Genomic DNA, 72,089 nt, shown 5'->3' with positions numbered 1-72,089 from the left:
GTTGCCTACAATGATCAACTAGTAAACTGAAGATTCACTCATAATTAACTCATGCATGTCAGATTACAGAAATACCTAGTTGAGATTGGAGTTCAGGGACAATGTACTATCAATTGTAAAATCGTCTAAATTAAACTGATGGTGCATGCAGTTAGAAGAAGGTCTAAAATAAATCATTCCTTAATTATAAAACTCATTAATTTTAATCATTCGAATTTCCTTTAAAAAAAGGAATGAAGGGACAAGTTTAATCATTATTTTGGTGAGCACGAGTTGGTGATATCAAGCAATAGGAAGCACACGTTTGTGCATGGAGCTTGTAAGCGCAAGGAAGTAGGAGCTTGGAAGGTTAGGAATTTGGATAAGTATTGGCCAAAGGTAGTCAGTCAGGCAGAGGATAGAAAATGCTTGTGCAGGTTGAGCAGAGCATATTGTATTCATACAGATTATTTGACTAATGCAATATAAAGATAGCATGAGTTTTTAGCTGTGGCTTTCCCTAGAAATCATTGTGTTATGTGTGATTTAATTCTTTCTCTTGTATGCTTCGTGATTTCATCGATCGTTTATTTTTTCCACTGTGAGTAAAGTATATTCAAGCCTATTGTTTTAGCATATTACAATTAGCAGTTTGAATCTACAAGGAATTTCTACATAGTATTAGAAATAGATTTGTATAATTTTCTACATGGTATTAGAGCTAGAATTGTAGAAATTTCTACATAGTATCAGACCTATATTCGTAGAAATCTCTACATGGCATCGGAGCTAAAATCAAAATAGAAGAGAGGAATTTGAAGTTGTCCTTGCATATTGATGGAGCTCTACTTCAGGGTAGATACAGAAGACCTTATGTGCAAACTTCTTAATGGAGCAAGAAGGTTTCTAATAGGTAGATCAATGAGCTAATGTTTAGTGACACAAAAAGGAGTTTTGATCATTGATATTGGAGGATTGAGGAGCAGAGATATTTCCCATTGGGAGATCGAGACTCAAAGGGATTCTAGTTTCAGAGGGAGAAACCCTATGGAAGCTAGTACTTCAAGATCTGGGGAGACCATACTCATTATTGTAGTGGTTGCAGTGGCAATGCGGAAGAAACAACAAAGCAGTAGCATCAAAAGTATGAGTAGATCATATTTATCTCATGCATGTAAAGCCTTTAGGATAAAATGAAAGGTTAGAGACTTGGTGGTTGAGAGGGAGCATGAATTACCTATCAACTTGCAACCTTAGAAACAACCTTAGCAAGTTGTGGAGCAACCACAATTGGAGAAGCAGAGAGGAGACCAAATGGAGACATCCACTCAAGAAAAGATCTCTAGTAGAGGGAAATTTCGAGCCAAGTGGGAAAACGGAGCACGTGCAGTCATACCTCCAGGTGTAAAGCGGGGTGATATGAAACCATAGTCCCAAGGGTGCAGAAATTTGGGCAGGGTCCATTGAGGTGGTTTTTGCCTCATGGATTATTGCCTTGCTATAGGGACCAACAATATTCAGTAGCAGGAGGATCCGTGTCAGTCATATACTGAGGAGTGTAGAGTAGTGTTAACAACAGAGCAAGATGCCTAGTAGCAGAGTCATCATCAACACAATTTTCGTAGTACACAGTTGTAGACACAATTGGTTCAGTTTATTTTGTTTGGATGATTTTTAGTTGCTATGTTGGAATAGAAACAACAATAGTGACAACTGTTGCATGCAGAACATTCCAAAGGTACTGGATTGGGATATATGTGAATCCCTTTCTTGTTGAGAGGGAGTGTTGAAAATAGAAACAATAAATGTTAAAAAATAACATCAAGAAAGATCCTGATTTAATTTGTCCTTGAATTAAATTGGGAATTAAATTGTAATTCCACATCTCATGACAACTTGTAATAGTTAACTAAGTTAATTTGACTTAGTTAGCTCAGTTAATTTGATTTGAGGGTCTAACTAGAGTCGTGTAGAGTGTCTCCTATAATTAGGTGCACTAGTTGAGTTTATTTTGAGTTGTAATTATTTAATTCAGTCTAACTGAGTTAAAGTCAGTTAAACTAGTTCCAACCGATGGAGGAATTAGTGGGAGGTCCAATAGTTGGGTGCTTCCTCCAGTAGTGGGGTGCATCCTCCAGTAGTGGGGTGCTGCTTGTAGTAGTGGGGTGCAACCTGCAGTAGTGGGGTGTTTCCTACAGTAGTGGGGTGCATCCTATAGTAGTGGGGTATTGCCTGAAGTGTAGTGTGGTGTTGCCTACAATGATCAACTAGTAAACTAAAGATTCACTCATAATTAACTCACGCATGTCAAATCATAGAAAGATCCAGTTGAGATTGGAGTTCAAGGACAATGTACTATCAGTTGTAAAATAATCTAAATTAAACCAATGGTGCATGCAGTCATAAGAAGGCCTAAAATAAATCATTCCTTAATTAGAAAACTCACTAATTTTAACAATTCAAATTTCTTTTAAAAGGAGGAATTAAGGCACAAGTTTAATCATTGTTTTGGTGAGCACGAGTTGGTGAGACCAAGCAATAGGAAGCACAAGTTTGTGCGTGGAGCTTGTGAGAGAAAGGAAGTAGGAGCTTGGAAAGATAGGAATTTGGCTAAGTATTGGTCAAAGGTATTCAATCAGGTAGAGGATAGAAAATACTTGTGCAGGTTGAGCTCAAGGTTGAGTAGAGCATATTGTATTCATCCAGATTCTTTGACTAATGAAATACACAGATAGCAGGGTTTTTTAGTTGTGGCTTTCCCCAGAAAATCATTGTGTTATGTGTGATTGAATTATTTCTCTTATATGCTTCATGATTTCATCGATCGTTTATCGTTTCCACTGATGAGTAGAGTAAATTCAAGTCTATTGTTTTAGCATATCACAATTAGCAGTTTGAATCTACAAGGAATTTCTCCACAAATGTCTGCTTGGCTTATAAAAATGTCAAATCCACCTGCCATGTGTCACCTACATGTGTTTCCATGTCATCACTGACACCTAGTATCTGTGTGGAAGTTCCACCAAGATTTACACGTGCGTTGGCCTGTTGCTTGCCACCATCTCTCTGTTGTGCACAATTAAGGTTTGAGGGTTGGATAGACACCTAGGAGCTTACTGCCAAGCTCCTAGTGATCAGGGGCCATGACCAATGACTTTTTCCCTCCACCACTCACTGCTCATTGCTCTTCCTCTTGATATTTTTCCTCCACATCCCAATGGATGATGGGATCTCAACCCATAAGTTCTTACTTATGGCCCTGATGAAAAGAAATCTTGGGGTGTGCCAAAATCTCTTTTCATATAAAAATTCTGATCCTGGACCTATGGGTTATGGCCACCAAGTCCCATTGGAAGTGTTTTAAAACTGTAAACCTTTTAACTTATCGACGTGGACCTTCCCTAAATTCGTGCCATCCATACATGTGTGCTAAGTATTAAGATCTTACGGCCACATGGTAATACATAACTATAGATGGATTTAAAAAAATATATGGGCGCCTCTGTATAAGTTGGCAGATCCATAGACCCACCCAACTCCATTCGATGCAAGTGGAAATCGGATATCGGCAATCTCAATGCGGTATCAATTTCGCCTTCCAGCGTTCCGACTTGATTGCACCTGTTCCTTCAAACAATTACAAAAGAAACAACCGCATCAATCTTTCTTCCTTGTTATACAGATCCATTTCTGCGATCATATAAGAATGTTGAACTTCAAGCATGCCGCCTTAGACTAGATGTTCCGCTGGCCACTTCTTAATGTTGTTAACGACTGCAGACTCGATGGGCCAGTAACAAACTTTATGATGAACACGACTTTTGTCCTTATAATTAAACGCAGCTCCAGGTTATCCTTTGATCAACGTAAGGTCCAATTCCATACAGAATTTGTTCCTATGTGCGTCCAAACATGGCATTAACCCAATCCATCATCACACACAATTTCAAACCATAATTGCATTCAAAGAACAGTAACAGTTAACAACGCATAGATCGCCACTGACAGATCGACAAGTTCATAACACAGGATTTCACTCATAATTTTAAATTGCAAAAACCCATAACACAACATACAGAAAATTGATAATATATGTATTTCTGATTATATACAAACACACTGTATAACTAAGGCATTGCAGCCTTAGTCGCTCAATCCACACCGATTACATTGTATCTTCCTCCTTCCATCTCATGCATACATACTTGCTTATAAAGTATTTACAAGGCGTGAATCAGTTAAGATCCACAAAATCGCTCCTGAAATCACTCAACAACTTACTTAAATCTCTCATTTTAAATCAATTTAAGAGCAGATCTTCCCTTTGTTCAGTTTCGTTGTCCACGTCCTCCTCGCTCAGCTTCGGATTCCTCTTTAATTAAGGAGGGGTTAGATGCTCCTGCATCAGACTCCCAAGGTAAAAAAAAAATCCTTAGCAATTCTATCCACTATATCTCTTCAGTAGAACTGCTTTCATGATCTTTTGTGAGCTGCAACCAAACTCTGCAGTAACAGTCTCCTTCTATTACATGATACCTCACCAAGCCCTCCGCACTCGGTCTTTTGGCATCCTTTTGGTTCTCTTCTCTGGAACCAATTGAGCACACCTTGCTCTAGGTTGCTGCAAATCTTCTCACCTTTCGCTACCGCCATCTGCACGATGGTAAGACCACAAACTCGCCAGCTTTAGCACAACTGTACCTCCTGCTTCTTCTCTCTCTCTGGAATCCTTCTCCTCGCAGGAAACTTTCCCTGCTCTGATACCACTTGATGAAAAGAAATCTTGGGGTGTGCCAAAATCTCTTTTCATATAAAAATTATGATCCTAGACCTGTGGGTTATGGCCACCAAGTCCCGTTGGAAGCGTTTTAAAACTGTAAACCTTTTAACTTATCGACGTGGATCTTCCCTAAATTCGTGCCATCCATACATGTGTGCTAAGTATTAAGATCTTACGGCCACATGGTAATACATAACTATAGATGGATTTAAAAAAATATATGGGCGCCTCTGTATAAGTTGGCAGATCTGTCGACCCACCCAACTCCATCCGATGCAAGTGGAAATCGGATATCGGCAATCTCAATGCGGTATCAATTTTGCCTTCCAGCGTTCTGACGCGATTGCACCTGTTCCTTCAAACAATTACAAAAGAAACAACCGCATCAATCTTTCTTCCTTGTTATACAGATCCATTTCTGCGGTCATATAAGAATGTTGAACTTCAAGCACGCCGCCTTAGACTAGCTGTTCCGTTGGCCACTTCTTAACGCTGTTAACGACTGCAGACTCGATGGGCCAGTAACAAACTTTATGATGAACACGGCTTCCATCCTTATAATTAAACGCAACTCCAGGTTATCCTTTGATCAGCGTAAGGTCCAATTCCATACAAAATTTGTTCCTATGTGCGTCCAAACTTGGCATTAACCCAATCTGTCATCACACACAATTTCAAACCATAATTGCATTCAAAGAACAGTAACAGTTAACAACGCATAGATCGCCACCGACAGATCGACAAGTTCATAACACAGGATTTCACTCATAATTTTAAACTGCAAAAACCCATAACAAAACATACATAAAATTGATAATATATGTATTTCTGATTATATACAAACACACAGTATAACTAAGGCATTGCAGCCTTAGTCGCTCAATCCACACCGATTACATTGTATCTTCCTCCTTCCATCTCACGCATACATACTTGCTTATAAAGTATTTACAAGGCGTGAATCAGTTAAGATCCACAAAATTGCTCCTGAAATCACTCAACAACTTACTTAAATCTCTCATTTTAAATCAATTTAAGAGCAGATCTTCCCTTTGTTCAGTTTCGCTGGCCTGTTGCTTGCCACCATCTCTATGTTGTGCGCAATTAAGGTTTGGGGGTTGGATAGACACCTAGGAGCTTACTGCCAAGCTCCTAGTGATCAGGGGCCATGACCAATGACTTTTTCCCTCCACCACTCACTGCTCATTGCTCTTCCTCTTGATATTTTTCCTCCACATCCCAATGGATGATGGGATCTCAACCCATAAGTTCTTACTTATGGCCCTTTATGACAATTGGACGTGATCATGACCTTATCGGTCCACTGCTTAGTTCTCATGACGCTTATTCCTGATATTTTGTTTTATCATTTGGCACCAACCAAGTGAGGAAGGGTTTGCATTGGAACCATGACCCACTCAAAGCTTGCTTAAACTTAATAACTTTAAACTAAATTTTCTTCTAATTCTGGAGGAGTTAGCAAAAGTGCCACATACCATTGGAAAGCTCTTTGAGAGGGCTATCTAACTAAAAAATATTCATGGCCTTTTGATTAAGTCACTTTTAGGCCAAATACTTGCAAATATAAACTATCCAATTGGTCTACATTTATGACTTCAACTCAACCAACCTGCAACCACATAATAATCAATAATGGCATTACTAACATCATGAAAACACAACAAGTTCCCCTTAAATTTCACATCAATGACAACAACAAATTTCCAACATTGTAAAGGGGGAGGTGGGGAATGGTAATTCTAGATATGGCTATCACTCTTTACATATTAGCCTAGATCCCATTTTTGGCGTATTGTTACTCCTCAAAATCTCTCTTAGAAGGAAAATTCCTAATCCCAACAGGAGAGCCTAGACGTAACTCTCAAGTAAGCCACCCACTATCACCTCACTAGCATTGTCCCACTCTTTAGATTATAAGAAAGGGTCGTAGTCAATAGGGGAGTCCCTAAAAGGTCAAACTAATTCAAATGATTGAGCTATCATGGGGAGTTCTAAGATTTGCCTTGACTAAGGCTTTGGCCACTTGAAACTATGCACTCTTAAGGTAAGGCACTTATTTAAGGGTATGTGAATAAAATTCCAATTTACCAAATATGAACAAGATTAAAATTTGTTTCACTTAGAAAAACAATTTATATTCAAAGTGATGTTTGGAGGGTGAAAAATGAGCCTTACTAAATAAGTCATAGACAAGTATACAGTTGCACCATGAAGCTCAAATCATTATATCAATAACATACACGTGTCCAATGGAAACTTATATCACAAATTATGTTCTAAAGTGAGAATCATATATCACTATTCACTATTGATCCATAAACTGATGTGGAGATTCCACTGGACAATACAACACAACAGATATAATAAAATTATACTTAAAAATCCCAAAATCTACACTATTACAGTTTTATTTCTCTTTAGATTTATGCAATTGTAGATTACTATTAATAGCCTATGCATGCAAATTGAAATTATGCATGAAATAGAGAATAGTGAAATAAAATCTCACACACACATATTTGACACAAGATATGACATGGGAATCTCTTTCATTAGAAAAACCCTGCTAGAAGGTGAGGATGCTCTACTCTCTTTCTTCGAATAGAAAAATGTTTGCGAGTACAAAGAAGTATGGCCTGTCGCCTATGGGCTACTACAATATACAAATCCTCTTTGTGTTCTCTATCTCCTATCCCTCTTAGTTTTTTTTTCTTAGCTATGGAACAAAATGCACTCAAAAGAATGGAACCCCTTTTCCTCCTAGTGGCATGGTTATAACACAACCTAATAGCCTACTAGTGGTTTAGTTTGACAACCTCAAATCTTAACCAAAGTTACAATATAAACTCTTCTAGAGTCTTCTTCATCATATTCACGTGATTAGCCCCTTTTTCATGAATAATGGGGGTTTATGTGGTATACTCTCGAATTATGGCGATGAAAACATGAAGGTCAACTTCTGAGTGGCATAATTTCGCATCTAGACTCTGATTGATGCAATTCTCGCGCCATTGAAAAGGTATCTATGTGCAGAATAGGCAAAAAGGGTGTGGTGCTCGGGTGGAAAATTTCAAACCCCAAAAATGTCATTTGATGCCTCAAAATGCTCTCAGAAGGTTTAACACACCAATTTGCAAACTGGGTCCCGCCAATAGAAAGGGTACCGTGAACTAATTCCTCTAGTTTTTCCACTCTAAAAGCATTAAGATGGATGAAAATCAATATAATTATCCAATTCAAATCAACCATTACCATTAAAACAAAATCATAAGGGATTATATACCAAAGTTACCATTCTATTTCAAGATAGAAAAAGTTATAGCAAGATAATACCAAGAGAAACATTGATGCACATGTATTCTAAAGAATTCCACAGTCCATGCATCCTAAGCAATGAATAGTTCCAACATCAAACCACATATATAAATGTAATTAAGTGCATATTATGACTATAGAGCAATGATGCATAAAAGTGAACGATAATCACTCTTTCAGAAATAGTACCACAAATTTATTATCATTATAGACCAAGTATTAGGCACCAAAATATTGATGAAATGATCATGCAATCTTGCTCAACCCAAGTGTGTGTAAAACCAAAGGATCTTAGCTCAAGTGGTTTCTGGAACAATTCATTTCCCTAGGTGCACGAGTTCAATTCTTTGGAGACATGTTGTAACTGACTTGTTTGTGACATTTATGAAATATTTGTATTTGGTGTAATAGTGCTAACTGACCTTTTGAAGTTACCGATTCTCCATAAATTTTCATTCTGATTTAAAAAAAAAACTCAAGTGTTTGTAATGTTCAAGATTATATCATCATGATTAAATTATTGAATAGCATTTTTTTTTAACCATGAGAATGAGTAGTTAAAGCATGAGAATTAGCTGTCAACAATGTTTAGTGATGCCCATAATATTAGTACATAAGGTTCTCTTACTAATCAACTTGTTATCACAACTTTCTTAAATGATCACAAATAGTGATAAATTTGTTTGTAAGAATTACTTAGGAATTTGTGGTAAGGATATGCCAAAAACATGATTTTTTTAGAGCATTCATAATCAATGTGAAAAATGATTCCTTTGATCACATTCAAGCATGATGCTACAAAATCTATAGCATATTTTGAACCATATTTTGATTACACCACCATTGTATTCAGAGCAACAGGTAACAACCAGAGGTGAAAATAATATTATTCATTGGTTATGCTACTTGTAGAATCCACCATAGAGCATCAAGACCAAGTTTTTTCTCCAAGCAATATAAGTGGATAATGACCAACAATATTGGCATTCAAAGCACATTCATTAAGTGCATAAAGTAGTGTCTAATGGTAAACATCATGGTTCTTAAACAATGTCAATTTTGAAGAATCTTATGTTCTTTACCATAAGATAGCAAGAGCATAAGAAAATTACCCAAATAATGGTGCAATTACTTCAGTGTTTAACTATTTTGAGCATTAATATATATGTGATCTTAAGTCATAAATATGTTATAAACTCTACAATGTAACTATTGCTAAGAACCCTCATAATAGTGCTGAAAATAGTGCGATGTTAGCATAAATAAGTAGGTAATTTCATCCTAAGAGAGTTTGTACATCATGATAGAGCCTAAACATTGCAAATATATGAGTTAATAGATCTATTTTTATTTTTATTTTTATGCAGGCCTAGTAAAACCCTTGACAAAAGACTTGAATGATAAAATAAACATAGTGATTGTGAGTGTTAATGTGAGATATTATATTGAGTAGTATATAAACACCCACAAACAAATCCAAATCTAAAGCAATAACCTCAAAACCTTGGATATTAGGCTTAAATGTGAATTTCAGTTTCCAAGAGTGCAAACCATTTCTCTCAAATGTTAATTTGTTCCTCTTACTTTATCGTTGGTTCATCTTTATCAAGTGTATAAACCATAAAGACACCTTAATGTTGGAATAAATCCTTGTAAAATGATATTAAGACTAACAATCTACCATATGTTTCCAAGCATCAACCTTAAGTAACCCAATAGATGTAAAAATCCTTGCACAAATTCAAACTTCTCTTTATGTTAGGTTTATATCTAAAGATGGACAAATGAAACAAGATCACACCTAGATTTATGCTAATATCAATTGATAAATCTTGAGAAGTAAATTAGCATCATAACATTTAAGCTAAATAATATGTAGCAATGAAGACACTAAAAAGTATAGCTTAGTAGATCAAACAAATAAAGCGCTAGAATGCAAAAAATAACTCACAAAAAGGGAAAGGGAATTGGTTTTTCTTGGTTGAATAAATTAATAAACCAAATCCTAGAAAGGGAAATGGTATCCTTAGACAAATTCTAGGTGGAGTATTAGTTTAATATGAGCTATTATTAAGGAAACCAAGGAGGATTTCCCTTCAACCATTGAATAGGTTAGGTACGATTCTTCGATCATGGATGGGATGATGATCCTTTAGCAATCCTATCCAATTACTATGAAGGTGAGCTTAAGGTTTGGTCTAGACAAGAGGTAAGATCCCTAGGATGTCCTACCTCAATGCAAAGGAAACAAATAGAATTGATCATAAGGAATAAGGCAAGAAAACTAAACCTTGATTTCCCTCTCAAGTGGGGAAAGGTTCCCTAATTTAACCTCGTAGTAACTATACCTTAATTGTACTTTGAAGTGGATCAAGGTGTTGTTTTTTGACCTTGTAGTAACTCTTTCCTTCGACAAACTTGAAAAATTTCTAATAATCCCTTGTTATGAACCTTGCACCTTAAAAATGATAAGAAACCAATAATTATAGTCCACTTCAAGGGGAAACCTCCTTTTACAATGAATATAATGTATAAGACAAGATTTTATGATGCTAATATTAGGTCTCCTTAGTGTGTGTGTGTGTTTGCGCGTGCGTAAGAGTCAAAGTGTACAATTATACGAAAATGGGACCATGAAAGGTTCTAGCTCACATAACAATATAACCATAGAAATGCAATCACTTAATATCTATGGATTAAAAATGGGTTTTAGGGTTAAAATTGGGCTTAAATAGGGATTAACATTATCCTTCCTCTCAAAAAAGTGTTTTCCACAACACTTCACTATTTGTGATTTTTTTTTCATGAACCACTCACCTTCCCATGTCACCTCTTCCACTGGTAGGTTCTTCCATTTGATGAAGTATTCAATAATTGATTGATTTCTTAGCTGCATAAACCTTCATACTAAGATTATTTCTAGTTCAAGTATGATTTTTCCTTCATCATTGATCTCAAGTAAAATACTTTGGATTGTGATCTTATCACTGATTAAGCAAGAAACATGTAATACTAGGTGTACACGAGAAGATGTAGGCAACTCCAATTTGTGAGCCATACTTAAAATCTTATGCAACACCTTATAGGGTCCATAATACCTCGATGCTAATTTATTGTCCTTATTTTGTTGATTTAGGGACATACATTTATATATTTGTAGTCTCACAAATACCCAATCCTCCACTTCAAATTCCCTTTCGTTATGATGCTAATTTGCTTGTTTTTTCATCCTATTTTGTGCTATAACCAAGTTTTCCTTCAAAAGTTTGAGAACCTCTTGTTGGTTCCATAAGTGGTTCTATACTGCTTGAGCCTTTATAGTCCTTTTCAAGGTTGATGTGATGGATGGATGATGATATCCATAAAGTTACATAAATTGTGACATTTTTTATGAAGTATGGAAGGATGTGTTGTATCACTATTTTTCCAAGTGAAACCACTTGATTGATTGTGTGTGCTTATCAGATACAAAAAAAAACATAGATATCCTTCTAATAATTTATTCATAATCTAAAATTTCCCATCATATTGAGGATGGTAAGATGAGTTGTGAGCAAATTGAGTATCCAAACAAGAAAATAATTCACTCCAAAAATTTCTAATGAAAATCGGATCTCTGTCACTTACAATAATCTTGGGTATTCCATGTATCTTTTGGACTATTTCCATTAATTCTTCTACCACTATACATGCTTTAAAATGATGATAAAGAGAGAAAAAATTGGCCTACTTTTTTGTTCAATCTACCACTACCATTATGAAACAATTTCCTTCAAATTTGGGTAAACTTGTAATAAAATTCGTTGAAGCTTATTCCTGCAGTTAGTTTGGCGTGGATAATGGTTGTAGAAGCCCTACAGTCTTAATCATATATCCCTTATTTTGTTTTCATACCACACATTTAGCCACAAAATTTTTCACATATGCTTTAAGATCTTCCCAAAAAAATATTTCTTGATCCTATGGTATGCCTTCAAGAACCCTGAATGTCCTCCTACATGCAAAGTTTATAATTCCAAAAGGACCTTATGTTTGAGTTGAGAATTCCAACATAAGTATAATTGATCTTGATACCACAAAAAATCATTATTCCGCATAATTTTTTCTATCACATCAAGGTCCTCTTGTATATGTTGAATGACCTTGCATACCTTCTCATCTTGCTTCCATTGTATCATTGCTTCTTCCACCCAATCAGATTGTGGAATTGAAATAGTGCATAGGAAACCCTTTCTGTCTTCATCTCTCCTCGAGAGTGCATTTGCCACAATATTTTGTTTTCCATTTTTACAGATAATTTCAAAGTCCTAACCCAACATCTCTGTAACCCATTTGTTTTGATGTTTTGAAGATAGTCGTTGTTCCAAGAACTACTTCAAACTATCATGATTTATTACTACTTTGAAGTATCTTCCAATTAGGTATGAATGAAATTTCTTAACTACATGTAATATGACCAACATTTATTTTTCATAGATGGGTATAATTAATTTCTTCCTCAAAGTTCACTACTTGCAAAGGCAAGGGGACTTACTTGCATAAAAACTGAACTAATGCCATGGCTTGAGCCTCACACTCCACAATGAAGGATTTGTGAAGTCAAGCATCAAAAGGATGAGAGTTTTACACGTAACCTCTTTAAGTTTTTTAGAAGCTTCGGTTGCTTCTTTAGTCTAACAAAATGTTTCAATATTCAATAATGTTTTTAGAGGTGTTGTCATTTGACCATAATTTTTGACAATTTTATGGTAATATCTTGTAAATCCTAAGAATCCTATGAGTTTATTTAAGTTCTTAGGGATTGGTTATTCCATCACTGCTTTTTTTTTGTTAGGATTCACTTTGAAACCTTCATGAGTTATAATATGAACGAAATATTTCACTTCTTGAACTCCAAAGGCACACTTGAAAGGATTTTCATATAGGTCTTTCTCTTCTAATAGTGCTAATACCTTTTCAACATGTCGTACATGCTCTTCCCAAGACTTGTTGTTGATTAGTATGTCATCAAAAAAATTTAAACATGTATTTTCTAATAAAGGGTTTGAAAATAGAATTCATCAAGCTTTGAAATGTTGAAGATGCATTTGCAAGTCCAAATGGCGTAACCAAAAACTCATAATGAACTTCATGTGTTCTAAAGGTTGTTTTGGGAATGTCTTCTTACCTCATTCTTATTTGATGATATCCAGAAAGGAGATCCAACCTAGTAAATAATATTGCTTCATGCAATTTGACTATTAATTCATTAATGAAAGGAATATGAAATATATCCTTGATTTTGATTTTGTTGAGCTATCTGTAATCTGGACACATACACCAAGAGCCATCCTCTTTTATAATCACCAACATTACTGAAGATAAAGCACTTTGGCTAGGTTGAATTATGCACACCTCTAACATTTCTTGAACTATATGCTCAATCTCACTCTTCTATGGATATAGACTCCTGTAAGGCCTAATGTTAAGTGGTACGCTTCCAGCTTGTAAATGAATTTCATGGTCTTGATCTCGAGTAGGTGGAAGACCCTTATGCATCTCTCCAAATACCTTGGAATGATTGTTGATAACTTTTTGGAAATCCCTTGGAGCAAACGATGTAGATGTTTGAGCATTTAATGAACACAATTGTGCAATTACACTGTGATGTCCCTTTTTTAGAAAATTTGCCATGTTATTAGAGTTTATCACTTTATAGGGTTTCCCTTGGATACCTCTAAGCTCAATTTCCTTTCCTTCCGAGGAGAATCTTATGAAAATATCTTGAATATGAAGTGCCATTGTTTGCAATGATTGTAACCATTGGAAACCTAATACAACATCAATACCACCCATTTGGATTGAAATCATGTGACTATAACACAAATACTTCCCAATATTCAACTCAATACTATGACACTTCCCTAAACAATTTATGGTACCTCCATCAACAATCATTACTTGAAATTCGAGTGTTGGATATACAAAGAAATTAAGAAGTTTTTCCAATTTGTAATTGATGAAGCTATAGGTACTACCTAAATCAATCAATAATGTTACCTTTTTCTTTTTGATATATCCTACTATCTTGAGGGTTTGTGTAGTATTGGTGATGTCCAATACACAACAAGATATCATTGGAGTAGTCTCTTCTAGTTCTAGATATTGTGATGATTCCACTTCTTGATATTCTTCATCTTCCAATCTATGTAGAATAATTTCTTCTCATTGCATTTATTCCCCTTATTTGATTTTTTGTCTCATTTGAAACATAGTCCCTTTGCTTTTCTTTCATCCATTTTTTGAAGTGTCAACCTTGTTAGTTTAAGGGAGGGAGCATGGTTTTACCTATAGTTGTTAGTGACCACTTTTCTGGTAGCCATACTTTTACTTTCAACTTTCCTTGCTAGACTAAAAATATGATCTAGATATTTGGGCCTTAAGAGACACACCTCATGTTGGATTCTTTCCTTTAAAGTTCCCATAAATGGATCTAACAAATTATATTGTGAAATGTTCTTTACCTTGATATTCAACTTTTGGAATTGTTGAATGTGCTTTATAACTAGACCTTTTGTGTCAAATATTTACCAATTCACTAGATAATGTATTACTTTTAATATCCATATAATGTGTTATCATTTCACAAATCCATTGATACCATACATGTTTATCTTGTTCTAAAAACATGGTTGCAATATTTACCTTTTGTAAGGGTGCCACTTATTGTAGATAAAATTATTGCGCCATCTAGAATATCCATGTTATAAGATCAATACCATCAAACTGCCTCGTATTAATATTTAGAATGTAGTAGTTCCTTAGTGTTGAATCAAAGCCCTGATGATGTGGAGCTTGGAGTGAAAAATCATGATTATGGTTTTGTGATTCAATATTTGTGCTTTCTAATTGTGATAAAATACTCCCCATAGGTGACTTAGTTCCAACATAATTCTTCTCCTTGTTTTCATGATTTCCTTGGATCTCAATATCCCATGTAGGAACCCTCTCCAAGAGAAGATTTTCCATGGTATTCATGGAATTTTGTATTTCTTTATTATTTTCATTCATCTTCTTTTGCACTTCATCCATAATTTTTCTTTTATGGTTTCCTTGAGAACTTGATAAATCCACCTTTTTCAACAAACTACCATCCATTTCATTAACTTTCTTCTCTAATTAGGAGAACCTAAATTCTACATATTCACTTTCTTCATGAGCCTTGGATGAGCCTATAAGAGATTTAGTTAGTGTAATAGATTTGTTTTTGGAGTCATAGTAATAGTACTTCTATTTATCACAACTTTTAGTCACCAAAAAAACTAAATCTTCTAATCAAAGTTATGCCACTTGTAAGTTACATACCTTAAAACCTTAATTTGGAGAAAACATGAATGGATGACATTTTTATTAATATATCTCTGAGATTTTGTCCCTTCTAAACTTGAAATTTCAACATGTAATACTCTAATATGTTTTCTTTCTGTTGAAAATAATACTGAGAGGGGGGGGGTGAATCAGTATTATCAAGTTCTTTTAACAAATCTTCCTTATTTAAACTTTGAATTATTTTTGCATATCAGTACCATAAAATAATGAGCATGAACAAGAAAAACAGATAGTCACACCAAAGAACACCAGATATAAGGTGGAAACCCAATGTGGGTGAAAACCACCTGCTGCAATATGTCTCTATCTTCTTTCAAATTAGAAACTCCTGTTACAATGATTTTGTACTGGTGCAGTCCTTTACCAGTACGCAGGCTGCAACCTGCAGAGAGCTACAACTCTCTCTCGTTTTCCAGTCTCTCCTGGAAGGGAGCTACAACCCCCTACTTCTTTTCTTTCAAGGACCACCTTTCATAAATTTTCAAACTGGATCCAACAACAACATTGAAGCTCATAATCAAACAACCTTCTGAATCACTCAATCACCAGATCCATACATATACAATGATATTATGAGAGTTATCAACCAGATCTAGTACATAAAGATAAGTCATTAATCATGCTGTTATCTGAACTCAATACCAGTAACCAAACATCAGTTATGCACCCAAAACCCTGCAGAATAGTCAAAGGCAGTTAAAACAAATTTTAAGCAAGGATCGCAACTTCACTGGTATAGATCTGCGGATATCTGTACTACCTCCGCACCTGCGCCTTCTGTGGCGCCGCGACCACCGCACCTGCGCCTTCTGTGGCGCCTCCGCACTGCGCCTTCTGTGGCGCCTCCGCACTGCGCCTTCTGTGGCGCCTCCGCACTGCGCCTTCTGTGGTGTCTCCGCACTGCGCCTTCTATGGTGCCTCCCCACTGCGCCTTCTGTGGCGCCTCCGCACTGCGCCTTCTGTGGCGTCTCCGCACTGCGCCTTCTGTGGCGCCTCCGCACTGCGCCTTCTGTGGCGCCTCTGTGGCGTCTCCGCACTGCGCCTTCTGTGGCGCCTCCGCACTACGCCTTCTGTGGCGCCTCCGCACTGCGCCTTCTGTGGCGCCTCCGCACTACGCCTTCTGTGGTGCCTCCGCACTGCACCTTCTGTGGCGTCTCCGCACTGTGCCTTCTGTGGTGCCTTCGCATTGCGCCTTCTGTGGCGCCTCTGTGGCGTCTCCGCACTGCGCCTTCTGTGGCGCCTCTGTGGCGTCTCCGCACTGTGCCTTCTGTGGCGCCTCCGCACTGCGCCTTCTATGGCGCCTCCGCACTTCCGCAGCTGCAGCGCTCGAGAGATCACCCTTCACAGATTCGCTTTCAACTTCCCTTTCATAGATCAAACTTTTAAAACAATAACCCAATATTTCAGATCTTAAGATATTCGATTTGCAAGAATGAATTAGCCAAGTGATCTCCTTTGCTTTATATAGGCAAGCTTCTTCCTAAAATCATGGATCAATACCATAGATAACCAATACAAGGGGCCCAAAAACATGGGGCTCAATAATACCAAGGACTAACCACCATGGACCAAAGGTAAGTTCTCCAACATATACACACTTTTGACGAGGTACCATGGTCCAAAATCATAGGTTCAAATACCAAGGACTAACTACCATGGACCAAAGGTAAGTTCTCCAACATGAAAGTGCGTGAACTTTTTCTCTACATGAAATAAACTTTTCTCTACATGAAATAAACTTTTCTCTGCATAAAAGTGCGTGAACTTTTCTCTACATGAAATAAACTTTTCTCTGCATATAAGTGCGTGAACTTTTCTCTACATAGAATAAGCTTTTCTCTGCATATAAGTGCGTGAAATTTTCTGCACTATAATTTATCATCTGAGATGAGTGGGTTGCCATCAAGTACAACATATGTATCATAAAGCCATACCAGAATCATAATGCCAACAATCTCCCCCTTTGGACTTGATGGCAACCTCAAAATCTTCAGCTCATTCTCCCCCTTTGACATCAAGGGCAAAGGGTTATGCTCCCCCTAAGAGCATGCTCCCCCTGAATATGAACCAGATCTGTAAAGAAGAAACATAATCCACCAAACACCATAAATGACCATGAAAGTGATAGAGACATATTGCAGTAATATTCAGATCAGCATCCATGATTGCCTTCTGTACATCCTCCATAATGCCAACAATGCATTATAAGCTCCCCCTGAACCAGTGCTATTTGATCTTCAACCAATCCGCAACCCAGCACATGTACGCATATTCCCGTACAACCAACAATCAGAAGAGATTCAACAACAAGATGATGCATCAACAACCCCCAGCTTTTGCCTGAGGTATTCAAAAGTCTCCTTGGGCAATGGTTTGGTGAGTATATCAGCAACTTGTTCCTTAGAAGGAACATACTCCAACTTGACCTTCTGTTCAAGCACTTGTTCCCGAAGAAAATGATACTTGATTGGTATGTGCTTGGTTTTTGAATGCATGACTGGGTTCTTTGAGATGATGATTGCACTTGTGTTATCACATAAGATGGAGATAGGTGGTGTACAAGTGATTTGAAAATCCTGCAAGGTCTGCATCATCCAAAGGAGTTGAGTGCAGCAAGATGCAGCAGCAACATATTCTGCTTCAGCTGTAGATAAGGCAATAGAACTCTGTTTCTTGCTGAACCAAGATACTAGTCTGGAACCCATAAAGAATGCGCCACACTTGTGCTCTTCCTGTCATCCACGCTTCCGGCCCAATCGGCATCTGTATAAGCATGAAGTGTGAGATTTGTATCTCTAGGATACCATAAACCATAATTTTGAGTCCCTTGAAGATATTTGAAAATTCTCTTCACTGCCTGAAGATGAGTCTCCTTCGGATTTGCCTGAAATCTTCCAACTATTCCAACTGCATGCATGATGTCTGGTCGGGTACCTGTCAGATAAAGTAGACTTCCAATCATAGATCTGTAGGTTGGTTGATGTACTGCTGCAGATTCATCATTTGCACTCAGGCTACATCCTGTGACCATGGGTGTACATACTGGTTTTGCATCTTCCATGCCATATTTCTTCAAAATCTGTTTGAGATACTTGGTTTGAGACTAAAAGATTCCTCCTTCCTTTTGTTGGATTTGCAAACCAAGGAAATATGTCAGTTCTCCCAGCAAGGACATTTCAAATTCTTTCTGCATGACCAAGGCAAATCTTTGACTCATAGCTTCTTCATTGCTGCCAAAGATAATGTCATCTACATACACAACAAGTATTAGCAATTTGTCATTTTCAACTTTTATACAAAGATTGCTATCTGCTGATCCTTTTGAAAAACCTTGTTGATGAAGATATTTGTCCAAACGATAGTACCAAGCCCTTGGAGCTTTTTTGAGACCATAGAGAGCCTTTTTCAATTTGCATACAAGATTTGGATCATTTCCAAGAATGAAACCATCTGGCTGCTCAATATATACTTCTTCTTCTAAGTCTCCATTCAGAAAGGCTGATTTCACGTCCATTTGAAATACTTTGAAGTTTTGAAAGCTTGAGAGAGCAAGGAACATTCGGATGGCCTCAAGTCTTGCAACAGGAGCAAAGGTTTCTTCAAAATCTATTCCTTCTTGCTACGCATACCCTTTACAAACAAGTCTGGCCTTGTTTCTAATTACTTCTCCATTTTCATTCAATTTATTTTTGAAGACCCATTTTGTTCCTATAACATTCTTATCTTTTGGTCTAGGAACCAACTCCCAAGTGTTTTTCTTTTCGATCTGCTCAAGTTCTTCATCCATTGCTTTGACCCAACATTCATCTTTGCATGCCTCTTTCACATTTTGTGGTTCAGTGGAAGAGAGTAATGCCAAATAGCTTGAATCTTCTGCAATTGTTCTTCTTGTTTGTACACCTGCTTCTTTCTGCCCCACAATCTGAGATTCTGGATGATTCTTCTGAACATATCTGGATGGAGTCTTCTCTTCTATTCTTGTCTGCTCCTCTGGTTCTTCTTCTTCATCATTCTGTCTTTGAGGGTAGCCTTCATCTTCTTCGATGTCTTCATGATGTACTTGCCTAGGAATGTATCCCTTCTCATCAACCACTACATCAATGCTGTCAACAATTCTGCCAAGTCTTTTATTGTAGCACTTGTATGCTTTGCTATGTGGAGAATAACCAAGAAGAATGCCTTCATCTGCTCTAGGTTCAAGTTTGCCAAGTTGCTCATCAGTATTCTTAATATAACATTTGCTCCCAAAGATTTTGAAGTGCTTCACCGAAGGAGTCTCACCACACCAGAGCTCATGAGGGGTTTGAGTGCTGTTAACACGGACAATTGTTTTGTTGAGAATAACAACCGCAGCATGTGCAGCTTCACCCCAGAAAGTTGCAGGAGTACCCGACTCATCAAGCATAGCACGAGCCATTTGTTGGACTGTTCTGTTCATTCTTTCCACAACTCCATTTTGCTGAGGATTTCTAGCTGTAGAGAATTCTCTTCTTATCCCATGTTCTTCACAGAAATCGAAAAATTCATTCGAGGTAAACTCCCCACCTCTGTCAGATCTGAGGCACTTAATTTTGTATCCTGATTCATTTGCAACCAAGGCTTTGAAGGATTTGAATTTTTTGAATGCTTCATCTTTGTGCTTCATTAGTCCTAACCAGACAAACCTGGAGAAATCGTCAATGAATAATATCAAGTATTCTTCTCCTCGAGGTGTTCTTTTTCTGAATGGACCACATGTATCTGTATGTACTAGCTCAAGAGGCATGCTAGCTGATCCTTCCTTCTCTGGAAAATTAGTTTTGGTTTGCTTTCCAAACTGACATGATTTGCATATGGTGTTGTCTGGAATTTTGATATCTGGAAGATCACGAACTGCCTGATATTTGCATGCTTTCCTTATTTGTGAAAAGCTTAGATGCCCCAACCTCCGATGCCATAGCCAGTGTTCATCATCCTTGCTTATATAGCATTGTTGTTGTCCTTCTTCAAATACGTATAGATTATTTGGAGTTCTTTTACCTTTGATCACCGTTTTACCTGTATCAAGATCATGAACAAGACATCCATTTGTTCTAAATATCACCTCGGTTCCTTGATCACACATCTGGCTGACACTTAGAAGATTATGTTTCAATCCATCAACATACAAAACATTTCCAGCCTTGACCTTTTCTTTTAACTGAGCAGTGCCTTTTCCTTTTATAGTTGCAGGAGTATCATTTCCAAAAGAAACTTTCTTTCCCTTTTCTAGAGCAGAATATGACTCAAGTTTTTCTTTATCACCTATCATATGCTTCGAACATCCACTGTCAATGTACCATAGATTTTCCTGTCCCTCTGCATAGAATGCTATCCCACATCTTTCTGTTTGTGGTTCCTTTATTCTCCATGTTTTGGTGTTTGAGGCTTGTTCCTTTGTCTGCTGAAACCTGCTCCTGCATTCAGAATCTTCATGACCAAAGTTATTGCAAATAGAACATTCAACTTCATTTTCAAGAGCCGAAAAGTTGTTATAGGTCCTTTTTGTAATCCCGATCATACTTCTTTGTTTTTGAGCTTCTCTAGTCATGATTGTTTTATATGCAACACATTGAGCTGCTTTGTGACCAAAGTTATGGCAAGAGAAACATTGTCCATTGAAGAAATTTCTTCGGTTATCAAATCTACCGGCCAAATGATTGTAATTTGTATTGTCATCCATTCTTGAACTAAATTGAGAAGATTTTACCTGTGGCTGGTTGTAGCTTTTGTTCACCCTTAAAACGGATTGCCCTTGATAGTCTCTGTTTGCAATTCGTCCCTGCCTTGCCTGATGGTCTTCATTGTGCTTTTGCTCATTCCTTCTTGCTGCATCAAGATAACTTTTTGAAGTGGTTGCTTGAGAAGTTTCTCCATTATAGCCCAGACCTGTCTTGTTTAGTGGAGAACGCTGTACATTGATAATCTCATCCAAAGTTTCAGATCCTTTGACAAACTTAAGATTAATAGCTTTTTTTTTCTCAATCTCTTTTCTAAGACCAACAATTTCACCTTCTAATTTTTCAAGATGTTTTTCCTTTTCATCAATTTGAAATTGTAGAGTATCAATGATCATATTCTTTTCTTCTATACATCTCTTGAGTCTAGTAATTTCTTCAAATAGGCTATCCACATCTATAGCATCCATATAATCATCATCTTCAAATGCCATTAACAGTTTATAGTCATTACCTTGTTCATCTTCATCACTAATCGATAGACCATCACTATCTTCATGAGTGTAGTAACTTTTCTTGTTTGCACTCTGTTTCTTGTTCCATCTAGCAGGTTCCTTTCCTTTATCCTTATAAGGACATTTTGCAGCATAATGACCTACTCTTCCACAAGCAAAACATTTAAAAGGTAACTTACCTCTGAACCTTCCAGAACCCCTTTGAAGATTTCTGACAAAATTTTATTCTTCTTCTTCTTCTTCTGGCACGTGACTTGCTTCATAGTAATCTCCTTTGCCTGAAGCCTTGAAAGCCTCTTCTCTTCTGTCTGATGGACCTCCCTTTCTCATTTCATAAGCAGTTAGAATTCCATGTAGTTGAGACATGGTGAGAGTTTGTAGATTTGCTTTTTCCTCTATAGCGGACACTTTAGATTCAAACTTGGGGGACAAGGATCTTAGGACTTTTTCAACCACAATAGCCTCTTTTATTTCTTCACCCAAGTTTTTCATGCAGTTAACAATTTCATCTACCCTAAGGAAATAGTTAGCCACACTTTCATCATTATACATTTTGAGATTCTCATACTGAATCCTGAAAGTTTGAAGTTTAGCACGCTTTACCTGTTCGTCTCCTTCATAGCTCGTGACAATTTTGTCCCATATTTCTTTTGCGGATAAGCATCCCAATAGAGTATTGATTGCTTTCGCATTTGTTTCATATTTCTTGTTCTCGGCCGAATCTGTAGGAGTAGTTGAAGGAAAAGTGTAGCCTGTCTCTATGATATCCCAAACTTCTGTACCAAGAGATTGAAGATAGGCAGTAACTCTTATCTTCCAATAATTGAAGTTCGTCCCATCAAAAATTGGTGGCCTGATTGATGCTTCTCTCTCGTAGTTGCTCATGATGAATGATCTACCTTCAAGCGATCAAACTTCTCTGAAGGACCTGCTCTGGTACCAATTGTTGAAAATAATACTGAGAGGGGGGGGTGAATCAGTATTATCAAGTTCTTTTAACAAATCTTCCTTATTTACACTTTGAATTATTTTTGCATATCAGTACCATAAAATAATGAGCATGAACAAGAAAAACAGATAGTCACACAAAAGAACACCAGATATAAGGTGGAAACCCAATGTGGGTGAAAAGCACCTGCTGCAATATGTCTCTATCTTCTTTCAAATTAGAAACTCCTGTTACAATGATTTTGTACCGGTGCAGTCCTTTACCAGTACGCAGGCTGCAACCTGCAGAGAGCTACAACTCTCTCTCGTTTTCTAGTCTCTCCTGGAAGTGAGCTACAACCCCCTATTTCTTTTCTTTCAAGGACCACTTTTCATAAATTTTCAAACTGGATCCAACAACAACATTGAAGCTCATAATCAAACAACCTTCTGAATCACCCAATCACCAGATCCATACATATACAATGATATTATGAGAGTTATCAACCAGATCTAGTACATAAAGATAAGTCATTAATCATGCTGTTATCTGAACTCAATACCAGTAACCAAACATCAGTTATGCACCCAAAACCCTGCAGAATAGTCAAAGGCAGTTAAAACAAATTTTAAGCAGGGATCGCAACTTCACTGGTATAGATCTGTGGATATTTGTACTACCTCCGCACCTGCGCCTTTTGTGGCGCCGCGACCACCGCACCTGCGCCTTCTGTGGCACCTCTGCACTGCGCCTTCTGTGGCACCTCCGCACTGCGCCTTCTGTGGCGCCTCTGCACTGCGCCTTCTGTGGCGCCTCCGCACTGCGCCTTCTGTGGCGCCTCTGCACTGCGCCTTCTGTGGCGCCTCCGCACTGCGCCTTCTATGGCGTCTCTGCACTGCGCCTTCTGTGGCGCCTCCGCACTGCGCCTTCTGTGGCGTCTCCGCACTGCGCCTTCTGTGGCGCCTCCGCACTGCGCCTTCTGTGGCGCCTCCGCACTACGCCTTCTGTGGCGCCTCCGCACTGCGCCTTTTGTGGCGCCTCTGTGGCGTCTCCGCACTGCGCCTTCTGTGGCACCTCCGCACTGCGCCTTCTGTGGCGTCTCCGCACTGCGCCTTCTGTGGCGCCTCTGTGGCGTCTCCGCACTGCGCCTTCTGTGGCACCTCTGCACTGCGCCTTCTGTGGCGCCTCCGCGCTTCCGCAGCTGCAGCGCTCGAGAGATCACCCTTCACAGATTCGCTTTCAACTTCCCTTTCATAGATCAAACTTTTAAAACAATAACCCAATATTTCAGATCTTAAGATATTCGATTTGCAAGAATGAATTAGCCAAGTGATCTCCTTTGCTTTATATAGGCAAGCTTCTTCCTAAAATCATGGATCAATACCATAGATAACCAATACAAGGGGCCCAAAAACATGGGGCTCAATAATACCAAGGACTAACCACCATGGACCAAAGGTAAGTTCTCCAACATATACACACTTTTGACGAGGTACCATGGTCCAAAATCATAGGTTCAAATACCAAGGACTAACTACCATGGACCAAAGGTAAGTTCTCCAACATGAAAGTGCGTGAACTTTTTCTCTACATGAAATAAACTTTTCTCTACATGAAATAAACTTTTCTCTGCATAAAAGTGCGTGAACTTTTCTCTACATGAAATAAACTTTTCTCTGCATATAAGTGCGTGAACTTTTCTCTACATAGAATAAGCTTTTCTCTGCATATAAGTGCGTGAACTTTTCTGCACTATAATTTATCATCTGAGATGAGTGGGTTGCCATCAAGTACAACATATGTATCATAAAGCCATACCAGAATCATAATACCAACACTTTTTGATTCCACAGGTTTGACCAGATTTTCTCAATGATATAGATTAACTCCATGCACCAATTTTGTTTGTTATAAATCCAATATGAGCTTCATGTTTTTTAAATAGGTGGTCCTGTGTGGAAAACAAGGAGTCTTACCTTAATAAATATTAAGGATAGCCTCCCTCTAGCTTGAGAAACAACTCAAAGGCATAGAGTGGCACTAGAAGGTGCATACTACATACTATGCCCTATCATTTGGTCCCTCCATGATAGATAGGGGACAATTTCGGGGCTAACAGGGTAATTGTTGGGTTGATCTTGAATTCTTCAAGGGTGGGTTTACCGTATGTAGTTTACGGTGGGACATGGTTATGGTATATCTAAGTGGATTATTGTCTCCATTGTAAGCTTAAATGCTTAGTCTTTTGCTAGATTTGCTAAGACTAGTAGATATATCTATTGAGACTAGTTTTTTGGTTTCTATAGTAAATTTTTTTTTTTTTGGGAAATAAAAATTTTTCTATTAAACTAATACCAAATTACATAATATCAATTTTTTTTGATGTGGTATACTAGATTTTAAACTAAACCAATGGAAAAAGTTAATGTCTTTTATCCTAAATGTCCATATACTAACTAGATAGATACAAAAAGATCTAATGACTAGGACTTCATTATGCAATACATTATGCCACAATACTTGTAAATTCCAAGCAAAGTAGAAAATCCATAAGTTAAATGAAACCATCAAGATGTGGAAGCATCAATATAGTTCTTAGAATAGTTGTATTGACTAGGGGTGCAAGATTTGGTTTGTTGCGGAGTTGCTCCTCAATGTTATCCAGTTCTTCATGTTCTTACACCTCGAATGGGGTTTCTCAATGTATGTTTATCATGTTGATAAGTCTCTATCTCTAGTCCTCCCATAAGTGATTGTTTTAGCTTAGAAAAAGATGAAGGTTATGTCATTTCATCCCAATTTGGCCAGAAGGTTTGTTACCTTATTTCTTATTCTCCTGACATGGGAAGGAATAATGAATAGAATCATATGGATCAAATGGTTAATATGTGTGATATATTTTTCCAACCTCTAGCTATGGATATTTTTTTCTAGTGAAGCTCCACTAATAAATGTATTTACTTTTGAGATGACCAATTGAGAATCATCCTCCACAATCAACATGGAGAAGACTTGTAATGATGTGATAATAAGGCCAGTTTCTAGAGTTACAAATTTTGTTGTTTTATTACTTGAATGTCCCATGCTATCCATGAATATAAAATAGTGGTTTCCCATAGTTGTCATGGAATATTCCTCCAAGACTAGTAGAACTTGGATTGCATTTAGATGGCCCATCAAAATTAATTTTAAGGAATCCAGGGGGAGGAGGGTTCCAAGAGGTTGAAGGACTAGATGATCGGCTTCTTGGAGGCAAAGGATCGATAAAAGGACACATAAACAACTAGATATTACACAAAATTGAGGCATCCAAACCTTCAACTTCCTAGTCTAATGATGACTGAGGGTGTAGTAGCATTGTTTCATGGACACTCTGCAATGTTTTTTCCCAAATTACCTCCCCTTCTAGTGATCGATTATTAAAAATGCGAGTGTTGTGATCCTTCCATATGTTCCATAGCAAAAAACCTATAATGAGTGGTAAAGCTCGATTAACAATAGGATTCTTCATAATAGAGGATATATAACCATCAATTGTTTCTATGATGTCATTCATATTCATGTCTGCTTGTCCAAATAATCTTAAGAGTTGAGACATAGAGTTTTATAAAAAGCACATGTATTAAGTAAGTGCTCCATGTTCTCTGCATATTATTTACATAGAAAATAGAGGGAAGGGTTTTCAAATCCTCTACGAATTTTTTTTCCCGTGAAAGGGATCTTTTATGTGCTAATAACCAAAGAAAATGGGCAAATTTGCACTATAAGTTATGAGCCCAAATCTTTTTCTAGATCAAATGATGAGGAATATTGGTGTAACATGTAGCTAGTTGATATGCCTCTTTGATCGTGAACATACTTTTTTGGTTATAGGACCATCAAAGTTTGTCATTTCCTTCATAGAGTGGCATATTTCATTTGTGAAGTTATTCCATTAATGTGTCTAGATTGACTTAATCAAGAGTTTGAAGCCATCTTTCCTTATTTTTTCCAATATCTCCACAAGGTGTGCTCCACTGTGTGGTCCCAATAATTTGGTACTATCAAGAGACCTCTAGATTTCATAAGCCCTTCTATAGCAAGAAATTATTCCTTACCATCAAGCTTTGGATACTGTTGCCATGATTCCATCCAAGAAAAGGCATCCTTTCCCTCTCATACTTCACAGAAACAATGTTATTGTACAATGAATTTATTGGCCTTGGCCAAGTTCCATATCAAGATGCTTGAACATGCTTTTTATCTCTCAATTGTTGTTACCATGATTGAGAGTGGATGTATTTCTTTCTCTAAAGTTGTCTCTATAACTCTTGGCCACCTTGGATCCACCTCCACCATAATCTCCCCCCCCCCCCCCCACAACTACCAAAATGTTATTTATAATTTTTGGATCATTAAGACTAAGACCTCCCACCATTTTGGGAAGACATAATTTATCCCAAGCTACAAGAGGACATTTTATTTCCTATATAGCCCCTCCCAAAAGAAATAATATAGAGATAATATTAATGGATCTGAGGATTCCTTTGGGAACCTCCAAAACAGAAAGAATATACACCGGAAGGGCTTACAAGATTGATTTGAACAAGGCTAATATGCCAACAAAATTTAGAGATTTGAAGGTACTACATTCTAATTTTTGGGCTATTTTTTGGATTAATTCCTTATAGTGAATATTTCTAAGGGATTCGTCTACTAAACGTGCCCCATATATTTAGTAGGGAAGAACAACGTTGAAAACCTAACAATTGGGATAGGTGCCCTTGCACTACTAAGTTAGAATTAAAGAAATAAATTTGAGGCTTACTCACATTAATAGATGTACTTGAGGTATCCATGAAACCCTTCAAGATAAGTTTTATATCTCTAGCTTCTCTTACTGTAAGAACTCCCATTAGCATCGTATCATCAAAAAACTGATAATGGGAGATGAGAAGATCATCACCATAGAGTATTAATGTTAGGTCCCTATAGTACTAGTGTATTCACTTATTATTATTGTCATTGTAGCCCCTTATTGTTATTGTTGTGCCTATGTTGTCCCCATATTATTATTATTGTTCCCCATAGAATCCCACTATTGTTATTGTTGTGTCCTTACATTATTATTGTTATGTCGGCTATGATTATATTGTGACCCCTTAGACTCCTATATATAGAAAGGAGGCCTTGTCATTTGTATCATCCAAGAATTGTTCATTTATGTAATGTAAAGGAGGTTGCCCCATCAAAGAGGCCACTTTTTAAGTCTTTGATCAATCTATTTCTTCTATTTTGTGAGCTAGATGCATAACAATTGGTTTCAGAGCTTTGGATTCTAGGGTTTCGCCGCTTCAAATAAGCCATCATGGAATTTTCGCTATAACATTTTTTCTATGAAGCTTCAGAATCTAAAATTATAGCCCATTTGAGCCAAAATCGTGATGAACCTTCTCGCCTAATTTCAGATCTTTTCTTTCTATATTTTCGGAGATATGAACTGAGGAAGTTAGGGTTTTTTGCAGGCTCTCGTATTCGATCACAAACAAATCACCTTAGGAAAATCGTCATAACTTTCTCTCTGAGCATCAGATTTAAATTTCGTAAAAAGGGATAGAAATAGGACGGACTGTAGTTTGTTGGGTATCGTTTTCAGGGCCGAAGGTAAAAAAAGTGACACATGGAACGTCGTACGAGTTTTCTCTCCAAAACTAGTCTATAATCAGGGCATCGCGGGAGATTGGGCATAACTATTTCTTGGAGAATCCAATCATGATAAAACTTGTGGGGTTGGAAAGAAGACTCAAAGGGGTACCACATGCTGAAATTTTAGAACTTGGAGATCCGAAATTATAGAGTTACAGTCGTTTCAAGATCGAGATCATACAAAGGGAAAACAAAGTGTGTAGTTTTTTCAAAATTTGCATAAGTTTTGTTTGATAAAGTAGTTTGAAGTGATTCATAGGGAATTTTGAAGCATAATTATCATTCATTGATGAACCAAAGAAAGAAAATGGAAACACCTAGTAAGAAACCCAAAATATCTACTATGACACATGAAAAAAAGGAAGAAATGTAACATGATATATCAGAATTACGAGACCAAGTGCAACAAATTTTGCTCTCACAAAAAGTAACTGAAACTAAGATGGATGGTTTAAAGAATGAAATGGAAGCTAATATGGATGGCATGGAAGCTAAGATGGATGGCATGGAAGCTAAGATGGATGGTATACAATCAAAACTTAAAGGCAACATGGATGATTTGAAGATAGATTTGACAAAGTTGCTACAAGAAATGCTTACTAATGGCGAAAGGGTAGTAAAGGAAACTCATGGTGAGAACAAAAGAAATGTTAACCATAATTTCATAGACTCTAACGTTGGATTGAAGACCCACCATGTTCCAAAGATTGATATGAGGAAATGTGATGGAAAGGATCCCATAACATGGATGCTATAGATGGAGCAATATTTCAATCTCCATAATGTACAAAACACACAAAAGGTACGCATTGCAACTTTATATTTGGAACCCAATAATTTTGTATGGTATCAATGGATTTGATATCGTAAAAAAATTGTCACTTGAGCAATTTTTATGGAAGAAATGATAGCACATTACGAGGATACAAAAAGAAACACCTTTTTTAGCTAATTGATAAATCTCAAACAAAAGGGTTCAATGGTGGAGCACATTGAGAAGTTTTAAAAATTGAATATAAGGGTAAAAGATATTCCAGAGGAGCATAGGATTGATGTGTTCATAGGGACTTTAAAGGATAACATCCAACATGAGGTTCACTTTTGGGAACCTGATTCATTGGAGAAGGTATTCAGGTTGGTAAGAAAAATTGAAAGCAAAATTATGGAAACAAGGAAGCCTACCACTCACAACTATAAAGATGGAAGTGTTGTTGCCTCTAGCCTTCCACAAAGTACAAGGTTTACACCACAACAATGGGAAGAAAAAATATCAAAATGGCTTTGTCACAGTTGTGATAGCAAATACACTAAAGGTCATAAGTGTGCTGAGAAGAAATTATTTTACATAAATTGTGAAGAGGAGGAAGAAAGAGAACAAGAAATTTCAAAAGAAGAGGATATACACCAGGAACAAACCCTAGAGAAAGAAGAAATGAATCCGACCATATCTTGTAATGCATTGGCCAGAATAACTACTCCTCAAACTATCAAGATATAAGGGCATATCAACATGAAAAAGGTAATAGTGTTGATTGATTCGGGTATACCCATAGTTTTATTCATTGTAAGATAGCCAAGGAATTGAATTTCTTCCTATATCTAGCACCAGAGTGTCAAGTGATTGTTGCAAATGGAGGAACCATAAATTTCTCTAGAAAGTGCCATAATATCAAGCTATCCATGGGAGAATATGTATTGAATAGTCCAATGCTTTCCATTCCAATGGGTGGTGCTGATGTTGTACTAGGAGTCCAATGGCTACAATCTTTGGGTACAGTAGCTTTTAATTTTCAAGATTTTATTATTATTATTATTATTATTATTATTATTATTATTTTATATTTATTTATTTATTTTTATTTTATTTTATTTTTATTTATTTATTTTATTTATTTATTATTATTATTATTTTTATTTTTTTTTGAATTTTTATTTTTTTTCGGAAGGAAATGAAGTTGAATTAAGGGGTATCATAGGGAAATCGGGAAAGATAATCAACTCTAATGGCATGACAAAGCTTCTAAAGAAAGAACAATGAGGCGTAATTGCACAATTATGTTCGCTAGAGGTTCCCACATCGAAATCATCTATTTCTCCAAATCTCCAAAACGTCTTGGACAATCATTCCAAGGTATTTGAGACTCCCAAAGTCCTCCGACCTATTCATGATCATGATCATGCTATTCATTTGATTCTAGGAAGTGTTCCTCCAAACATTAGGCCTTAAAAATATCCCTATGCCCAAAAGAGTGAAATTGAATGTATGGTTGTAGAAATGCTAGAGGCTAGTATAATTCAACCTTGTCAAAATTCTTTCTATGCTCCAGTAGTATTGGTGCACAAGAAGGATGGATCATGGTGCATGTGTCCAGATTGTAGGGAGATAAAAAAGCTCACTATTAAAGATAAATTTCCCATTCTTGTCATTGATGAATTATTGGATGAATTGCATGGATCAATTTACTTCACCAAGTTGGATTTTCATTCAGGATATCATCAAATCAGAATGAAGACTGAAGACATTCTGAAAACAACATTTAGAACTCATGAAGGTCATTATGAATTTTTGGTCATGCCTTTTGGCCTTACCAATGCACCTTCTACATTTCAAGGTTTGATGAATTCCATTTTCAAACCCTTCCTTAGAAAATTTGTGTTAGTATTTTTTTAGGATATACTAATCTACAACAAGTCTTGGAAGGATCATGTTCAACATGTTGACATGGTTCTCAAACTATTGGAGGAGAAACAATTATATGCAAAAACGTAAAAATGTTTCTTTGGAGTACAAGAGGTGGAATATCTAGGCCATATTGTATCTCATGAAGGTGTTAAGGTAGACCCTAGAAAATTTAAAGCCATTAAGGAATGGAAAATCCCCACATCCATAAAGCATCTGTGAGGATTTCTCAGGTTGACAAGGTATTATCGCATGTTTGTTAAGAATGATGGAAGAATAGCAACACCTCTAACAACATTACTGAAGAAAGATGTATTTTCTTGGACTGCAGAAGCGACAAAGTCATTTGAACATGTTAAAGAGGCAATGTGCCAAGCACCAGTCTTAGCTATGCCAAACTTCACAAAAACCTTTATTGTGGAATGTGATGCCTCAGGAAATGAAATTGGTGTTGTTTTAATGCAAGAAGAAAGACCCATTGCTTTTGAAAGTCGTCCAATCAAAGGAAAGTATTTACACAAAGCTATTTATGAGAAGGAAATATTGGCAATACTACATGCACTTAAGAAATGGAGACCTTACCTAATGGGAAGACACTTCAAGGTAAAAATGGATCTTGATAGCCTTAAATACTTTTTAGAACAAAGATTATCTTCAGAAGAGAAGAAAAAATGGGTCACAAAAATGTTGGGTTATGACTTTGAAATCATCTACAAAAAATGGAAGCAAAATGTTGTTGCAGGTGCACTCTCATGAAAGGATGAGGATGTGGAAGCATTGCTTTGTGTCATTTCTATTATCCAACCAGATTGGATAAATGAAGCAAGGGATGAATGGAAGATTGAAAAAGAAGTGTGGGAACTCATTCAAAAGTTACAACAAGATCCTAGTACATCTGATAGATTTAGCTGGAAAAATGATCTGTTATGGTACAAAGATCGCTTATACCTCTGTAAGAATTCCCAACTCAAACAAAAGATTCTTATGGAATTTCACACCTCTCCGTTAAGAGGGCACTCAGGATTTTTAAAAACTTACCATAGGGTTAAGAAGGATTTTTTTTGGGATGGCCTTAAATCTGATATTCAAAAGTTTGTGTCGGAATGTTTAGTTTGCCAACAAAATAAAGTTGAGACATTTAAGACCCTAGGTCTATTACAACTTTATCCATTCCAATTCAACGTTGGGAGGAGGCTTCAATGGATTTTATCACAGGTTTACCCAAGTACGAAGGAAAGAGTGTCATCATGGTGGTAGTTGATAGACTTACCAAGTATGCACACTTTTTTGCATTATCTCATCCATTTAAAGCCAGTACAGTTCCTACTGCATTTATGGAAACAATTCAAAAGCTACATGGAAAGCCAAAGATTATTGTAAGTGATAGAGATCCCATTTTCACTGGATTTTTTTAGACATAATTATTTTCTTGTATGGGTACTCAGTTAACTCATAGCTCATCTTATCATCCTCAATCTGATGGGAAAACCGAGATAGTGAACAACTGTTTGGAATGATATCTTTGTTGCTTTATATATGATAAACAAACACAATGGGTCAAATGGTTGCCTCTGCCTGAATGGTGGTATAACACTTCCTTCCATACTACAACAAAAATGACCCCATTTATGGCACTTTATGAATATCATCCACCATCCCTCATATTACACTTAAGAGAAAATTCTAAGGTTCAAGTAATGGAAGATCACATCGCGCATCAAAAACAAGCTCTCCAAATCTTAAAGGATAACCTCACTTTGGCACAGAATAGAAAGAAACAACAGGCATATCAACATCGTAGCGAAAGAAGTTTTGATGTAGGTAACTGGGTATTTCTACAGCTACAACCATCCAAACAAATGTCCCTCAAGCAAGCTAAGAAGGATAATAAATTATCACCAAAGTATTATGGTCTGTACAAGGTATTGCAAAAGATTGGTACTATCGCATACGAATTGGAGCTTCCTGCATCTTCCTGAGTGCGCCCAATTTTCCATGTTTCATGCTTAAAGAAGGTTATAGGTGACAAGCTCCTAGTTCAAACAATATTGCTATAACTTGATGAGGAAGGAAAAATCATATTGGAACTTGAAGCAGTCACAGAAACAAGAACTCGGCAGTTAAGAAATCGATCAATTTCAGAGTATCTCATCAAGTGGAAGAACTTACCCGCTGAATATTCCACATGGGAGGATGAGAATTTTATATAGAAGCATCCAAAACTACTCAAGCATTGAGGGCAACTCTTTTTTGAAGGAGAGAGGCATGTTAGGTCCCTATAATACTAGTGTATTCCCTTATTATTATTGCCATTGTAGACCCTTATTGTTATTTTTGTGCCCATGTTGTCCCCATATTGTTATTATTGTGCCCCATAGAAGCCCACTATTGTTATTGTTGTGCCCTTACATTATTATTGTTATGGTGGCTCTGATTATATTGTGACCCCTTAGACTCCTATATATAGAAAGGAGATCTTGTCATTTGAATTATCCAAGAATTGTTCATTTATGTAATGTAAATGAGGTTTCCCCCTTGAAGAGGATACTTTTGAAGTCATTGATCTATCTCTTTCTTCTATTTTGTGAGTTGGATGCATAACAATTAATATTTTTATCTTTTCTTGTGCTACTGCTGCCTTTATGGTGCATCCCAACCCTTTTGTAGTGGGAATAAATATGAATGTTGAGAGAAGGTTGCCTTTCCAAATTCAACATGAAGACTTGAATGTTGAGAAAAGAGACCCATTAAGAATCACCAAGAAGAAAGGGGTTGCAACCAAAGTTCATACCTAGTTAATCCAACTACTTGAAAAGCCAAAGGCTATGAGGATATTAAAGAGAAGCCAAACAAAGTCTATCAAAGACCTTAAACAGGTCAAGATTAATTAGCATTCCTTCATTTTTAGATTCTTTCAATGAACGGAGGACCTCATGGGCTATTAATATTCTATCCAAGATCTATCTACCCTCCACATAACCTATTTGCTCCATTGAAATTAGATTTGGTAGGAGCAACTTTAGAAGATTTCCAATGACTTTCAAAATGAAATTATATATCACATTGCATAAGGATATTTGGTTGAAGCTAATAGGATCCTAGGCCTTATCAGACTCATGCACTAGCATTAATAGCATGGAATTCAATACTAGAAATAAATAGCACATTGTGCAAGATTCCTCCACCATACAATGGATTTCTTCACCAAGGAAGTACCAACAAGTCTGGAAAAAAATATGTGGTGAACCCGTTCATAATTTTTTGGCATGGACATTACCGCCTCTTCAACTTAGACATCGACTACCTCTCACATTAAGGTAGCATTACGATTTGGTTGAACCAACATTAGATGTTTTCAATGATCTTCAGAATTAATATCCATTGACTTTGATTTGGTTCCAATAAAAGTGATCCATAATATCTAACAAATTCTTGCTCCATCTCTTTGTGACTCGTGAGTTTTCACTCTGCGTCATCTTTGAGTGAAAATATTATGTTAAGATGTTAGCATTTGATCATCAATTTATGAAAAATATTTGTGTTCTTCTCCCCTTGTCAAAGCCAGAGGATTATTGAAATTTTCCTCCATAATATTTCCTCTTGTTGCCTTCTATCCTCTTTTTGTGAGAATTTATCCTTGTTTTGTTCTTGGATCCTCAATTCTTCCATCCATAATTATTTGTTGTTGAACCTCTTACATCTTTACCTACGACTCTTATTTTGGTTGGAAAATATTTCCAAACTCCTATTTGTTCCATTTTTATTTATTTATTTTTGACTTAAGAATCTTGAGCTTTTGTTGAAATTTGGCCATATTGGAAAGACCCTAGACTTGAATCTCTTCCCACCATGCCTTTTCTTTCTCAAGGAAGGATGGATCCTTAATCCATAAACTCTTAAATCTAAAAGGCCTATTTTTAGGGTTATCTTTGATATCTATTTTTAAATAGATTGGCCAATGATCCAAACCTAGACAAGCAAGAATAAATTCTTCCAGGAAGAAAATCGCTTCTAAGAGAGATTCTAAGACTAAAAATCTATCCAAGCTTAAGGCTATTTGGTTCTTGTTGTTGTGATGATTGTTCTAGATGAATACTCCATTGAATGTTTCCACATTAGCTAGCTTCCTTTGCTACATCATTTGTTTGAACTATTGGGAATCTGTGTCAAAGCAGTGAATAACTCCCATTTTTTCCTCCAAAGACGTCACCATGTTGAAGCCTTGGCCTCGAATCCATATCTTATCTTGGTGAAGCTCTCTGATGCTAGCCAAATTTCTAAGAAATGATGCCTTTTCGTTCATTGTAGTTGGCCCACAAACTGTTGTTATGCATCTTGTTTCTTTTAATCCTAGGAAGTGGAATCTACTAGAGATTATCCTTGGGGAAGCCATCCAATCCATAAATTCCATTTAGTTTGGATTCCATAAGATAGGATGTCCCCCTGATTTCCCTACAACATCTAATGTTATTGCTTGATATCCTCTCCAACAATGAGAAGCTATTGAGACGCCTTTATCACTATCACGTTTAGTCTCCCATAACATTACTATTGTAAGGAGTTCCTAATGGATTCTCTCTTTGATAAGATTTTGTTTTTCTAAGCAGTTAAGGTCTCTTATATTCCACAAAATTATCTTCATTAGGAAGGATGTTGGGCGAAGGAAAAAACCTTTGTTAAGAGAGCCACTGGTCCAAAATTAAAAGGTGCATCCTACACCTCTTGTATTAACTCTTTTTGCTTTTCCTTCCTATATTATTATCTTTCTTCACATGCTTGGGAGCATGCTTGGATATTTGTGTTTGAATTCCAGGACTTGATAGGGATGAGATTGCTCCTTCAAAGTCACATTCCTTTTATTTTTTAGCTACATTTATTCCTGTCTAAATAACATTTTTTGTTGATCTAGTATCTTTCCTAGGTCCTTACTTGTTCATTCTTCAATGAGGTATGACAGTGCAATTTCATCCATATCCATGTCCTTTGGCCCATCTGGATTCCATGTTCCCTGTACCTCTGACATATCAATTTCATCTATAGGTGCATTCTTTGTGGATTCCTATAGCACTTCTCTTTTATGATCTTTTTCCTCTAGTTTTCCATTTCCCTTCTCTTGATTCATTTATTGAGGATGTACCTAATTTGGCATTTCCTGCTTTTCTTTAGTCAATGTCTCATAGTAGTTTTTAACTGAAGGTGCTCCTATGGTGTTGCCACATTTTGTGCTTGAGGGTTTTTCTATTGATGTTGGACTTTCTAAAAACCCTCATGATCCAATTTTTGTTGATTTTCTTTGTTGCCTCTATGAGATTCACTAGACAATCCTTAAAGATATGGTTGTATTCATGCAACCTGGATCATGTGAATGGTACATTCTCATAATCTAGAGGTTGTTTCTAAACTTCATCAATGTAAGAGATTTAGATTGATTTTGGCAGTGGTTGGGAGATATTCATATATACACATATCCTTGCATGTGAGGTGTAGCATCCTCGCTTGCTCACTTTGGATATTTTCACCAAATCTTTGATCAAGTTTCCAATACCTTTTAAAAATTTCTCCCTCCAAAATTCTTTTGGTATAGAAAATAGGTGAACCCAAATTGGGTTTTCTTGAAAATTTTCCTTTTCTAGATTGTACTTTTCTTGCTATAATTTTATGAATAACCCCGCATTATTGAAAAATATGGGTTGTTATAAAATACCCTATTTTCGTCTTCCAACTTTCGAAAAATCATCACAAAGAAACCCTTTTCTCCAAGCTTGAGAAAAATGTGTCCCTTCAATTTCCATTTTTGTTGGATCCATCTAACGAATCCTCTCTCTATTTTCTATATGACAATGAACTTGCATAGTAAGGTGTGATCTTTCATATGCTAGATGTCACTCTCATTTTTTTTCGATTTACTTCATATTTTGAATCCTTGACTGCCTTAGGGAGGCATCTCCCTTGCATATAATCTTTCCAATTCATCCTTAGTGGAGGGTCATCTTCGTTTCTATCCACATGACTTGGTCACAAAGCCAATTAATGGGGTGCTTGCATCTAACTGCTTGAACCAAAACCTCCACCCCCTATGACCACATTCTTAAAAGAATAGTTTGCACTGCAACCCCCCCCGCCCCCCTCCCCCCTACACAGACACACAAGGCACTTGCCATGGCTTCTCTCACATTGGACGAGATGCGTTAAGTGCTAGACCAATGCAACAACAATGCAAAGGAAATTACTTCTATGCAACAACATATTTGGGCCTTGCGAAAAACCCTAGGTTGTTTATTGAAAAAACACTAGCAGAGCATGAGTGACTAAAATGTTGATTCTTAACTGCTTCTTCGCTCTTTGTTATGTAAATGCTTTTTTATTTTTTGTAAGGTTAGGAAATTTGTATTTTCCAAAAAAAAGATACATGACCCTTTTACTTTACTATTGGTCTGACACTTGGGAAACCAGACCAATAGTAGAGGTCCAAAGTTTTCACATTACTTATCACTAAGGCAATCAATTTTCACGTAAATCAAAAATATAGCTAATCATAATACATTTTTAGTGATTAAAGTCAAAATAGTGCCATTAAATAAAATATAAACTAGTAAACTAGCACACTTTATCATTTCATATCGTGGGAGATTCCACCTAGATTGGTGGATGAGAGTCACTCCCTTCTTCAGAGGGTGTAAATATGATGTTTTCTTGCTTTTTGGCCAATATAGAGACTCTCTTGTTTAGCTTTTTAATTTTTTCCATCATTTTTTCTATGCAAACCGGGGGTCTTAAGTGTCAAATTGTTCAATGAAAACTCTTCTAATAAGAATTTTAATGTGCCAATCTAAATTGACCATTTGCATGTGTTGAAAATAGCAACAAGAAATGTTAAAATTAGAATCCAGAATATTCCAATTTTAATTTATCGTTGAATTAAAATTTGAATTTAGTCTCACCAGTTGCTTGAAAAATAATTAATTAATTTTTCTTGGATTAATTAGTTGGAGAAATTCAAGCTAGAAGTCTTTGTGAAGTCATGCAACAGTTATCCCTTAAATTAAGGAGATTATCCCTTAATTAAGGAGATAAGGATGAGTTGTATTTGAGTTGTAATTAGTTAGCTCAATTAACTGAGTTATGTCCAGTTAAATTAGTTCCAAACAGTTTGAGGAACTAATTGTGAGTTCAGTCAGTTAATGCATGCATGCATCAAACTAGTGTACTCCAGATAACTGAAGATTCTCTCATAAATAACTCATGCATGTCTATTCAGAGAAAGACCCAGTTGAGATTAAAGACAGGGACATTGTACTATCATTTTCATGAGTTTTCCTATAAAGGAAACGCATGCATGCAGAAGGAATAAGGTTCCTTGAGGATTGCATAGTTTTACAGGGAGTGAGATCAGTGTTACACTTGGTAATAGTAGCATCACCCAGGAGAAACTTCGCAAGGAAATAGGAAGCTTGGAGGGTAGAGGAGAAGGTTTGTGAGAAACCTTGTTTGCCTGTGAGCATTCGAGAGGATTGTACTGAGAGTTGGCTAGCTGTGAGAGCTAAAGCTTTGTGTAATATTGATGTATTTCCACCTTGTATGATAATACAGATAGCGGGGTTTTTAGCTGAGGCTTTCCCTAGAGTATTCTTCTGTGTTTCATGTGCATTGATTCTGCTTCTGGTTATATGTGTTCTGCTTGATCTTGGTCAAATCTATTAAGCTTCCGCAAGTTTGATTGTAGAAGTAGATTAAAGTATTTTGATTTAGTTATATTGCATTATCAGGTTAATCTACAGTGAGAATTTCTACATGGTATCGGAGTTGAGTTCATCGGAGCAGTGAACAATATACATAGAAGAGAATTCGAAGTTTGAAGTTCGGGGTTGCAAGTGCAAATCGAAGTCATCACATACTTCAAGGTTGGTCAATGGCATTCTATGGCTTGATACTCGAGTATGCCTTGGATGGCAGCTTGAATTACATAACATGGGAAGTTCGCATGGAGGCTGTATTAGAAGACAACGGCTTGAAGGATTTCATTGCTCAAGAAATCCCAAAGCCATGTTCAACTAATGCATAAGAGTTGGCTGAATGGAAGAAGTGTGTGGCGAGGGTGAGATGGATCATCCTTGAGGGAGTTCGAGACCATATTTTCTTGAGTCTCCATGGGAAGGATACTCCATATTCAATGTGGAAGACATTGAAGGACCTCTACTAGAACAATAGCGACCAGGCGAAATTGGTGCTCAAGGACAAGCTTCGAAGAATCAAGATGGAGAACGGTGATACTGTTTCCACATATCTGAACAAGCTCACCACTTGTAGAGATGAGCTTGGAAGTGTGGGAATAACTACTGCCGATGATGATATGGTGAGCCTTGCTCTCCTCGGTCTTCCAAAGAGCTGGCATAGCTACCAGGACTCTGTGAATGGAAGGGAGAAACTTTTGGATTGGGAATGATTATGGTTAGATCTCATGCAGGAGGAGATCAGGGAGAGCACACGAGATGGTTCTTCATCCAAGGAGGATGAAGAAAATTTGGCCTTAGCGAGTAAGGCAAGGAAAGGGAAGGAGAAGGATTCTCATCCCAAATCGAATTCTTCTCATAGAGGGAAGAAGGGTGACAAATCTAAAGTGAGATGCTTTAATTGTCACGAGATGGGTCATTATGAGACTAATTGCCCATCGAAGAAATCCAAGAAGGGATCCTAGGAAGGATCTGAAGGTGAGTCATTAACCTCTCAGTTCGAGATGGACTTCACCCTCATCGCATGCATGGTGTCATCGATGATGGGTTGTGGTTGGTTTCTTGACAGTGGAGCCTCATTCCACATGACCGGTGATAAAAGTTTATTCAGTGCCTTGGAGGAGAAACACCTCAATATGCGCATAAAGATGGGTGACGATGAAAGGTATAGTGTTTCAGGAGTGGCCACGGTTGCTTTTTAGAGGGAACATGGAGCTCTTATCACCTTGACAGATGTGAAGTATGTGCCTGGACTGAAGAAGAATTTGGTATCAATCGCGATGTTGGAGGAAAAAGGTTACGGTGTTGTCTTCAGTAAGGGAAAGGTTTTCCTTAGACACATCACCACGGGACATGTGAAACAGATCGGTTCACGAGTTAAGAACTTGTATGCTCTTGAGGTTCAAGATGCATGCAAAGCCTTGAGGAGCAAGGCAAATGTTAGAGACTTGGTGGTTGAGAGGGAGAGTAAATTACCTCTGAACATCCAACCCCAGAAGAAGTCTCAGACAATGGTGGAGGACCCACAATTGGAGATGTTGAGAGGAGACCGAGTGGAGGCTTCCACTCATGCAGAGACCTCCAGTAGGGGGAAATTTCGAGCCAAGTGGGCAGAGGGATCACATGCAGCCATACCTCCAGGTGTGAGGTGGGGAGATGTTAAGTGATAGTCTCAAGAAGGCTGAAATTGGGCAGGGTCCATTGAGAGGTTTTATCTCATGGATCGTACCTTGCTACGGGAGCCCAAAGTACATAGTAGCAGGAGGAATCAATGGGATTGATGTAGTTAGAGACATTGATGATAGATGCATCATTCTGATTCAGGTTGGATGTTTTTTTGTTTCTGGAGATTTCTGGAACAACAACACTAGAGAGAAGTGTTGCATGCGGAACATTCCAAAGGTTTAGGATCGGGATCGAGTTGAATTCCTTTCTTGTTGAGAGGGAGTGTTGAAAATAGCAACAAGAAATGTTAAAAATAGTATCCAGAATATTCCAATTCTAATTTATCCTTGAATTAAAATTCGAATTTAGTCTCACCATCTACTTGAAAAATAATTAATTAATTCATCTTGGATTAATTAGTTGGAGAAATTCAAGCTAGAAGTCTTTGTGAAGTCATGCAACAGTTATCCCTTAAATTAAGGAGATTATCCCTTAATTAAGGAGATAAGGATGAGTTGTATTTGAGTTGTAATTAGTTAGCTCAGTGAACTGAGTTATGTCCAGTTAAATTAGTTCCAAACAGTTTTGAGGAACTAATTGTGAGTTCATTCAGTTAATGTATGCATGCATCAAACTAGTGTACTCCAGATAGCTGAAGATTCTCTCATAAATAACTCATGCATGTCTATTCAGAGAAAGACCCAGTTGAGATTAAAGACAGGGACATTGTACTATGAGTTGCATGATTTTTCTTATAAAGGAAACTCATCCATGCAGAAGGAACAAGGTTCCTTGAGGATTGCGCAGTTTTACAGGGTGTGAGATTAGTGTGAGTGATCAATGTTACACTTGGTAATAGTAGGATCACCTAGGAGAAACATCGCAAGGAAATAGGAGGCTTGGAGGGCAGAGGAGAAGGTTTGTGAGAAACCTTGTTTGCTTGTGAGCATCTAGGAGGATTGTACTGAGAGCTGGCTAGCTGTCGGAGCTAAAGCTTTGTGTAATCTTGATGTATTTCCACCTTGTATGATAATACAGATAGCGGGGTTTTTAGCTGAGGCTTTCCCTAGAGTATTCTTTTGTGTTTCATGTGCATTGATTCTGCTTCTAGTTATATGTGTTCTTCTTGATCTTGCTCAAATCTATTAAGCTTCCGCAAGTTTGATTGTAGAAGTAGATTAAAGTATTTTGCTTTAGTTATATTGCATTATCAGGTTAATCTACAGTGAGAATTTCTACAACATGACGTAAGAAGTTTTTGAGACTTGGGTGATGTACCTATTTTAAGGATACATTGTCTTGTCTCTCTTTCAATATTTTGGTCAGGAATAAGCCTACATTCATATTAGGCCTCTTCTTCCACTGCTTCTATGGGGTGCATAACCACTTTAGGAATAACATCTGCATAAGGAGCCATGACTCAGCTTGTTGTTGCTTGAGCTTGAGTTTGCAAGAAGGAAGGTGTAATGGTGCCTTGACTTGCAGAACGGCCAAGTGCGCCCCTTCTACCACTTCTGTTCCTTGAAGATAATCTACGTCTAGTCATCAAGGGTAGGAAGAAGTGAGTTGGGGTAGAGTTAGAGATAATATAGTGAAATCCTAGTAAAAAGGAGAGTGATGTATATTTGACCCAAGTGAGCAATCAAGTGGCCAAAGGATAGAACTTATTGACCAAGGGGTGGAAGAGCTAAAATTTAGGGATGGAGAAGCCAACGGAGATTGCCATAAAAGGGAAATAAAATGTACACGAGATACTATAGAGGATTAGAAAGGGGGGAATGGAAATGATACAACTAAGAGAATAAGACTTGAAGACACTGATAAACCCATAGGTTGGCACAAAAGCTAGAGGACTCTGAAGTAAAACTTGAAATTTGTGATTGAAATTGAGAAATTCATTATGAAACTAACAAAAACCAAAGGTACCTTCAGACTAGAGTGTCGATTTTCTCCACAACTTCTTATTCCATTTCTTTCCATAATTCTAACTTTTTCATGTTAATTTCAAGATAATCATGCTCAGAGAAGGCTTAAATTCCATCTCCTTATATGGTTATACTTCCAAAGCATCTAACCCACATCAAATAATCATGAGATGGACTTCACACAACCTAACCTCTTGTTCCACCACCGAACACACTGCCAACTACATGCACTACTACATCTAAGTGGCATACAATGCCCCTCATTAATTTCCTTAGCTCTCATTTCTACGTTGGGGTTTAGATCCCACAACTAGGAACCCTCCTTGGGTAATGCAATTGCTTGTTATTATGTTACTTAGTATTTCTAGTTATGTAATGAATATTATTTAAGTTACATTATTTATAAATTCGTGGAAGAAGAGAAATAAAATGGAGAAAATCCATCCTCATTATTGGTCTTTTGTGTCTGAACTGTTGAGATTTACAACCACATTAATGGAATTGCACTAAAAAGAGAAACAAAATGTAGAAAATCCATCCTCATAGTTGGTCTTTTGTGTATGAATTGTTGAGCTTTCCAACCACATTAATACAATTGCACTATTTAGTTACATGCTTCCAACAAGTTTAATGCACAAAGAATCCAAGGAACCAACTACTCATCTCATTTGCAATGTCATAATAATAAGGTGTTTATACTATTCTCATCAAGGTGATATAAAATATTTTATACCTCATCTATTAATATATTTTTTAATTACATGAGAGGAAGAGGAGATAGAAAAGAGAGATGCTTTATTATGATTAGTGGTCTAGCTTTTCAATCACATAAAAACTTTATACCATTTGTGACAAGTTTAATTTGCCATGGTCTTGTAACAAATATTAGTGTTATTATTAGTATTGAATTATTTGCTTGTATCACTAAGTTGTAATGTCAACACTACATGACAAGTAAAAAATATTAGAAGCTAAATTTTGGAAAAGGGCTAATTTTCCACGCTTCTTCCAAAAAATGATTCACTAATTCCTTTTTTTGTAAATATGATTCGCCAAATTTTATAGGATAACATTATTTTATTTTATAAATTCCCAAAATTTCATAAAAACTATATAATCATTAGAAATTTGAATATTTTTGCACCGATAGGTGCTCTCCAACCTGTTATGGAATAAATGTTGTAATGTCCTATTATGTTATGTAATGTTATCGGCTTGATAATTAAAATTGTAAAAATAAAATTAATAATCATAATTCATAATTATTAATGTCAGCTCGATAATTAAAATTAAAAATAAAAAATAAAATTGTAGAGGTTGCATAAAGGGGTTTTCACTCTCGATGCTTGATAGATCCGAGGTTATGATAGATCTAGGTTGGTTATAAAATATTGTCAAACATTTTACAGTTTGCATATTATGGACCAGTAAAATTTTCCCTTTTTTTTACAATTTACAATAAATTTTCATCGTTAAAACTTTCCCTCGTGACAAGGAACATCACCACATTGATATTTCATCATTTGCTGCTATGATATGCTCTAAAATATGACCATTACAATTTGTATTATGTGTTCATACTTGTGTACAAATTTACATCTCTAATACAACAACCATATTTATGTGCTAGTGAGTTTTTTTTTTGAAATTTTTGTATAGAGGGACAGGGAAGACTAAGCAATAAGCATATTCACAAGCAAACCAATCAGATATTATGTTAGTAGGAGGCACCACTCCCCTTGGGGTTGCCCCTATTGGCATAATAATTACGGTATATTGGAGCTTATAAGTTGTTGTGAGTCATAACTTTCAATTAAGTCTTTTTATAAAGAGATAATTGTGTTGTTGAAATTATTCCAAGATGTAGAGATTTTATGCATATTTGACTTAATAATTAACATTTTTTAGGTAGACACATGAAATGGGTACTATGAAGTACTACTAGTAATTATTCTTCTTGTCATAAAGGAAAGAAGAAAGGCTAAACAACACGCATATTCACACCACAACCAATTGACCATTGAACACATACCCTATAATATGAGACTCATGTAAATTTGTCCAATAAACAATGTAAAACATATTGCTTCTAGTTATTGCCAACATAAATAAAAACCCGAACTTTACATGAAATGAAATCAAGATAACATGCCTTTATCCAAATGTTAAAGGCTTTGAAATGGAGAAGATAAAAGAAAACTCTATGTCTAATAGTTTAAAAGATTGAATCACAAACCTAATTAGATGATGATGAACCTTCACTAGTCCACAAACACAATTTTTCTAACGTAGGACAATAATTCTAATAAGGTGAGGGGTAATAGATTTATTTATCGGGAGGTAGGTCTTGGACTCTCTCCACCCATGTTCAAATCTCGAGCAAGACTTGGCTTGTGGTAATGAGACTAAATGGGTAGATGCCACCATGATAAAGACCTTTTGGATGACCTACCACATGTGACTTAATGAATTACCCATTCCCATAATTTTAAAAAATTAATTAATTAATTATTTGGTTTTTCTTAAGAAGAGAAAACCAATAATATAATATAAAACGATTTTTTATATAAAAAAATGGAGTTGCTTTAGTGCGACTTTTTGGACTTTTTGGTGCTAGAATTCGATGGAAAAATTTGAGGTGAAATCTTGATTTGTGTTATTTAAACTAGTTTTTTAATTGTATATATGGATTCAACACCTTGAAAAACTCCTAGGGCACTTGGATTGTGCAGGGGTTACCCATCAAACTTGTGATTTCAATAAATTCCTGTTGGATTTTAGAGAAATTAGACTAGAAAAACCCATCGGAAAAACTTCCAAAAAGTTGCACTAAAAATAACTCAATAAAAAATTGTTAATTTTATTTTTATTTATTTATTTATATTAAAGAAAAATAATCTATAACTAAAACATACAATCATCACTACAACAAAAAATAGGTAATTAAAATATACAATCTTTATTATACAGATTCAGTGGACCTAATGGTTAAGAGCATGTGTTTTCTCTTAAGAGGTCACAAGTTCAAAACCAAAGGGGGTAGAGTATGTATGCCTTTGTAGATTTAACAGTGAAATCACTATGATCCCTTGTCCCACAAACAAGGGGGTCTCATACACCAATTTGGTGGAAAGTTTTCTAAGTTTTTATTATATAGATCACAGAAGCCTAAATTCAATTATAAACTTGTCCCACAAACAAGGTCTCATACACCAATTTGGTATCTGGCTTAGAAAATTTTCTTAATTTTCATAATATAGATCAAAGAAGCATAAATTCAATTATAAAGGAACAATATTGTCACTATGGATCCCAACTATTTATAAAGACTTTAAATATTATATATAAACTATTTATAAAGCCTTTAAATATTATATATAATTAATATCTGTGCCAATATTTCTTACCGTCAAACTTCTAGATGTTAAGCAGGGAGACATTGGGTCGGTCAATAAACTCAAGCGGCACACGAAGGTCCACCGATGACCAAACAATTATTCAACGCTGATGGTGACAAATCAGAAGCGACGTGTCATGCAGTAAAGACAGTTATACCGTTCGGCCTTGTGGCCAACACCGGGCTCCCAGGGAGTTTCGGTTTTACAAACTGGTATTGCCCAGCTCGTTAAAAAAAAACCAAAAAAAACTGGTATTGCCCAGCTCGTTTAAAAAAAAACCAAAATAACTGGTATTGCCCAGCTCGTTTAAAAAAAACCAAGAAAAGACTGGTATTGCCCAGCTGTTCAAAGCACGCTGTCCACAGCGTGCCTCGTGGCTATCGCGAAATTCCAGAAGCCGGAGTTGACATAATCAATGGAGACGAAAAGGTTTATGGAAAGTAATCTTTCCCCGCACGCAAGTTCTCCACACCGCGGTTTACTTGAAATGCCACGGAACCTAGACAAATATCAACGAATTTGGGGGTGTGGCGGGTAAAGATGACTGAATTGAGCAGATATAAATTAAGCGAGAGGGTCTATCGCCAGAGCAAACAAGGAATTACTAATCAAGGAAATACTAATCAATAACTATGGCTAATTATAATTCAGAAAATGGCCTGCGTGTTGGCTACAGCGTGCAGGATGGAATTGGCGAAGTGGAGATCGATCCAAGGTTGCCTCTGCTGCAGGATGCCGATCTCAGAGACAAGGTCGTTCTTCTCAGAGTCGATCACAACGTCGTGAAGAAAGGTAAATTTTTTGTTCTTTCATTATTTCAAAACCCTAAATGTTTATCAATTACCCTTGCTTCATCTGGAATTTATATTAATAATCCGACCGATCATGTCCCCGTCCGTGGTTTTACCTGAAAAAACACATGGCTGGGGTTTGCCGATAAAAATCGGCCATAGAATGCTGCCTATGTAAAAGCAATCTCATTAAGTTGGTTGATCACGTTTCAATTCCCATTGAAAGACATTTTTCGTGCGCATAGGCTTTAAAACGTTAGTAAATCATGGTTGAGTAACATATGAAGTGATCTAAATGAGAATTATCTCCAGACCGCGAGTTGAATTTTTTGGCAGCATCCACTATAACCAGATTTTGCAACCGAAATAACAAGGTTTCTTCTTTTCTTATTTGGTATTATAATCTCTGGGCCATCTTGTCAAAATTCCATTCCGATTTTAATAGTGTTTTAATTCTCTGTATAATATTTTATAATTTTCATTTCATCATCTATACATTGAGGTGAAGTAGACAGGATTTGGAGTAAGTGCCAATTTGCTGCTGAACTTGGTGATTTGAAAAGCTTTGAAGCCTATGATAATCTGTATCACGCCATGAAATTTTTATGCCAATGTTGAAGCATCTCTTTCTTATAACTGATTGTTAACAATTAAATTATCACCAGTATTCTTATGAAGTTGTCTTAGCATAGTCTTTTCGCAACGGGTGCATCACCATGGGCATTAGCATCTAATATTACTAGTTGTAGACTTTTGTTGAAACCCATATGGAAAAACAAAAAAACAGAAACATCTGTTTTTGAACCAAAACAGGGCTGTGCCAAACTTATGAAGTTGCTTTTGCCATAGTCTCATTATCGACATTAGCATCCAAATTTACAACTTGAGATCTCTGTGCAAATTCATAACATTTTTTTGAACATTTAGTCAATTTTTATTATGTGCTAATATATGTTTTTTCATATACTAGTTTTTCATTAAAATTTGTAAAACAACATTTTTGTAAAATTGCGTTTGGAAGCATTGACAAATGGTTTTTGGCATCAATTCTTTGGCTTCCAGCTTCCATTTGTACTGTAAACAGTTATTTCAGGTTTCATAGTAGCATTATTTTTAGGTTTTGAATCACTTCTAGCCTCAGGTCTTGAATATTTAAATTAATGGCCATTTGTAGTAGTCTGCCTGACAGTTTTGTGATTCCAGTTCTTTTGTTGTTCTTTAACCTTCAAGAATGTGGGTTCTTTGTATCGATATACTATGTTGAGTATGTTCTATGGTTTTATCATTGGATTCTGTTTTATTAGGTGTCTCACAGGCTTTTAATGGTGGTGGGTGCAGGCAAGATACTAGATCAATACAGAATCGATGTGACTTTACCAACTATGTACAACATAGTGGAGCGAGGTGGAAGGTGGGTTTAACTGTTTGCCTTCTAGGCCTATTCTGAAGTTCTTAATCCTGTGTTTAGTTCAGCTTATTGTGCCTAGGTTGTAGCGATGAGCTCATTTGACGTGAAACTGGGCTTTGCAGGCCCATTATCATGACTCACATTGGACGTCCATATGATAAGAAGACAAAAACTATCTCTACACGCCAGGATGAATCTGTGGATGCTGTTGTTGCATATTTGCAACGGAAGCTCCACATCAAATTTGCAGTTCCCCGCTTCAGTACAACAGAAAAAAATGGAATTCTGGATATTGACACCTCCATCAACTGGCTGATCCATGACCTTAAGAGTCGGAAGATAGGTGGAATCTACCTGCCAAATACTCGGTGGTTTGCAGTGAGTTCTTTAGCAGGATTCCTGTTTTTTTGGTTCTCCCAGCTCAATTTTCTTTTCCCCAATATGAAGTAAATTACTAAATTCATGGTCATCGTATTCTGGACTAGTCATTTATTGGAAATGTTTTTATATGTCACTAGTATAGACCTAACTAAACCGATGTCTGATACGTAACTTGATGTTACAAAGCTCAAGTTTGCATGTTTTGGTTTCCAACGTTTGAAGCCCATTGTGTCAAGGTGCATATCAGCACCTGATTTAGTTGGGTCTGTGCTAGTGTCCTTTTTCAATTCGGCCATTGTATGTCTAGATTCAATGTACTGTTATGCGTGCTTGAAGACACACAAAGAGTTCACAGAAAGTACCTGGTTTATATGGGGGCATTGAACTCTGGTGACCTGAACTTGATTGTCTGGTCACAGGAAGACATTCTTTAGAAGCATGGGAGTTGTGATCTGTGACCCTTGTTTAAAAAAATATCATGGGGCTGGTAGCAGTGACCAGATATCTAGATTCCAGTCTCAATAATTGAATATAGTGATCTATTTATAATTTTTAAGTTGAATACATATTCCTGAAAATAAATCAAGAATGGCCAATTCTTTTTTCTGAGCCCTTACATGAAACATGGTGATGAAGACAGGAGAAAGTTCTAAATAATTGTCACTCAAGTTCATGCTCTAGCTAATGTGTGTGCATGCATATACTTGAGCTTCCAAATGTCTTGGTGCATGAGATCTAGTCTTAGTTGGATTTGTTCCAGTGTCGATTGTCACTGTTCCCAATGCACTATTTTTATTCAATGCATTGTTTACTCATATGGGTGGCATTTTGGGTTTTACTACTAGCTTGTCTCGTGATGTAGGACCCAATGCCTGGAGGAACAGGAACCTGGGGGTCTTGAAACTTATATTGAGCGGACCTCTATGTTTCATCTAGCTCTATTATTAAGTAAACCAATGTGTCTGGTATGACTGATCAGCTGAATATGATTGAATATGGCCTTTTCCTTTATAACTTCTGAAGCCAAACATCTCATGCTGGTAATAATTTTAGTTCTTCCATGAAAACAGGAGAGGAAGGCAAAGGATCAGCTGAATATGATTGAATATAGTCATTTCTTTTAACTTCTGAAGCCAATTATCTCTTCCTACTAATAATTTTGGCTCTTCCATGAAACAGGGGGAGGAAGACAAAGGAGATAAGCTTAACAGATTTGTCATTCAGCTCTCTGCCCTAGCTGATGTATACGTTAATGATGCATTTGGCTCCTGGCAACCTCATGGTTCCACTTACCATATTGCGAAATACCTTCCCTCATATGCAGGACTATGCATGCAGGTGTGTGTTCTTTCCTTAATATTTATTTGGAATTCTGTTACTTCTCTTGAGACTTATTATTTCAATGAATTTGAATTTCCTGACATTGTATCCTTTCTCAGGGCGAACTTTATCATGTGCAATCTGTCTTGAATCCCAGCATACCATTTGTTGCAATTGTTGCTGGTGCAAAGTATGATACTAAGATTGGTCCATTAAAACAGATGTACAAGAAAGTTGATAAGTTGGTTCTGGGTGGTCTCATTTACAATACATATCTATGTGCTAAATATGGAGTTAAAATTGCTGGTGTTGAGGTATGTATTCTTTTTCCCTCCAGTCTGAAATGTTTCTGTGGAGGTGTATTGTTTTACTTATTTTATGTTTTCCCTTATTTGTGTAGGAATCAGATATTGAACTAGCAAAAGAGCTGGTAGAACAGGATAAGGTACACAAAAAAATTCTCGAGTTGCAGGTTCTGGTTGAAACTGATACTCTAGATGGTAGATTTGAAGGGAAATTTAGAACGATTGATGTCAAGGTATGTACTAAGATTTCTTTTTATGGCAGTTGTAGAACTGTTGGAGTTGAAATATCAATCAGCTATGATGTGATCTGATGTGAACATCTTTCCTTTGTGTGCAGGACTTTGCTCCTGGCCAGACTTACAAGTATGTTGTTGATGTTGATCCTGTTTCATTTGAGAGAGATGAGGTTAAACAAGCAATGAACTCAGCTAAGACTATATTTGTTAATGCTGTGATGGGACTCATGCCACATTTTTGGCATGGTACAAGCAAAATGGATGAGGTCATTGATAAAAATCGTTCTGCTCAAAAATTCTTTGGAGGTGGTGATACCCTTCAGACTTTTAAAAGGTAAATTTCCAACTCTATAGTATTTATGTCATGGAAGCATTTCATATGAATAGAGCATTAACAATGTTTTCACTCTGTGACAGCCTTCATCCAGCCCTGTATGAAGCTGCATTGAACAATATCAAATACTATTTATTTACAGGCGGTGGCACTGTTTTGAAAGTTATTGAAGAGGGAGATCCAATGGGTTTAGAGACTGTGAAGGCTCTGATTGACAACAAAGCTAACTATATCAAGAGCAGTCAAAATAATTGAAGCTAGTTTATGGCAAGATGCTTTTGGCTCGCAGAATAAGGGATTGATTACCTCGTGCTGTTTGTTAGAACGAAAACCAGCACGTAGAGATTTACGAAAGGAATATTTGGTAGAATGTTTTATTTATTGGAATATTTGGTGGAATTTTTGATAATTTATTACTTACATATTTGTGGTGGGTTCCAAAGATGATGGCAGAAGAATTATGTTTTTGTTACCAACAGGCATTGTTGTCTGAGTCAATAAGATTTAAGGCATTTCTTGGTCACGTGAAGCTTTGTTTTTTTTTTTGACATATTAGCAGAAAACTGAAAATAATATCTTACTACCAAGATATCATTTTCTTAGTTCCTTCTTGTTAGACACAATGAAATTTTAAATGCTTTTCCTGAAACTTACTCAGCTTTATTGATAGTTTGGATAAGATGCTGCATTTATGCTCATAAGAAAAATATTATGATGACTATGTCACTACTAAATGGATAGTATTACTAACAACTATTTTTGGGGGTGATTGAACCAGAATGAAATTACCTGGAGACCGTGCAGGGAATACAACAATCATTTGTCGTGAATATACATTTTTATTTTCTTAATGTATTCATTTTTTTACATATTTGGAAGTGCACAAAAATTCAAATAATCCGAGTATGCCCTCATGAAGTTATTGTAACTAAATTGTCAATGATAAAACCAGTGCAACAAATTATTGATGGCCACTAAGGAAACTCCGTTCTACAATAAGCCATTCAAATGCAAGAGATCCATAATATTCGTTGATATATTTTAAAGCAAGAAAACTAGTTTCTTCAAACCATTTAATGGCAAGAGATCTAAAACTCTGACTGGTGCACTTTTAGAAGTATACCTCCCAATCAATTGATTACACCTCGTTGTGCAACATTATTATCCATGTTGGTCTTGACGCATCCCCCTAAAAGTATAACTTATGAGATGGGTCAGCACATTTATGGCATTTTCTAATTTAAATTTATCATTATAAATTATAAATTTCGCTTGACATGAAATTTACAATTTATTGGTGCTATAGTTTTGACATTGTATTTAGGGCCATACCGTGGAAATTGGCTCTACTACCATCACTAACAGCATTGACTTTGGTAAAAACTAGTGCTCCAATTTTTTCATTTTTAGTGCTATTTTTGTGGTTAATGACCATGCTATAAGTAACAGCCTACTTTATTGGACAAGTTATGGCCAATCTACGAGGAAGAGTTAACACCAAGTGAATGTGTGGTTTCCAACCTTCCCTGAATGGGTGACTTTGAAAAGAGGACAATGGTCTCTCTATAGGCCAAAAACTAGTGGTTTCCAAGAATTGCTGCAATGTGGGGCCAAACGAAAGTGCAAGGAGATTTGTAGGGAAAAGACAACAAAGAATTAATAAGAGGGGGTGATGGTCACAATGTTAAGAGAGGGGGTGATGGTCACAATGTTACTTTGAGACTAGTCGTGCCTAAACTTGTAACAATTGCATTCATGCATAAGGAAAGAAGAATCAAAAAATTTGTGGTTTTCAACTCTTCCTTGGAGAAGAGGATGACAAGAGGGGGTGATGGTCACAATGTTACTTTGAGATTAGTCATGCCCAAACTTGCAATTGCATTCATGCATAAGGAAGAAGAGTCAACAAATTTGGTGTTTTCAACTCTTCCTTGGAGAAGAGGATGACCATCATTCATTTTGATGCCAAAACTTTCCACTTTCCAAGCAATGTTGCAAGGTGAAGAGGAATGACAATGAAACGACAACATCCAACTTATGGGAGGTGACCACAATATAAGTGAGCATATGAGAAAAAAGACAATGAAATGAATGGATAAGGAGGTATAACTGCAACATTTCTTTTTTGGCATTAGTAATACCCATACTTGCAAGTGTTTCCATGTGCAAGTAAGATGAGTGCATGACTTGTTGCTTTGGGATGCCAAATAGAATGGCAAGAGGAAATTGATGAGATAAACTAAGCAAAGGCAATGAGATCGCAATGAATCATATGTGAAAAATTCAACAAAATGAATAGATATAGAGAGTATTGGTTGCAACCTTAATTATTTTTGACAAGCCATGCCCAAACTTGCAAGTGCACCCATAAACAAAGACGAAGAGTAGACACATAATGAAATTGTGGTTTTTAAGGTGATTGACTTGGAGATGAGAATGACCACCTCTCCACACTCAAAACTCATGGTTTCCATGTAATGTTCCTTATGGTTTTCCATGTTTGATTCATAGTTCCATGTTGAAGTTTGGCTCTAAAGTCATTTCTAATAGCATTGACTTTGACAACAACTATTGTGCCATTTAGTGTGATTTTTATGGGTGGTGCTATGGTGGACTATGCTAATAGTATGATAACACTAGTTAGTTTGAATCTTTCCATGTTAAAAGAGCTTTGGATCCTAGTAAAAATTAGTTATTGATATAAAATATAGAGAAAAATATGACTCAACAAGTATGTTTGGTATGAAATTTTCCTTCTTGACAACATATCATTCATATGAGGTACTTTTTGCCATTGTCAATTGGTCTTAAGAACATATATAATTAGGATTCTCTACATGCCATTCCCTTCTTGTATTTCTCATTTACTTTCCCTTCCACTCTTCAATTGATGTAAAGAGTATTATGATTGGGTCTCTAGACATGCCATGAGGGTTGAGGGTAACAATATCAATAAGTTTCAACATGGGGGATGAGCGTTGAAGGTGGATTATTCAAAATAATGTTTTATTACTCCCTTCCTCTCGAAGGACAAACTTTACCCACTAATCAATATTTTTGAGAGTGTTCATTTTTTTTTAGTTGATGAAGAATTGAAGTTGATGTCTTAAAGGAGGTGAGGATGTCAATATTGTAAAGTTCCTTACTCCACTTTGTATTTGTGCTTCTTCCAAATCTCCCTTGCCATAATAAATTTATACATTATTATCTCGATTAATAATTGCGTAACCTAAAAAATTATTACACTAATCACATTATACCATAGCATGATTTATTATGCTAATCTTACAATGTCCCATAGCACGCTCTTTGACCATGTGTAATATAGAATTTATTTTATTGCAAATAAATACAATTATGCATAATTAAATAATTAATAGTGTTAACTTGTATTGAAACAATATTTTCTAAGAATTCCAAATATACCCTTTTTCACATCTTGATGTGTGCATCTATATTTTTCCTTAGCTATTTGATTTTCATATTAACTAACATGTTGTGTGCAATTTTTGTCCCATTTCTGTCCTTTTTATATCATACAAATTAGTCCATGTGGTGTAGGAAAAACTTGTTGAGCACAACACTTTCAATCTTAATTTGAAGAAAAACCAATTTATAAAATAACAAATTGTAATTTCTGTCCTTTTTATATCATACAAATTAGTCCATGTGGGGTAGAAAAAACTTGTTGAGCACAACACTTTCAATCTTAATTTGAAAAAAAAAAACAATTTATAAAATAACAAATTGTAAAATAACCATATTTATCATGAATGAATATATTGATTTCTACTAAAAACACCATTAACATGAAGCTTTTCTTTATGTATCTAATGAACATTCTTTATCCCACAATCATGGACCATCTTTGAAATATTTAAGGAATTCACGTAGGAAGAACAACGCTTCATTCAATACTTATATCTTTTTAGTGTTTTTATCTTTTAGTGTTTTAATTTATATTAACATGTGAATTTATAAAATGCAAAGGATTTGTAAACATTTAATAAAAAATTAAAAGTAAAAAGTAATATAGAGCCTTGTAAGAAGGAGATGTAGTATCCAAAAGCACGAAGGAGATGTAGTATCCAAAAGTAATAAAAAAAATAAATTTTAATTTGTTATCTATATGTTGAATTTATAAAATTTAAAGGATCTGTAAATGTTAATAAAAAATTAAAAGTAAAAGTAATATAGTGCCTAGTGTTCGATGAGACTTCAATTGAGCTACCCTTGTAATTTTGTTTATGAATAACTTTTTAAATAAAATAAAATAATATACATATCACATTATAATATATAAGTAGTAGGTATAAGTTAAGATACATTTTACCTTATAAATTGAAATAATGATTATTTAACCACATTTAAATTTAATTAATAAGCACATAAATACTTTAATATTTACAATAAACTTACCATATAACAATATTTTTAACCATGGATATTCACACCAATTTTTTAACCATGGATATTCACACCAATTTTACTTTAGATATTATTAGTTGTAAATAGCCTTTGTTACACTACAATAGGCCAATACCATGACTCATTAATACGACATGGCAAAAACCATCTCTTATTTCACAATCAAAATATTTCATTAATATTTTTTTTAATATAATTTATATTTATTTATTCAGGCTTCTGTGATCCATAATGAATTAAGCAAAGTTTTTCGGTAGAAATCACATAAGAGAAATTTTTGTCCAACACGTTTCGAACCAACAAGTGTGGTTCATCATCAAGACCAGATGAAGAGGCAGACCATGGCAAAAACTTAAATAGAGAGCAAAACTTAAATAGAGAGCAATGTAGAGACATTTCAGGTAACAACTATATTTGAACAATAATATTTAAATTATGATATTAATTTATTAATATATTAAAAAAAGTATTATTAAGTAACGGCTATATTAAATGGCTAGTTTTTGAAAAATAATATTTAAATCATGATATTAGTTTATTAATTTATTAAAAAATATTAATAGGTAAGGCTATATTAAACGGTTAGTTTTTAAAAAATAATATTTAAATTATGCTACTAGTTTATTAATTTATTAAAAACAAATATTAATAAGGAATTGCTATATTAAATAGTTAGTTTTTGAAAAATAATATTTAAAAAAAAATCAAAGTCAAACTCTAAACAAGGAGGGAAGTAAAAAATTATAAAAATGAGTCAAGACCCTAATCAAGACAAGATCATTTAATAAATAAAATAATTAATGGAAAAATAAATAAAATAAAACAAAAATATACACAAGTCAAAAAATTATAAAAATGAGTCAAGACCCTAATCCAGACAAGATCATTTAATAAATAAAATAATTAATGAAAAAATAAATAAAATAAAACAAAAATATACACAAGTCAAGATATATATATATATATATACACTCAAAGAAAAGTAATCAATAAATAAAACAAGGTCAACAATAAAATATGGGGTTGAGGTCCATTAAATAAATAACAAAAATACTAAAAGGACTTAAGAACGAATAGGATGATAAAATACATAAAAAACATGAAGGATCAAGAAAATAAACTCTAATGAAGAATAAATCAACAACAAATACTATAAAAAGGATGCCAATACCTACATAGATAAACAAACAAACCAAATAAATCCAAAAAATAAGCCTAAAAAACTAGGAGGACAGGACAGGGACCCAACTTCTACTAATATTCCAACCAACATCTCTATTCAAATTATTGGATCTTTTTTCAATTTCTAGGGCCTCCTTCAATTTACGATGATGGAAATGACTAACCCTAGTAATGAGTTGGGCCTCCTCAATGCATATGTGGTGATTAGATTTATCTGCATGCTCTGCCAAAGCAGAGGAGCGGGACCTGCCATGCTTGATCTCAGTGGCATGCTCACAAATCCTTTGATTAATTGAGTGACTAATCTCAGCAATGTAGGGAGTCCCACAAGAGCATGGGATAATCTAAACACCCTTCATATTCTTGGGTTCCACTGGGTCTTACAGATCTAAGGTAGCTCCGAATGGTATTTAAAGGCCTAAAGGTTGAAGCCACCTTATGCTTTCTTAGGATCCTCACAATCTTGTCAATGGTCCCTTGGATAAAAGGAATATGAACACCAGAAAATCGATCCTTGGTATCTTTCTTAGCACTAGGACCTTTTTCAGCTCTGAGGAAAGCCTTAGTAAATTGGTGTCTACTATATTCATTATTAAACAAAAGACTTAGGAGATGTGCTTTCTCTTCATTGAGATGGTTGTCATCAGAAACTCTTAAAGCTCTAGTTGCTAAGGTGTTGAGAACACCAAGCTTTTGAGCTGGGAAATGATGAGAATTAGCATGAAGATATTGATCCGTATGAGTTTTCTTACAAAATACTTGATGAGAAAAAGAGCCGTCATCATTCCTTGAGAGGAGGACATCAAGGAAGGGCAAACCACCATTACATTCAAATTCCATGGTGAACTTTATAGAACTAGATTGATTGTTAAGATGGAAGAAAAACAGTGCCAACTCTTCTTTACCATGGGACTAGATGACACAAGTGTCATCCACAAATCTCTCCCACATCTTAGGTAGAAGACGAGAAGAAGCTAAGGCCTTTGATTCAAAATCCTCCATGAATAGATTAGCAACCACAGGGAAGAGGGGGGAACCCATGGCGACACCGCAAGTTTGATTATAGAATTCCCCATTGAATGAAAAGAAAGTAGAAGTAAGACAAATACCAACTAAATAAGCCATATCAAGATCTGTGATGCGCTTGATGACTTCGATGGCCTCATTGATAGGGATATTAGTATAGAGAGAGACCACATTTAAGCTCACAAGCTTGTCATCTGGATCAAGCTTGAAACTCTTTAACTCATTAACAAACGATTCTGTATGGCCAACAAGGGGCTTAAGCTTCTAGGCTAAATATTTAGTAAGAAGATAAGTTGGCCCTCCTATCGTGTTGACAATGGGTCTTAGAGGAGCCCCTTCCTTATGAATATTTGGCAGACCATAGATTCTGGGGGTAAGAGGGTAACTTTCAATAATATTATGACTGAACGAGTTGACCAAACTATTAGCGTTTATAGCAAGAGCCGCACTTTTGGAAATCTTCTTTAGGGGATCCTTGTTGAGTTTCCTATAGCTCCTGCTATTATAGAGGTGGTCCAACATCTTCCAACGGTAATCATCTTTATCAAGAATAACCACAGCACCACCTTTGTCGGCTTTGAGAACAACAATATTCTTGTTATTGTTTAACGATTTGAGAGCATCAAACTCAGGTATGCTGATGTTGTTCTTGGGGGGCTTTGCCTTTCTAAGGACAACCGTAGAGTGTTCACGAATGATATCTTTAGTGTTGTATGGTAAGTCTCTAATACCATATTCAATGTCACAAATGATATCGTCGACCGAGATCTTTCCAGGAGCAAGAGAAAAATTCAAACATTTCTCCAAAAGGCTAAAGACAAGGAGATGAAAAGAAAAGCTAGATAGATTGACAACCCTATTACTAAAAGAAGAAAGAAAATTAGAACAAACAATATTAAATATTTGGTTTTAATAAATCAATTTAAATATTATTTTTCAAAAACTAGCCATTTAATATAGCCATTACTTATTAATATTTTTAATTAGTTAATAAACTAATATCATTATTTAAATATTATTTTTTAAAAACTAGTAATATTTGATTTAATAAATTAATTTAAATATTATTTTTCAAAAACTAGTCGTTACCTATTAATATCTTTTAATAAATTAAACTAATATCATTATTTAAATATTAATTTTCAAAAACTAGCCATTTAATATATCTGTTACTTAATAATATTTGTTTTTAATATATTAATAAATTAATATCATAATTTAAATATTATTGTTCAAATATCGCTGTTACTTGAAATTATGTCTCTACATTGATCTCTATTTAAGCCTTTGCCATGGTCTGCCTCTTCATTTTGTCTTGATGATGAACCACACTTGTTGGTTCGAAACACGTTGACAAAAAATTTCTCTTATGTGATTTCTACTGAAAGACTTTGCTTAATAATTTATATTATTTTTTAAATTAAATCCAAAGAAAAAATATTATAATTACTTTTGAGATATATCTAAACCCTCTATTACATTATTACAATCCATTTTACCATATAAATAAAAATAAAAAATTTGTAATCACATTTAAATTTCATTAATAAGCACATAAAAACTTAATACTTACAATATAAAAAGACTTTTAACCATGGATATTCACCCCGACTTTACCATGGATATTATTAACTTCGTTACAATACCTTGGGTTAGTACCATGGCTCATTAATACCACATGCCCAAAAACCATCTCTCATTTCACAATCAAAATAAGTTATATATATATATATATATATATATATATATATATATATATAATTTTATGGCATTTTTGGGTGAAATCTGTCAAATTATATAAAAATAAAAAATAAAATTGTTAGATCTAAGACTTTTGTGATTCATAATATAGATGAAAGTCTTTAGGATTAATCACATTATTAGGATTTGGTCAACGTTTCAAACCAACTAATGTGATTAATCCGAAAGTCTTTCATTTAAAAATAAAATTATTAATCATAATTGTTAATAATTAAACCAGTCTAGATCCATCTTAACTTCAGACCTCTTAAGCTATAATAGAGGTGTAAACATTTTTTAAGTTTTTCACTCAATAAAATTTATACGTCTAAAAAAAATATCTACTTAATTGATACCACACTTTCCATTTCAAGGTCAACAATTAAATATATAATTTGTTTGTTTTTATTTTGATATTTCAAATTCATGGATCCCTTTGCAGATCACCCACTTAATATATTAATATTAAAATAATTTAAGGTTTAGTCGTTTTAAGATGGAATATAATAATATTAAATTAATATAAATGTTTAGTCTTTTTAGAATGGAATGTAATATCTCTGTCTGTTACACAATTATTTCATATCACGTACTAACCTATGCCATTTCTAAGTCAATTGTAAGGCATGAATCTGCCCAAATGGCAATAGTATAATATGTTGTGACACTATAATAATAAAAATTAAAAGACCTAAACACCTTTATATAATTTGAAAATAATGTGCTTTAAATCCTATGATGTGTCCACTGATTGTAAAATATTTATTGAATGACGAGCTATCGAGCTATCGCTAGTAAGTGTTCTTATTGAACATATGGAATTTTAAAGTTGATATAGGTATTACTTGTTCAAATTCCATGGAGATTTTACATATGTTTCGTTGGATATAAAGTCTCTCATTTATGCGATATACTAATGAGATATTAGTATATTCTTTCAGTGAGGGAGTTCATAAATAAGGGTTTTTTTGGTTGGTTATTTTGGGATATCAATTCTAATTTGTTTTGGTTTTTCAATTTCATGATTTAAATAAGAAAATATTGCAAAGTTTCAAATTCAATATTTCTATTTATAATTAATTAATTTGATTTCTAATTTTGGGAGGGCTTTCTTTTAGTTCTTCTATCAAATTGATTTTTGAGGCGATTTTTGAACTTATGATAATAAATCCAAAATGAATTCAAACTAACAAAGGGTTATAAGACCGTATTTACGAGCCAATTCTATAATTAATGAAGGTTAAGCAAATTATGTAAAGTAATTCTATTACACAATTAATCTTCAGGATTAATCATAGGGTTAGTCTGGGTAGTTATTGGAGTCCAAGAAAACCCAAAAAATAATTTAATTGTTTCCTATATATATTTATATGTACATCATGTACATAATTGTTTGAGATCAATAAATATACATTTTATTAGATTTCCAATTTATGTGTTTTACAGTGGTATCAAAGTGGGAAGTTTATCCACCTGTAAATTGAGCGCCACTAGTTTTGTGGCCTTCATAAATTCTCCTTGATGGTTGTTGTAGTTGTGAAATGAGAACGCTGCTTGTCGGAGTTATCTAACTGCAAGCCCTGTTAGACTGTGGTCGGATATAATGAATGCAACGCCACTAGGAGGAAATCACTGGAAGACGCCCAGAAAACCCCGTAGTGTCAAATCTGTTGAGAATACCCTTGCATGCATGATTGGGCATTGCCCCTGCAGGGTTCGTATTGAAGGGCAATTCCTATTTCATGGCCTATTGAATACTTAATGCGGCCTAACATGCAGGTCATTTAACTTTCTCCCTTCCTCTCTTAAGGTCCCTCTCGATGGGCGTGCTTTCACTAAAAAGACAAAAGTTAAATGGTCTGCATGTCAGGCTGCATTAAGTATTCAATAGGCCCTGAAATAGGAATTGCCGTATTGAAGAAGAGCATTCATATTGAAGAAGAGTGCAGCTAGAGAGAGTATAAATGAAAGGCACTGAGTCGTGGTTGGTGAAGATTAAATGAAGCAAGGATAAACTTGACCGAGCAGAGGGGTTTTGACAGGTCTCGATTACCATTACAACAATGGTTTCCATTATAGCAGCGGTGAATTGTGAAGGAAATCACAGTGGAAGTGTATGTCAGTTTGAAAGCGATTTATCTTAAGATAACACCGAAACATTAGAGAGGTACATCATCTTATGTGTGGGCATTCGTTTTACTATGTATTTCTCAATACACCATCGAAGATTAGGGATGAGAAGCTCTATATAAACGAGCCAGTGGAGAAAACCAAGATTCCAGTGGAGAAAACTGAGTTCTTGGTGAACGTTCTGTGTTGCGGGCATTATTTGCTCTGACTCTCTATTCTTTCTCATGAGACTATGTGGATTTTGGAACACTCCATTTTGTTTGTCTATCGGTGGGCTTGAGTTTCTTTGGATTTTAAGTGTTGTTATTTGTATTATTTTTTGTGAGTTTGTAATTATTGTTCTGTGACAAACCATTGAAACAGAGATAGATAAATCTAAGTCGAAGAGTCTTTGAGGCAATCAAAGTTTTTCTGTCATTCAAAGTTGTCTGCATTGGAAGTGAGATCAATTAATATCAGTTTGAAAGTATAATGATGTATAGCAGAGGGTGCCGATTCAAAATAAGAAAGTGGAAGAATCAGATTCCAAGAAGTTGCGACAGATTCGCCTAAAATCTTGGAGTGTTTTTGAACCCCCGGAAATCACGTTGAATGAGAGGTTGAAGATTCACTATTACAACTGTTGTTATCAACAGAGCTTCACTCTTGGAAGGAAAAAGGAGCAAAGAGAACACCACCTCCCATGAATTTGGCAAGCTTAGCTAATTCGATAAATTTTCGAGTTGGTCTGTCTACAAACGAGAATGAGAAGTTTGCAAAGTGTAGCGTTGAGAGAGCACTAATATCAGTGTGAGAATGCAGCAGTGGTCTCAGTGAGTTATTCAGTCAATTGAATAGTGCAACCGTGAAGTCTGAGTGATTGAATCATTTTTCAGAGAAAGTTAAAAAGCGGTGTGGGAAGGTTTGGTTTTATTTGTTTACCTTCAATTCTATTTCGTTCACTTTGAAAGAAATATATGAAGTGACCACACTATAAGGTTGATACAAAATTGAATTTTTGACTGGTCCATTCGCTGTTGGTTTTCAATGTTTGTCATCATATATTTAAAAGGTGGATTCTCATGCTACATTTCGATAAAAAAGCGTAGAGATGCGAGAGGTCTCCAGTTCGAAGAATAATGAGGAAAAGGGGGTATGAATTTTGTTTAATAACGAGCATGGTTAGAATTTTGATTTTTATTTATTTTTTATAAAATTCAAAGAAAGAGAGGATGTTATTTCACTGTGGGTTAGTTGAATTTTTCGATTTAAGAAATTATAAAGATGTCTATGTGTTAAAGGTTGTGTTAAAGGTTGGTGTCATATTTTAAAGTTTTGAAGGTTCGTCATTCTTGTTGGAGGATTTTTCCATATAGGTGTTATCTTTATATTTGTTGAAATATTATGTTGTAAATGGGTGCATTTTCGGTTGAACCCTACACCTATCTAAATCATTGTAAATTCATTAGATGCATTTTTGGTAGTCGCTGACACCCCCTTTTCAAAGTTGATTTCTGGAGAAAATGGCTAAAGTCGATGATTAGTTACAATTATTATGTAGTTTAATGTCATACAATGTTCATAACAGTTTCCAAGTCAGCAAAAACAACCCATTTGACATCCAAAGTTGTTTGCAAAATGCACAAGAGAAGATCGAGTTTTTGCAACTCGAATCTCAATTCTAGAGAGATGAACTTCAACAAAAGCATTGTGATTCTGAACTTGTTTCTGTTCAGAATTTTCTTTTTGATCTTGACTCTCATCAACAATCAAAGTTTAATCATATTTGTAAAGACATTTCAGGAGCAAATTTGGGTGCAGCGGAAAGTCATGTTCAGGAAAATGTATGCGAGAGTCATTTGCATACAAATGTGAAGCCTGTTGTTACCAAAACTTTTATAAGACTATGGGAAGAGATTACTAACAATAAACACAAAATTGGTTTGGGTTACAACAAGGATATTCTGGATGTATCTTTTCACATTCCAGATTTTGCTAAACCTATACAATTTCGAAGTGTTGAATTTCTGGATGGCGTTGTTCTAGAACAAGTTGATAGATGCCAACAGTGTAATAGAGTTGGACATGTGAAAGATCAATGTTTTGATCTTCACCCATGTGAGCATTGTGGAAAGTGAAATCATCATACAAATAGATGTTCCAAAAAGAAGACTACTGCAAGAGAGAAGGTAAATTTTAGATGGATTGCTTCTTGGGATTGGACGAAAACAACCAAGAAGATTTACAGGTCATACCGAAGAATATGTTCGAGAGTGATGACCAGCCTTGCAGTGATGAAGAATACTTCTCACCCTGTATCCGACAAGGGGGGAATTGTTGATGGTCTGCTACAAGTTCAAGTTTGAGATGTCAAGCGAGCTTGAGTTAGATTTGAGTTGATTGAGCACTTCCATGTTTGGAATTGTTCGAGGAATTGTTGTGATAGTTCCAGAGTTTTTGGTCACCTTAAAACCACATTTTCGGTTGTTCTGAGAATTGCTATGAAGGTTCCATAGTTGGTGTTGGTTGAGACCTTGAGTTGTCCCATTTTGGTTTGTGGTTATCCTTAAAAACTATTTCTGAGTGATATTCAACTCTTGGCTAAGATGCATTTCTGCATTTTGAGCTCTCATTCTTGGACTTTAGTACATCCCTTCGGATTAAATTGGGAATGTTAGACAACTAATCCTTAGGGTTAATGATAAGGTTAGTTTGGGTAGTTATTGGAGTCCAAGAAGATCGGGGAACTAATTCAATTGTTTCCTATATGTATTTATATGTACATCATGTACATAATTCCTTGAGATCAATTAATATGCATTTGATATGGTTTCCAGTTTATGTGTTTTACAAACCTAAATGTAGAAGTGGTATAAGATAAAAAAGAAGAAGAATTAACGAATTGTTAAAAAAATAAAAAATAAACAAACAAAGAAACTTGAGGAATGGGAAATGAAGTGTCATGTCTTTTGGTATTTTTCTCACCCCCAAACTCTCCCTATTTCTTTCTCCACCTTCCTTCTAAATAGGTCCTTTAGATATTAGGGGAGGAGGATGGATAGAGCTGTGAAATCATTGTAACCACAAATTGTCAAAATACATTGAACACCCATTCAAAGCTAATTTTCTCATTTTGGTTTCTAGGGTAAATAATGTGTCTTTGTGCATGAATTTCTTTATAATTGTGGAGTAATTCTTATTGTGCTGAGAGGCACTCTCCAGCCCAGTGTAGGGGAGAGGGGAGACCTGTAGGCATAAATGTTTAACATTTAACATAAACATTTAAAAAAATGTTGGCTCAATTAAAAAATAAAATCATATAACATATATAATGTTATACAAATATTGTGTGTTTATCAACATAGAAAAGGTGTTGGCTCAATTAAAAATAAAATAGGTTAAAAGTAATATAGAGCTTACCATGATGGAGATGTTGTAGTGTCTGTAAATGAATGTAATAATAAGTTAAAAGTAATAAAAATATAAAATTCAATTTGTTATATTGTAATTTTATTTTATAGGGTAGCTTAGTCCCTCCAACTTAAGTTAGAATTATATGAAAAAATTGCAGAAATAGTTATAACATACATTGTTAAATGCTAAATTAATAATGGTCCATAAAAAATCGTCCATACAATGGTGGGAAGTAACTTCTGGTATGTATATTTATGTACATCTTATTCCTATCCATTTTTTATGCAAATACTTGCTTAAATTATTATGGTTGGAAATAATTGACAGTAAATATGTTATATACTTGAATATAAGCGATTTTCAAGGATTTAATTTTTGGATGGTTATCCTACCAAGCTTAAGAAAAATAATAACTGCACAAACAAGTCAAAATCATGCATGAATACTGTAACCATATCCATAAATTATGGCATAAAATATGTAAACCATTTATCCACATGACATTATGTGACCTTCAAGTTATGGTCCAATTAAATGTTTGAAAATTAACTTTTTTAATAATTTAGACATTATTCAAAATTAAACATTATAGTTTGCATTGGTGAATGTTAAACTAATAGTGATGAATAAAGTCTTGCCTTGGCAGGGACTAATCATGATTCCATAACCATATTTAGATTTAATTAGTAAGCACATAAAAACTTCATACTTACAATATAACAATATTTCTAACCATAGATGCTCATCCCCACTTGACCATGCATATTATTAACTTGTAAATAGGTTTTGTTACAATACCATGGCTTATCAATACCACATGCCAACAACCATAACTCATATCAAAACTAAAAATCTAAAATATACTAAACCTTACATAAATCATGGATTAAATAGAGTGACAATTCTCGATCATATGGATGGAGAGACAGATGGCGGGGGGAGGGGGGGGGGGGGGTGGGGAGCGGGTGGAGAAGAAGGAGGAGGGGGGGGGGGGGGGGGGGGGGGGGGGGGGGGGGGGGGGGGGGGGGGGGGAAATTGGGGAAAAAGATGAGCGGAGAGAGAAAGAGAGAGATATATAGATTGATGGGGAGGAGAGAGAGAGAGGATGGGAGGGAGAGAAGGAGAAAGGGAGGGAGAGAGAGATGGAGTTGGAGGGGGAGAGAAAGGGATGGGAGAACAAAGACATAGAGAGATAGAGGTAAAGAGAGAGGGAGTGACAAGAGAGAGAGGAGATGAGGGAAGACAAAGGGAAGGAGAGGATAGAGAAGGAGAGAAGGAGGGAGATAGTGATAGAGTTGGAGGGTAGATATAGAGAGAGTATGTGTGAGTGATGGGGGGTAGAGAGAGAGGGAGGTGGGAGCGAAAGGGAGAGAGAGGAAGGAAGAGAGGGAGGACTTGAGAGAGAGAAGTAGATAGGGAGGGAGAGAGAGGGGGGAAGAACAAATACATAGAGAGATATAGCTGGAGAGAGAGAGAGAGTGACAAGGGAGAGATGGAGAGAGAGTGAGTGAGAGAGAAGGAGGGAAGAAAGAGAGAAGGAGAGGAGGGAAAGAGAGCGAGAGGGAGACATAGAGATTGAGGGAGAGAGAGCAGGAGATAATGATAGAGTCAGAGGGAAAAGAGAGGGGGGGGTAGAGACAGAGGGAGGCATCAAAAAAAGGTAGAGAGAGGAAGGAAAAGAGAGAGGACTTGAAAGAGGGGAGAGAGGGAGGGAGAGAGAGAGAGATGGAATTGGAGAGGGAGAGAGAGAGAGAGAGGGAAGAACAAATACATAAAGATTGAAAGGTGGATATAGAGAGAGAGGGAGAGACAGGGATACAAGGGGGAGAGAGAGAGATAAAGAAGTGGAAGAGAGGGAGAGGAAGAGGGAGGGATAGAGAGAAAAATAGATATGGACAAAGAGTGTTTCTGTTTTGGGAGTGAATGTTGGTTCTCAGATTGTCCCGATAACTAAGAACAACCCAAGAAGACATTCGTTGAGGGTTTAAAACCCTTTTGCTTCAGGTGACAAGTGTTGACCTCCCTTCACCTCAGGGGGTATTCCTTGTGTTTATTGTATAATCACAAAGATTTTCTATTTCAAAAAATAAATGGGGCCAGATTAATGATTTGAAAGCGTGTTGTTAAAAGAGAGATTAAGATTTGGGAAAGGGAACTTATTTTAATTAAAATATCAATAATTGCAATCAAAACCTTAAGTATGCAATGAGAAAATGACAGAAGACAAATTAGAAATGAATATGAAAAAGAGAATAAATAAATATATAAATGAAGTGTTTATTAGACTTGAATCCTTATTTATTGTTTGGTCATCATGATGTAAAAATAACAAAATAATATAATATCACGTATTATTACATTCCATTCTCCCTCAAAATACAAGCATTAAGAACATGTTCATTGACTGATAATATGAATATATGAAAACAAACAAATCCTCTAGTTGTTGTGATTGTTGAGAAATGACAACAAGAAATTCCAGTTTAATTTGTCCTTGAATTAAACTGTGAATTAAAATCGGATTCTATTCTCATAGCAACTTGTAAATAGTTAATTAAGTTTAGTTAACTTAATTAGCTTAGGAATTTCGAGTTGGAAGTATTTTTGTAGTCATGTATATGTTCTCCCTAAATTTTAAGTGTCCATTATGAGTTTAAATTGAGTTGTGATTAAATCAACTCAGTTTACTCAGTTATGGTCAGTTAAATTAGTTCTAGTTGTTTTTGGAACTAATAGAGGACTAACAATCAGTTGGTGCACTGGTGCATCCACAAGTGTTACTCCACTTAACTAAAGATTCCCTCATGAGAAACTCATGCATGTCAGTTCAGAGAAAGACCCAGTTGAGACTAGAGTGCAGGGACAATGTACTGTTAGTTGTATGATTTACTGAGTTGTAAATATCATGCATGAAATCAGAGAAGGAACTATGTTTGGATTGCACAGTTTTGGAAGCATGAATTCCCTTTAAATACAAGCTATTCATCCTAGGAATTGCGTAAGGAAATAGGGGCTTGGCAGGTAGTTGGAAATTGGCTAAGTATTGGCTAATAGCGGGCTTGTGAGGTAGAGAGTTGAGCATACGTGTGTGGAATTGTTCTAGTGAGAACAAGCTTTGTATCTTCACTCATATTTCTTATTTAATGCAACACAGATAGGCGGGGTTTTGAGCAGTGGATTTCCCCAGGAAAACTTATTGTTTTATGTGCCATTGATTTGTCTTCTTCTTGTTCATATTGTTTTCATCGATCTATTAGCTTCTCATGGTTGAAAGTAGAAGTAGATTCTTGTCCTGTGCTTTAGTAAATTGCATGAGCTTGTGAATCTACAGGAAAATTCTACATGGTATCAGAGATGAATTCAATATACTAGAGGAGATTTCAAAGTTTTGAGTTTTGGGTTACAGGTTAAATTTGAATTTGTAATACATACTTCATATGGCGTTCTTCGATTTGTGGCTCGAGTATGCCTTGGAACGTAACTCGAATTATATAGCATGGAGGGACAGAATGGAGACTGTGCTTGAGGATAATGGCTTGAAGGAATTTGTTGATCAAGACATTCCTAAGCTAGCAACATCGGATGCACAAAATTTGACCGAATGGAAGAAGTGTGTGGTGAAGGGAGTTCGAGACCACATTGTCTCTAGTCTCCATGGTAAGGAAACTTCGTATGCTATGTGGAAAGCATTGAAGGACTTGTATCAAAACAACAATGACCAAAGGAAATTGGCATTGAAGGACAAAATTTGAAAAATCAAAATGGAGAAAGGCGAGACTATTCTAAAATACTTGACCAAGTTCACTCAATGTCGTGATGAACTTGGAAGTGTTGGAATCACGGTTTCCGAGGATGATATGGTGAGTCTTTCTCTTATGGGAATTCCAAAGAGTTGGCATAGTTATCAGGACTCTGTAAATGGTCGGGAGTAGCTACCAGATTGGGAACAACTATGGTCAGATTTGATGCAAGAGGATATCAAGAGGAACACCATGGATGGCTCTTCATCAAAATCTGATGATGAAGATAAATGTGCCTTAGTGATTAAGGCGAAGAAGGGGAAAGGGAAAGATTCCCATTCTATATCATATTCTTGCCATGGAGGTAAGAAAAAAGACATGACGGAAGTGAAATGATTTCATTGTCATGAGTTGGGCCATTTTGATACAAATTGTCCACTCAAGAAGTCCTCAGGAGGAGTGGCAAGTGAGGCTTTGGCCTCTCAATTCGAATTGGACTTTTCTCTCATTACATGCATGGTGTCATCAATGATGGGAAGTGTATGGTACTTAGACAGTGGAGCTTCATTCCACATGAATAGCGACAAGGAGTTATTCAGTGACCTGGAGGAGAAAGATCTCCAGATGCATATCGAGATGGGTGATGACAGGATGTATATTGCTATTGGATTGGGCATGGTTACTTTTTAGAGGGAGCATGGGGCTCCACTCACCTTGAAGAATGTTATGTATGTGCTCGGGTTGAAGAAGAACTTGGTATCCGTTTCCATGCTTGAGGAGAGAGGCTATGATGTGATATTCTTGAAAGGAAATGTGTTCCTTCGACACATAGCCATGGGTCAAGAAAAGAAGACAAGGATTCAGGTGAAGAATCTCTATAAGCTAGAAGTATAGGATGTGCTTCTTTGAGCACGAAAGTAGAGATGGTGCCGAGCCGAGACATTGACAAGTTGTGGCACAGGTGATTGGGTCATTGGATCACAGGGCTTTGAAGATCATCCAACAAATCTCCACGGGTTTTCCCAAAGGTACGCTAGAGTAAGTTGATACATGCAAGGGGTGTACTTTGGGTAAATACACCAAGTCTTCCTTTCATGACAGAGACAGTCGAGCAAAGGCTATTCTGGAGAGAGTCCATTTAGAGGTGTGTAGACCATTCTCGACAGCATCTACGACCAAACACATGTATTATGTTATATTTGTTGATGACTTTTCTCAAAAATGTTGGATATTTTTCATGTAGAAAATGGATCAAACCTTCACAAAGTTTCTGAGTTTAAAGCATTGGTGGAGAAAGAGTCGGGAAAGAAGGTTAAAACTCTACGGAGTGATAATGATGGTGAGTATGTATCTGACGAGTTTAAGAACTCCCATGTAGTGGAAGGGATTAAACAAGATTGACGACACCCCATAACCCTTAGCAGAATGGGGTGGTTGAGAGGAAGAATAGAAGTATAGTAGGGGCATTGAGGGCAATGTTGCATGATCAGGGCCCTACCACTACACTTGTGGGTTAAGGCATGCAACACAATGTTTTATGTTCAAAACTGTAGCCCACATCGGATACATTGGATGAAGACAACAGAGGAGGTTTATTCTGGTAAGAGGCCAGATGTTGGTTACTTCAGGATTTTTGGGTCATCGATATATTCCCATGTGACCAAAGATACATGGAAGAAGCTTGAGATGACAACAGAGTTAGGGATATTTGTGGGGTACACTGATACACCTCTGTTGAGGCCTCGAAAATCGCTGCCACAACAAAGGGGAAACCACCCGGTCCGGACCTTAGTACAGCTCCTTTTCCATTTGGAATAGTGGCTCCGACTGGGGATAATGGGACCAGTTTCCCAATAATGGATAAAAGTGGGATGGATGAGTAACTTATGATGTATGATGGTGATAAGCGAACAACTAAAACTATCGGCGAAATATATTAACTATAATCTAATCCCGGGACTTATCAATCTTTCAAAGCGTAGCGTTTGATGATCTGTGCTTTAAGGCAGGCATATAGATGACTCTAACACTAAAGCATAGATGTTTAAACCATTTAAGATTGCTCTGCATAATTAGTTATGCAGAGCGATAATAGCGAATTACTACACATTGTCATTCATATCATTGCTACATGCATGATTAAAAGAAAGGGTATATCACAAAACATCCAATAGTGGAATGAAATGAAGATTTGCTGTTACAGCGCATACATGTATTCAACAATAGCAAAAATAATAACACAGCAATTCATATGAGAGGAAAGAAGACAGATGCAGATAAAAGTACCATGTAAGCTGCTCAACAATCCATTATATAAATTGCTATGTCGCAGTCCTTTCTTCAAACCAAAAAGCATTCCAAACAAGAGACAATAGTGCGCAATTGCATAAAACAGCCTTCTTGTCAAATTAAGGACTATTGGTCGAGTTTCACAAAAGAATATAGACTGAAGCACAGTAGTGCAAACTTCAGTCTTTAAGTCTATTACAAAATTTTACGACCCTTTCCAAAACAATGAAAGGGTCTATAAATACTAATCTAATCTAAATATCTAAAAAAAACTGAAAAGCTATTAAATTGGCATTAATAAATATTTTCCATCTTTTTTTGGCGATCTGGCAGTCGGCAGCAATGCTTCATTCGGTGGGCTCTTTGCCTTTAAACCTCAGCTGACATATCGCCAGCATTGGCTCTACTTCCGGTGGAGTGTTGAGACGCGACGTGAGCTGGGCATCATATGTGGCATCCTTAATGTCGGGAATCAGACATTCGAGAGCATCTGTTAAACACTTAAGAGCCGACCTTTGAGTGTGCGGCTTGATTAGAAAGAGCCAATATGCGTCGGAGGTTAAAGTATTTACTCCAGCGATTAACTTTCTCTTTTCCTCCAGTTCATGATAACTTGTTTGTTCAATCATGTTTGCCGTGGTTATGCTTCCAGGTGTGCACTGAGAGATCATGTTGGCCAAATAGAGTGTATTGTTGACTAAATCTATCATATTGTTGGCAATCATTTTACACCTTGAAGCTGCCCTTTCCACTTTCATCATCTGAGTGTTCCATTCCGTGAAGAGTATGTCTTTGTATGTTTCATAGATTCTAGGCAAGTTCGCTGCCTTCCCCTCATCAGAATCTTGCCAATCAAGATATTCGACTATAGTTTCTTCGGTTTGATCCAGCTCATTTCTGGCCCTTTCTATCTGTTTACATACTGTTGTAGATATTTCACATAATGGCTCAACCTCGGTAAGTTGTCGGCATAGGAGTCTAACTAGAGATATTAATGCACTATTTATTTGAGCTGCCTCTGCTCTGAAATCTTCGACTTTCTTGGTGCCTTTGATATCTTCGAGTTGTGCTAACAGTTGAGCAATTTGCTCATCCTTTGACTTCGTCATTAGCTCGTTTGCCGCTCTCAATTGTGTCAATGCCTCCGTTAATTCTTTCTGCTTCTGGATTGCGCTCTGGTCAATCCTCTGTTTTTCAGTTTGCAGTTGCTGGGTCAATATATTTTTTTCTTGCTGTTGTGTCAGCAACTGCTCTTCTACCTGTGCTGACTTGTTTCGCACCTCTGCTACTTCTGCTTGCAATGCACAAATCTCCTGGTCCTTAGTCTTTAACAAAAGACTTACCTCCGATGCTTTATCAATAGTTGCTGCAGAATAAGCTCCCGCATACTGCGATAGCTTGGTTAGATCATCGGAGGGGTCCAATTCCTCCTTCCAGACTACATTCCACGTGACTGTTTGCTCAGGAAAGATGGAATGTTGATCAAGCCTTCGTCTCTTCCTTGAGCACTTAACAACTGCTTTGTGCCTAGGGCTGTAGAAAACGTCCAGGGGAGGAATATCTTCCACCTGGAGCACAATCTGATCGGAAGGGTCTTTGGTGATTACCTCGACATCCTTTGAAGTGGGTGGGCCGCTGGTTCCGCTTAGAACCTGAGAAGAAGTGGTGTCTGGTGCGTCGCTTGTCTTAGAGGTGTATGTG

General features: G+C 36.1%; 1 protein-coding gene across 1 annotated transcript; it reads left to right on the top strand.

Annotated features, from left to right (window-relative positions):
• Nucleotides 1-45,901: 45,901 nt before the first annotated feature.
• Nucleotides 45,902-50,983, top strand: LOC149233284 (uncharacterized). Its single transcript, XM_089379720.1, has 8 exons — nucleotides 45,902-46,477; nucleotides 47,815-47,887; nucleotides 48,007-48,262; nucleotides 49,445-49,603; nucleotides 49,705-49,899; nucleotides 49,986-50,123; nucleotides 50,228-50,460; nucleotides 50,544-50,983. The coding sequence occupies exons 1-8, from the start codon at nucleotides 46,318-46,320 to the stop codon at nucleotides 50,713-50,715; spliced, it is 1,386 nt and encodes a 461-aa protein (XP_089235846.1). The 5' UTR covers nucleotides 45,902-46,317; the 3' UTR covers nucleotides 50,716-50,983.
• The last annotated feature ends 21,106 nt before the right edge of the window (nucleotides 50,984-72,089 follow it).

This window comes from Pinus tabuliformis, chromosome J (assembly GCF_031772625.1).
Source record: "Pinus tabuliformis cultivar Carrire ecotype Pingquan chromosome J, CPIR1, whole genome shotgun sequence".
Classification (NCBI taxonomy): Eukaryota; Viridiplantae; Streptophyta; class Pinopsida; order Pinales; family Pinaceae; genus Pinus; species Pinus tabuliformis.
This window is presented reverse-complemented; position numbering and strand designations above follow the sequence as displayed.

Excerpts from the sequence above, each read along its gene's own strand:
- LOC149233284 (XM_089379720.1), top strand. The coding sequence starts at position 46,318 with ATGGCTAATTATAATTCAGAAAATGGCCTGCGTGTTGGCTACAGCGTG. Across the intron at positions 46,478-47,814 it reads TCACAACGTCGTGAAGAAAG|GCAAGATACTAGATCAATAC; the intron begins GTAAATTTTTTG and ends TGGTGGGTGCAG. Across the intron at positions 49,900-49,985 it reads TTAAAATTGCTGGTGTTGAG|GAATCAGATATTGAACTAGC; the intron begins GTATGTATTCTT and ends TTATTTGTGTAG.